Genomic DNA, 60,141 nt, shown 5'->3' on the forward strand with positions numbered 1-60,141 from the left:
TCGTGTGTGAAGAATAATGGATATGCTCGGGCATTGACAAGGCTTAACAAATCACACAAGAGGGCGAAAAGTGAAACTGCTGAAAAGCCACATGAAAGGCCATATGAACCCGCCAAAATGGCAGCCCCCAAAAGATCGTGGCTAATCGTGAGCGATGGTTATAGCCATAGTAGCTGCTGTGAGGAACGTGATTTGGCCCCCGTCATTCAAGCATTTAAGTCATTTAACATTATGTATCACTCGCTCGTCGCCGCCAATTGTAATCCCCTTCCTCGGCGAACAGCCACAAACACGGCGCAACAATGGCCACAGCGACTGGAGCAACACACCAAGTGACAAACAACAACATGCAACAAAAGCGCGGCTCTGTCGTCATCGTCTGTCTGTTTGTTTGTCTTTATGTCTGTCCGATTGGCGGTTTGTTGTTGTTTTTATTAATTTCGGTTCAATTAATTACGCTGCAAATTGTCAACAAAATCGAAACCGCAGACAACGCACACACACGCGGTTCGAAGGTCCCGATGAGCAGCTGAGCTAATAACCAATGCAAATCTCCATCGACAGTAACATGCACACTGTGCGAAAATACCTATTTTTACAGGGAACTTAAAAAGCGAGAGTGAAAGAAATGAAACATTATTAAGAATATATACTAACTGGTCTACAACCATTACTATTTACACTTATGTATAAAACGCCATGTTAATGTAAACAACTTATTATCTTCTTCCGTTCAGATCTTTTATACAAGAAACACATTATGATTTCTTCCAGTGCAGCAGCATCGAGCATTTGAAATGACAGTGAGACACGCTGTGTAAATGGGTGAAAAGGGGACTTTGTGGGATTGAAGTGTCCACTGGCCCGTCTAATGGCTGACTGTTGGCGGCATTAACTCATCATGATTGCACGGAGAAGCTGGAATTAGTTGGGCCAGAGGTCGCAGGGGCGTATAAATATTGATTTTAAGCCCCGTGCTCGGTGGATGTGGATTTCGACATGGTGTCGCATCTGGGCAACCCACAAAACCGCCACCCACAAGCGCCAACTCCTGTCCGAGTGCCAATTATAAAAGGCCACTCGAAGTGAGTGTGGATGCCAACTGGCAACTGGCAGAGTCGGGGTAATAATTTCAACAACATGTCAATGCTGATGCGCATCAAAGTGATTTTGTGCAGCAGCGTCTGCCTCAGGTTCCCATGTATCCATGTATGATATATCCCCAAAATCCCCCATCACCCACTCCCCATACCACACCCCATCCATAAATGTTGACAAAACGCCAACGCATTGGAGACGTTTCACATCAGCGATTGGTTTCTGCTCGACATTATGTACACGAGTGCACACATGTAGTACGAGTACGAGTGTATCCATCCAAGTGATGTACGGGTATGTGGGTGCGTGTCTGTTTTTATAAATAAGTGGGCTCAAATAAAGAGGTAAGTGTGCTCGAGGGTGGCAGGTGAGTTGATTATTTTCTTTATTTCCCTTTTTTATTATTGGGGCTACCTCTTGGCGCAGACTATAAATTTTGATATATTTAGCGGTCCAACATTGAGGCCATATGTCATCATCTGCATATTTCATACGAATCGTGTCGAACTGCAGTTTGTTTTACTTTTGAGTGTATGTGGGGAAATTTAATGCTGCAGCTGGCAACTGTGAAGGGAATCAATGAATTGTAATATATATGCGCGAATATATATGGTGCTTTTAATGTAATTAAAACTCAATTTAAATTTTTTAATAAATTTAATTCTAATCATTTCAAAGCTTTTGGCTTTATTGGTCTGTTCAGAGGTGAAACCAATTCTGTTAAATGCAATATTAATAGTTATATTGATACATTACCGCAAGTTCAACTACTCGATTACTATGAACTGAATATGTCAATTAAATGCATTTATTTGTTAATTAAAAGTTTTTAACATGTTTGTTTAGGCGGCTCAATTAATTTTATAGTAAAGGTAACAATTCTGCAGTAAAGTATTAGTCACGCTTGGCAAAGATTTTTAGTTTATGACTTGACGTGGGAGTTTGTCTACTCATGGATTTTGGTCATAGAAGGAGTATTCCCTTTATAGGCGCAGATACCGTTTTCAGAGGCTCTAAAAGTGTCAAAAACAATTTTCATTATCCAAAGCATGGCAAAAATAATCCAAGGTTTTGTTTGGGAAACATAAAATTCGCTTGATCGATGGCCGGCGATACGCTTTAAATTGCTTAGCATAAAATGGGCATCCTTCTATTGGGAACTCGTGTTGATTAATTGCCCAGTCTTTGATGTTTGCATGCAGTTGGCAGTTACGCACATTAAGATTCAATCAAAACACATATAAATAAACTCTCAAATCTACGACAGAGTTTATTTTTAGCCGCAAAAGAGCAGCGTCGCCTTGGGTTGCCGTCTTTAATTGCGAATAATAAGCCTCAATTGGTGATGGCCAAAAAGAGTCGGGCTTGCACAGTCACAATGATTTTAGTGTAAGTCTTGGGGACTCCAATCCTACGCACGACCATAATATCGGGTATAGGAAAATACCAACCACCTACTGCAATAAAAGCCCGTTTCAATTTCAAATTGATTGCCAGTCGGACTGTTATTATTATCTGCTTTTATTGTTATTTAGTTTTTTTTCTGTTTTTTTTTTTTTCTCCAGCTTGTTAATGTCATTGTTGTTGGTGTCGTTTGACTCTTGGTGTTAAATACTCGTGCGAATTTTTGTGCTTTTGGAGGCCAGCAGAGTTTTTGGGCTGGAGCCTGGTTTCGAGTTCGGGTCTTTGGCTTGGCGCCACCCCCACAAAAGCACAACGAAAATAAATATAAAAATTTATATTTGTTTTTCATGCTTTCTCGTTGGCATTGCCATTGGCGAGGTGAGTCTCGGTCCCAGGCGTTGGCCCACTCGTAAGATAAATAAAATATTTTTACTGATTTCGAGGGGGCAGAAATATACGAGTATATACATGTTTTCTTGCTTTTGCTGACCGATCCAAAAAGGTGGCCTAAGGCAATTAAAGTTCGGTTTTTTTTGTTGGGTTTGGTACCAGGAGTGCCACATACTCGCTTGTAACAATATTATTGAAACGAAAAATTCACTTCATTCATGTACTTCTCGAACTTGTATAGATATAAGCTGGAATTTAAATTTTAGCCAAAGTCAAAACATAAGAGAAGTTTATCAAATCAAGTATTAATTTGAATTTTATTTAGAATATCCATTTAATTTGTACCCTGATAGTTTCCGGGAATTTCTCCGCAAGACTTCTTTGCACCTTGGGCAAACATTTCTATTGCATAAAAGTGATGAGTTCGACGGGCACCACACTTTCCCACCGCCGAGTGCAGCGAATGAATCAAATCCGTTGATTTTGGAGTGCAGTTCTTATTGCCTTGTCCGCTCAGTCTAGTCATAGTTGCCATGTCCGCTGTAGTTGAATGTTGGTTTGTTTGCTGGCTGGTTGGCTGGTTGGCTGTTCGGGCTGCTGTACCCTTCCTAATATGGCCAAAAGCGGCGGCACACACTCGTACACTTGTTTCGTGTTGGCCAGATATTGTGAGCCTGCGAGTCGCTTGTGCAACATATCCAATTGGAAATGAAAAACTCTGACCTACTAATCACCGAGCCAAAAAGCCAATAAGAGTCAGTAACGAAAGACAACGGCAACAACAACAGCCAAGTGCCACCAACCAGAGACAGCAAAACCAACGACATTGTCGATGTACGACAGCAACACCAAACACACAACTGAAACAGCAACAGAAACATCTCGGCGACAGCCCAAGAAAATCAAAAGATGGACAATAACTTTAAACCAGTTCCAAATGGCGCAGCCTTGTTGGCAATTTTCGCATGTTACCCGCACAACAAAACCCGCTAAAGAGTTCTGTTCGCACAAATTTGTTTTGAATTTGATTAGAGTGCTATATGCAATAGCAGGCTATATTGCTATATGGCTACATGGCTATATGTATGGCGATTTGGGCCCGCAGGTTGCCAGCCCAATTGACATTTCATGCCGTATTAAGTTAGACACACGGACAGACAGTGCGACAGCTCTCGGCAGACAGTCGGCAATTTGCGCCATTTGCTTTGTCGCATTTGTTTTACTTCACTTTTCACTATAAAATTATTATGTTCGACTTGAAAAGAGCAAAAAAAAAAAAAGGAATAAAAAATATACTGAAAATAGCGCACAAGGACATTCGCGCATGCGCCCCCAGACGGCGCCAAATCGTCGATGGCAAAACCGAAAATGAAACTGCTAGCCCAGGCCAAGTACACTGGGCCAAAAGCTGTGATCTTGGCGGGACTTTAAACGAGAAGGGGCAAGAGTGGTTACTATAAAATATTTCCTATTTTGGTTTTAATTGCATATGGGAAAATGGAGAATCAAAGCTGCTGAAGTGTAAGTAATACACAATCATAAAACTTCCAATATTTTTCGGTTCTAATAAATACGTATTACGGATATATCTTTATTTTAGTTAAAATCTATAATTTATGCTTTAGGTATTCCACGCAGTGTGCAACCGGCGGCGTCACCGATTTCTGGCTAAATTGATGATGATGACGATGGTGATGATGGCGATGATGGTGGCCGGGAGGCTGTGGCAAGGCTTTGTCGCTGCAGATTATCACGGTTTTTGTTTTGCTTTGTTTTGTTTGGTTTTTTTCCTGAGTGGCGTGGTGCTGTATTTTGCTGGCATAAATTTCAATTGCTCGCATTTAACAACAATTTAAAGCAAATTAAATTTGCCGTTCGGCTCGATTATTGCCTGCTGATAGGCGAGGCCTGGTGGGGTCACCAATGAGCGCTCGTAGCGCCATCTATCGGCGGCTCTGCCATGTGCATATAAAGTAATTTTCTGCTACATTAGGTTTCGCCTTCCATTTGGACCCTGTTGTTGCGAAAAAATAGTTGGGGGAAAAGGGAAAGGGAAAGCGAGCCTTCGATAAGTTGGAAAAATGCTGCAAATACTGGTCGGCTATTAGTGAGTGCAACATTGCACTTCGAGTCGAATTGGAAATGTTCTTAAGATGTGCATTTCTCAGTCAACTCGATCTTGACTTTTACTTAGGACTGCTTTCAAGTTTCCAGCATTGAGTTTCTTATTTGCAGCTTAATTACTATGATATAACTACTGCCATACCCACGTCCCTTGTCAGTTGCCAAAGCAACTCTACTTTCGGCCATAAGCTCATTAAGCCATCGACTCGATCAATCTGGCAGTAAGCGCCTGCAGTGAAAGAGCTTCAATTAAAAGAAATTATTATAGATTTGTTTTGAGCACTTACTGCTGCTTCTGTTGCCGCTGTTCGTTGGCCTTTTCGCTTCGCCTTCGACTGGTTTTTGTGCCAAGAAAACAGGCGCCCAACATCGCCCACATCAAATGCTCCACTTAGACGCGCTCCATTGTTTCCGCATTCGATTAAAAATGATAAATGCCTCGCTGCGCTCAAGTGAAAACAGCACGAAAAAGGAAAAAAAATATATATATACATATATATTTTATCCAGTGGTTTTCGTGTTCTGATTTCCTTGGCCAGTTTTAATGTCTCGATTATGGAACGCTGATAAGTCAAATGTTTCTGGGCCTTCTAGCCCGGAGGCTCGGCGTAATTATTTGATTAATTTTATTGCCTGTTCGTTCGGTTGTGTGAGACTGCCGGAGATGGCGGCTAAATATATCGTTTATGCTTTTATTAAATTGCACGCATTAATTAACTCGGCATAAGAGGGAGCAAGCCAAGCAAAGCCAGGGAAAAGCCAAGTCGGAGTCAAAGAAAATGTCTAACACAGACATAAAATGGGGCTTCCCCTTTCCAAGCTAATTTTTCCCCAATTTCTCCACCCAACAATTAAGGCCCGCAGGCCTTTTGCATTTCAATTAATTGCTCCGACGTGGTAAATACGCGTTTTCACATGATTGTTGGTAGTTATTGATTATATGGCGCACATAAATCTATGCATTGAATGGCCGCCAGGTAGGCACTTACTTAAATGGCAGTACTTTCCGATTATGTCATTAAACTGGCATTAAACTGTCCCCCGATAAGAGCCAACCACCCTGCAAGTCTCTGGCGTGACAACAGTTTCATCTTACAAATGTTTGCGGACAGCGCCTTTGTCCAACTATCTGAGAAACTGGCCAAGAAAACCACGAATGGCCCAAAGTGGCCCTATAAAACGGGGGTCAAATTGGGTTCACAATGTGGTGTGGAAATTGGCTGCTCGGTTTCCCTTTCAAGCGTCCAGCCAGCCAGCAGTTGAGGTGAACATTGTGAGAAATTGTTGAAGGAGAACTTGAAATTGATGATAGATTTCACGTCGATTAAACGTTGCTTATGGGGGAAATCTGAGTTTAACATTTAAGTTAGTTTAGATAAGCTTTAAGGACTCAAAACTAATTGCTTCAAGAACTTTCTACTTTATTTTAACTTACTTTTGCTTTACTCAAACTAGAAATTAATATTATATAGGCTAGTAAATGTATAAAAACTGTTTCGTAAACTAACATTTACCCTCTTCAAATGGTTATCCCTCAGTTTTAGATTTGCACAACAATTGCACTTACTTGCTACACGCTCTCTTATACAACCCATTGAAAAATGACTTAATTTCACTTGAAGAAAACCTCGAACGATGACCAATAACCTGCTGCATTGTGTTTTTTTCCCAGCTCCAGATGATGGGTGGGTTGAATGGAAGGAGGAGGTGGCGAAAAGGCATTCACTTGGTCAGTAGGCGTTCGAACTGAAACTGAACTGAACTGAAACTGTAGTGCAGTGCAGTGGACTTGGACTAATAAACATGAGGAGTAAACAAGTCCATATAAGGTGAAATCGGTCAGCAGTATCTTTTTCTGCCGCATTTTGATTTCCATTGTTGGTTTCCGATTCTTTTTCATTTATTTTTTGTCACTTATGCATTTTTCATGCGACGATCCCCAGACTGCGATCCCAAAAAATCCCGAGGAGCTGAACTGGAGTGACAGGCGGCACAGGCTCAGGCGCATTGCAAATTGTCAAACCGTTATGCGTGGCCAACTTTGGGATCGAGATGCAGTTGCAGTTGCAGTTGCAGTTGAAGATGGAGCTGGAGCTGGAGATGGAGAAAGTCCAGCGCGTTGGCGGCGTTGCGATTTATTGTGAAATATTGAAATTACACAAGCAGCGAGCCGCTAGAGTTTTGCCAGTGAGAAAATGAGCTGTGCGCCAGTTGCATCTGCATTTTATGCAGGAAAAAACCCAACCAATTGGGGTAGCAAAAACAAGCAAAAAAAAAAAAAACACAAGGTAGACCAAAAACAAGTCCCACTGCGGTTATCGCCATGACAGCTGTCAATCTCGGCCAGCAAAAAGTGCAGTGAACGAGAAAGTTTTTTCCTTTTCCATCCAGGCGACGACTTTAATTGTGCCAGGCTTTCAATTAGCAGAACAAGTGATTTTATAGCGCCCTCAACTTCGGCGACCACTTAAATTGCTCCTCCTCGGGTTCGGGCAGGTAAAAGTCTTACTTGTCTCCGGGTGTTGGCCCAGAAATTAACCAGCCGTAAATGGCAAAAAGGACAATTACTTTATTTGCGCACTCAATTTATGCTGATTTATGGAGGGGACAATGCTCAATACTGCTGCGATCCAAGCCATTCCCATCGCAAATGTTAATTGCACTAAAATGCAGATTTTACATGCACACGGAAAATGGGATGCGAACTTTGAACTTACAAAGCACATTTTAAATAAATTGTATTTTAAAGTGTAGTTACTATAGAAGTAGTTATAGTTCAATAGTATAGTTATTTACTTGCACTTATACAAGAAAGTCATAAGTGTTTGGTGAAGTCTAAAGCTAGCATATTGAATTCTGTATTTCGAACTCATTTTTTTCGAGTGTTATAAATATTTACTTTGCATATATCCGCGCATGTAGCTGAGGTCCAGTTTGGGCCAGACCTTGGCTGCATTTTGACTGCCAGCCGGCGAAAGATAAACAGCGACAGTTTTTCTACTCGATAAAGGGAATGGCCATTGAGATGGAGATGGAGAGGGTGCCAATGGGGTGTTTTTGGGGCCATGGAAGGCTGTGGGAGGCTGTGGGACGGGAGCCTTGTTGCCTTGTCTGCCAAACTCATTAAAACGAATCTTTTTTAATGGCCAAAAGTTTGCCTGGTTGCTGCCATAATCAGTTAAATTAAGGCCATGGCAGCTGAAAACTGTTTGCTGCCTGCCAATGTCGTTAGCGTTGGTCCACAAAAAATCCTGGCAGACATAAAGAGCGCTGCTAAAAAGTTATAAAACTATGCCACTGATTTTATTTGTATCCATTGATTGCTTCCAAATAACCATTAGACACAAAGACAGCATAGCCTGTAAACCAAAAAACTTCAATGTAACAACTATACTCCTTTGCATTCTTACTTGTTGTAAGCATTTTTATAAGTTTATTGTAAAACCTTTTCCTTTTGTTACTTATCTGAAGTTCAAGAGTATACATTTCTTGCATAAACAATTTTGCTGTTAATTTTTAACAGCCAATTTCTTGCACAACTCTCGTTGCTTTAGTCCTTTATCCGTTTATTCTTCGGTCTACAGGAAAGAGGAAAATCTCATTGGGAATTCAATATTCGGAGGCAGTGGCTTAAAGGCGACAACTTGTGTGTGAAACGCGCAAAGGCAACGCGGCGAGCAGCGACTAACAACTTACTTAAGCCAACTGCAGGAGCAACACTCCTCGCACAAGAAGGCGATAGATGACGCAGGCACTGCCATATTCCATGTCACACTCTAAAACTCCAAAAGGCCGAAAAGCTCAAAAAGGCCGAAAAGGCAGCTCTACCAGTACCACCATCGCCATCGCCAGCAGTACCACATAAACGTGCTCCGTCGGCTGAAGAGTGTTTTGGGTCCTCCGATACCCCGAGTAACGCCCCCTCCCTCCCTCTCCCTGGAAATCCCTGCACGTGGCCAACGGGCTGGGCTGCACTCTTGTGCACTAATTACGAAAACTCAGCACGTTTTGCCATCGCATGGCTCAGCTTTTGGCCCGGTTGTGTGGCAGTTTGGCTGCTGCCTGTTGGCTGTTGGCTGTTTTGGCCTGGCCGCCTAGTTGCCTTGTTGCCCGAGTGGTTAAATGCTGTGCGGTGCTGTGCTGCAGTAATAGCAGCAACATGCAACGCGACAGTTGCCTACACCCAGGGGAACTGCTCGAAAAAACACAGGGAAAAAGCACAAAGGAAAGGTAAGCATAGTATCCTGTGAGAATTTCGAAAGGGAAACCTTTATTGGAGGTAGTAATTTGGAAGTTTGTGAAATAACTGAACAAATTCAATTGATTACAATTTATGAATTTTTATTAATTTCTTTAACTATAATTTCTCATTGTGTAATAACAGTGGCGAAGTGCGGCGGTGGTGGCGTTGCTCCTGCAAAAGTTAAAAACATTGCGGCAAGCAATAAAATCAACATTGGTTTCGGTTTTGGCTTTGACTCTCTGCCCCAGCGGAGTCCTTCACTTACCGCCTCGCCTCGCCGCCCTCCTCACCCCCTCCCACCATCCAACGGCCCGTTGTGTAACTGTATTACTGATGAGCTTCAAAATGTGCTTGGCGTGCCACAATTTCACCAAAGTCAATGTCTGAGGCTGCCACCAGCCGCCCAGCTGGGCGAAAAAAGCCGCCGGCATAAGCAGCGGGTTAAGGGCTAAAAAGCAAAGTGAGCCGTTCGTGGCTGCAGTAATGAGAAATGCAGCGGAATTTGGCATGGCCATCAAAAGCGGTCTGCAAATATGATTGCCAAGATTTGAGATTTGAGAATGTTTCATATTCAAGATGAATTATATGAAGGCATTTTGCAATGCTACGCTCTTTAGCCATTTTTTGTGGTATTAGTGTTGCACTTTTTTAAGCACTTTCATAAAACCCATTTCGAGTTTAAAGGTATCACTGTGTGTAATTGAACATTTTAGTACATATTGTGTTTACACCTAAATTGGAAAAATCTCGACACCCTTATAAAGTGATTCCTTTAGCGCACAACCGAATCCGAATCCGAGGTTTGGTCAACTACATATTTGCAATCTTTACGTCGGCAACATGGCTATAAAAATAAATTACACACAGCTTAAAACTTATGTGAGGTAGGAAGAAAAATGGCTTATAGACGCGCAGTGCAACCAAAAAAGCAGCTCACCGAATTGAGAGGTATAACAAAATGACCAATCGACCTCGGGCCCAAGCCGAGGAAATATCCCGGGGAAGTTGGAGTGATGAACGTTATTGCTCTTTTGCTGGCTGCTCAATCGAAGTGATTCGCCCACTCACACACAGGGCACACACATTCGGCACACACATCAATTCCCAATACGATACGGTGGGTGGCTAAAGTGGTGGTAAAGGTAAGGCTGCAAGCCGACAATGAAGACATTAACATGACCAACGACAACAGCCAACGACAAAACTCTCCGTGCCCCATAGCTCATCACATTAATCTTCTTAATACGCCCATCAATAATTCAAAGCCAACGGCATGACCAACTGGCCAAAATCGACCAGCTAAAGTCCGAAAACCGAAAACCGAAAACCGAAAACAGAAAACCCAAATCCCGAAACCCCAACAACTTGGCCAAGTGAAGAAGTCGCCATCGACACGCAACCATATACTCGTACATCGAACCTATATCCGAGTGTTGAGTGAATTATGAGGCACTACACACGCTTCAACTTCTTCGATTCTTTTCGCCTGAAGTGCCTCCTTCGAAAACAGTTTGTCGTCCATCACATGCAAACTAAAACGTATACGAGTAGTACAATTATTTAGCCCCTGCCTCGCCTGACACTGAAACTTTATGGCTCGTTTGCATTTGATTTACGCCCCAAAAGCTCTTTGGAATCGGGGTAAGCCCAGATTCTGTTCCTAATTGTTTCAAGTGCTAATCACAATTGCTGATTAGTGCTGGAACAAACAAACACCAAAATACTGATTATTATTCAGGTATCATCTGGAACAGACCTAAACTTTTTACGCACTAAAATAGTATTTGGAAAACCCCATGTTCTATTTTAAAAACACAAGTAAATCAAATTTGTCAGCTGATAATTATTTAATTTAACTCGCATGTGTCACATATTAGATTATAATTGCTTGTTTATATTCCATGCTGGCGCATATATTCATTAAGCAAAACTGTTTGGTATGAAACATGATGATGCTGGCTTGATATAAAATTATTTGTATCTGATATTTTATAACTCTCTTCGTTTTAGATGAATATGGATTGTATTTCGAAAGTGCTTCTGCATATGGTTGCGGTCTTTAAAAATATTCAATGTCGTCAACTCATAAATCGCTCTTCTTTCACTGCACTTTTTGCACCCACATTTCGCATCTTGCAACCAACTATCGAAAATTGCGAACGTAATTGTATATGAATGACATATGCTGAACGCACAAAAGCGCTGGAGAGCTGCCGTGCTGCCCATTGTGCTCCTGCAACTGACAGGCAGGCGCCTCCCATTCCCATTCCCAATCCGAATCCCTTTCCCAATCCGAGTCCCAGTCCCAATCCTGGGATCCATTGTTGGGTCTGGACAATGCCGAATGTGCCACTGGCTTTGGCTCCTCGCCTGGCTTCACCTGACCCCCGCACCTGTTCGTTCACTCGACAATTTAACGTCAGTTGCCTCATGCGGAATTTTTCTGTTGCCATTCGACATTCGACATGGTCATCTCGCCATTGCCGGTTTTTCACGCCTACTTCTGAGCCCAGCCAACTGCAGTCGACCCCACGCAAATGCCCTTTGTTCCGCGTCGGCTTTCTCCTCAATTGTTGCCCGCTTCCTTTTGCTCTTGCTGATGAAGATAGGCATTCAGCGGGCCACATGTGTCAAGCCTTCGCTGCTCCTTATCGGCGCCAGCTTAAATGTCACTAATTGGGTCAAAGGTTTGTCATATATGCGATAGAGGCCCGAATTGTATGATTCCGTGGGTATAAAAGCAGCGGCCGCCCGCCGACAATTTTAGTTTGCACATCTACAAAGTGAAGACAGAAAGTAAGTAATTGATACAAAGAGCTCCTTCGGATTTCTAAAGCTAGCTCAACATGTTTGAACTGACATTGTTGTTGAATAAACATCAATTTATTTTTAAACAGTAGATTTAACTCTTTTATTAATCTGAAACAATCATTATTTCCTAAACATGTGCATTGACTTGCAGCCTGCTACCAACATGAACTTCTCGTGGCTCACCATCTTCGTCTTGGCCCTCATCGCCATGACCGTTTCGGCCAAGAACTGTCCTGCCCCATTCAAGAAGGAGGGTAACAATTGTGCCGTTCGGCGTACCATCCGTGGAGAGTGCCCACATGGATCGCAATACTCGGCAAATCTCAATCTGTGTGTATACAAAAACTAAATAAATAAAAAACGCTATCAGGAAAAGTGATCGAATACATTTAAAACAATTTGAAAACAAATCTGCTTTGTTTTGCTGCTTATCAGCCCAGTGTTATCGAAAAGGGGCTGCCTTTCATAAGTTCGAATCAGTAGAATTAGACCAAGGTCGAGTTGATGGAATCTCTAGCTCGGCACATCTGTTGGTATATAAGACCCAACTCGGTTGCATCTATGAAAATAGTTGCATTTTGTAGTTGCCCAAGGTGAGTTGAGGTTGCGTAGCATTCCAATTCAAACAGCGGATTTTCTTTCAAGTGCAGAATACGAAAAGGATTTCATAAACATGCTTTTGAAATGCACTTGGCTCTTGGTGTTGGTCCTGTCACTGATGTCAGGCGCCTTTGCCAGCAGCGGATGTCCTGCAGGATACACTGCCGAGAACAAGCGGTGCACCATCGAGCGTCCTGTTCACGGCTCCTGTCCCCCCGGATCCTCCTACAGCCTGAACATTAACAAGTGCGTCCACTCATAAAGATCTCGTCGCATGAAATATCCAATTTCAATTTTTAACTCAATGTGAATACAACAATGTGAACTTTATATTTCTCAGATAAGTGTAGAGGTTTTTAAAAGATAATATAATGTATTAAACAAAAAGATCGCGGATATACCTTTGGCCTGTTAACATCTCAGGTATTCAACTTTCGCCTTTAAGCGAGCGCCATTTTCGAATCAAACTCACTTTGGGCCAATTATAGTTGGCTTTTTGCGCCGGCCATGAGAAGTTCAACAAGTGTTGAGGCTAAACGGGCATGAGTGAGTGAGGTCCAAAACCGATGAGGCCGAATGGTGATGATGATGGCGAGTGACGGCGTCGCCAGGCGGGCACGTTGTCCATTAGTTTATTACCATGTAATTGACTCAACGCTTGTCAGCCGTCAGCGGCGTTGGCTCCTGCGGCTTTAATGTGCTGCATTTAATGCCCTGGCCAAAACGCCAGCGACAGCGCATCAAAGTCAAAGCGTTCCGTCTGTTTGTCTGTCTGTGCATCGCACGGTTCCTAGTACTGTATATATATATATATTGTATATATACATATACATGTCTGTCTATCTCAGCCCGTTTGTGATTAGCTTGATTGGCCCGCTGCCTGTCCGCACCTTTGGCCTTCCCCTTATCGCGGGCCTCTGTGTTTCGTAAGAGTCGCCTTCGGATTGAATCGTCTCACAATCGCCTAACACCGCCTGCTATAAAATTCATTAAAAACTTTGCTCACCCCACGGACACTGCCTTAAAAACGCCCAAAAACGCTGGCGAAGACATAAAAACGTAGAAAACATTTAACAGTGGCAAAAACTTTGGCAAGTCCAAGCTGTCGACAGGATGTGCAGCAAACCCAATTGCATATGCCAATGTAACAAAGTTTTCAACAGCAAAATGTCCCACGCCCCACCAGTGATGGCGCTTCTGAGGCCTCGGGGATTTTTGTTTGTCCGCCGGAAACTCAGACTAGGTTAGGGAATCGTATTTGTAAAATCTGAATTAATTTGGAAAATTCGAAACTCATTTGGTTGCTATATATGCAAATGGTTATACATATTTTCATATTTTTACACTTTGAAATAGAAACTATGTTCAGGTAAGACCGTGTGAATAAGCAATCTGAAAGATCTGAAAGGGTGAAGTTTGAAACAAAAATTAAATTAGATAATTTCAAAATATATAAAAACTGGTATTGAGATTTTAGCAGGCACTGCCAAGTTGTCACCACTGAAGCCGCTGCGCGTCCATAAACTAAACGTCCTTGTCACTGGGGCTTGTAAATTTCTATGACTTGCATAAAAAAGGGCTCTCCCCAGAATGCCTTCCGCTGCTCTGGGTTTCCTTTTTGGTCTAAAAGTTTCCTGTAGCAAAAGTCGGCCAGCCGGACAGCGGACAGCGGACAACGGCAGGAAATAAGGAAATGTCCTCAGTCGTATTTGCAGCCTTGGCAGCGACATTTATCAGTCAGTTGTTGCCATGTCCTTTGGGCCGATGGCCAGGAGTTTGGGCTGCAGGTTGGTCTGGGTTGGACTCGATTGGGCGGCAGCGTTTTAAGGTTTTCTTGTTGGACAATTTTCAAAAGAAGTCTCAAGTGCCTGCCTCAAGCGCCCGGAGCACTTGCAACTGACAGCAATCGCTGCAGTTTGTTGCAGTGGTCGCAAGCTTTTCCATTCGCTATGTACTTGTATGCCATATCTGGTATCCGGTATCTCTGCTGTTTTGGGGAGGCTGCCTGAAAAGTTGCGTCGGCCAACTGCCGCGCAAATATGATGAACGTAAGCAGTAAAGTTCTGGCCAACTGATAGCCGAACGCCGCTACTTGGCCATCTTATAAACACAAGCTGGCCCTAAAAAACTTTTGCAGCCCAGCAAGAGGGACTTGCCTCTGGTGACGGCTCAACTTTATGGGCGGCCACATAGTTGCGGCCTGGCTGCATTTCAAGAATGCTCCTGCTCGAGCACACGGCGAGAAATGGGGTGCACTTGTGCCAAATTTTAAGTCCAACTTGAACCGATAACTTCTGCAAGACATACATGTGTCTAAGTATATCTGAAATATATTTAAGAAACTGGAATGGCTGGATACAAGTTTACAATTTGAAATAGGCACATATTTTTCTCGCTGTGCACTTCCTCACGATACTTTTCTTATCTCGTTGGGGCATTGTCCACCCTCCTGCCCATTGGTAAAAACGAAAGTGTGGCCATAATTTTTGGACTGGTCCTTGCTCTCTGGTGTGTTGCTGTTGTGGTCGGCATTCCTTGGTTTCTGGCTAAAACTTCGCCGTTATTGATGCTGCTGCTGCTACTGCTGTTGGCCGAAAAGAAGTGCTGACGAGGCACACCAACGGCGCCTCGAGAACGGAGGCTACTTTTCAGATAGTTTAAATGCACTTTTACAGGCTTTTTATGACGTCAACCCGTCGTAATTGTTCGGCGTATGAAGTGAAAATGAATGCGAAGCAGACTTTCGTAATTACTGCAACACTATGCTAATGAGTTGGTAGCATTGAAATGCATCGCTTATAGTGCGTTTCACTTTTCAAATTTAATAATCCGCAAAATTACCTAAATCGCTGTGAAATTCCATTCAATTTGCCTGTTTACTATTACTTTTAATCAGTTATTAAATTCGTTTTGCTTATCAACATTTTTGCTAATTCGCTGTTTACACGGCTTAATTCGCGTGTGAAATAATCTGTGTGGCAAATGTCATATCTGTTGTAAATAAGAAAATTACTTTCGTTACTAATTAAATTGGACACGATTTCTGAGAGGGATTACATTGACAGAGTCGTTGAATCATGACTAATATGTGCCTAATTTTGTCCATTAGTTTGAATAGCTATTCAAAACTCCAAGTATTTTGTAGCATAGTGCTGTACTCGGGTGTAACCAAGTATTTTCGTAACCCTTTCGGTCTTGTTTGTCTGCTAGTCTTGTGCGTGCTCGCAACTATTATCCAAAAACTAAAAACAAGATGGCGGTTTCCGGTCTGTCCTTGTGTGTGTGAGCCCCATAGGCATAAAAACTTTAATTTGAGTTATTTGCATGAGTAGTACTCATAGTTGAAATTATAATATAATTCCAGCAGCAGGGCAAAAACAAAAACTTTATCAGTGACACAAAATTTCGGGGGGAGACTGGGAATTATCTCCCATCTCCCTCTCTCTGTGCCTGTGCCTGTGCTGCCTTTGTCCCACTTCCTCTTATGCTCTATTTATCTGCCTGAAATGCTTTTAATGTGAAACTTCAAACCGTAAAACGAAAACTAAATCGGGAGTTGGAACATATGCTCCATGAATGCAAAAGCGATGTCAATGCATGTGGCTCTGTGTGTTTTTGTGGGCGTAAATTCGGGCATACAGTTGTGTTGCTTGTGTGAGTGCATATGTACGAGTGTGCGGTTTTGTGGGCCAAAGTTTTGTTAGCCAACAAGAACAGCCAGACGAGTAAAGCGCAGCGGTGAAATTTGCCAACTACGCGACGCAAATACTCGCCAGATGAATATTGAAGCGCTGCACCTGAACTTAGTTGGCGGAAAATATCGGAGTTGGCTGTCATCAACTTGGCCAATGACAGCAACTTAATCGCTAGCCCAAAACTCTTCCACTTTAAATTGAAGTTCCTCTATGTTGTTCCAAGGAACGCTAGTTTGTAGATTAATCTATACTTAACAGAATTCAACATAAAGGCTATCTATCCAATTAAACCCATTTCTTGTAGTTCCTGTTGAATGCTATTATTCCTTCACACCCGTATTTTGATTGTCTATCATCTGAGGGGGTCGAGTTACAAGTTAATATTGTTTTTATCTTTGGGTCAATATTTTTATTATCTTTAAACCTCCAAAGCTGCAAGCAGTACATCCCATTTCCAGACATTGTCCGGGCAATAACATAATTCTGTAATTCTGCCCTCCAACCCTTTTTCAAGGTTATCATCGTATCCAGCGAGACAAAGTAGCCTTTTCCCTTGGTCAAGTTGGACCCTAATCCGGCAAATCACCAGCAGCTGGCTTTTAATTGCATTTCTGTTATTTTATTATTGCTGCAGCTTGCTGCACTTCAAATTTCTTCATCGCTGGCTTTTGGCTCTCGGTTCGTGTCACCCCTTTTTTTCGCACACTTTTATAGAAACTTATTTTAGCTTAAGTTTTTATCTTTATTTCTTGCTCGACGGATTAAAAAACAAATAAGAAAAGCGCAAAACTAAAAAAACGAGTGGCACGGCGAACGGCAAAACTTTTTATTTGCTGTGACAAATTTTTTGCAGATAAAGCTCCGGGAAACTTCGGAGCACGGGCTTGTGGCCAAAATAAATTTTGGCATGCCGGTCTCAGCCAACTGGTTTCACCCACCTTTCATTTCACCTTCCAGGAAATTTTGCAGAGCAGCGTTAACGCTAAATTAAGAAATTTTTGGCAGAACTAATGTCCCGCATTAGTCAAATGTCAAAATTGTTTGCCACGGACCAGAAGGTTTGGTTTTGGTCTGCACTCGATAGAAGTCTTGAAAACAATTTGAGAAGTAGTCAAACCCAGGAAATATAAACACTGGTCAAAAGCGATTCAGTACAAATATTTAATTTTATAAATAATCATTTTATGACTTTAAATAGTTAAATATAAAAGTACTCGGTAATGTTTACTAAAATATGTTTATACTCGTATATTACTTAATTGGTATTCTTTACTATCTAACAAATTGATTTTCTTAGTGTAGTGAAGAGGTAGAATAATTCCTTTTTATCGTGGTCTTATGAGCTTTGATGGGCATTGCGCATACGCCCCGAAGTCCGCCCACAAACGCAGTGTAATACCGGAAGTTTGCAAGGAAGCGACTATATTGCTAGCATTAAAAGAAGGATGAACTGGGAAGGGAACTGGGTAATTGTAATTGTAGCCATCAACTGGCAATTGAAAAACCACACCGACAGGCAGCAACCGCAAAATGTCATGAGTTATGAGCCAGAGCAATCGTGCCGGCTTTGTCATTTGGCTAATTGTGGCTCTGGGCCACTTTTAATGTTATATTTTCTATTTCGGTTGTTTCCCCCCGGCCAACATGTCAGACATTAAATTTGTTGCAATTAATTAAGACCACAACTATCATTTTACAGAAGATGGTAACATCACCACAGCGCCCTCCAGCGGCCTTTTGTGTTTACTGCTTTCCGTTTGTCGCTTGATTTATATTTCACTAATTGATTTATTGACAGATTCCTTTGGCCACGTCTGTAGTCTGTAGTTTGTCGGCCATTTAAGGCGCCACCTTGTGTACATGGCTCTCCGCTCCTTATTTGATTAACGTTCGATTTTCACAATTTATGAAACTTCATTAAAGAGCGCGAAATACGCGGCGCGTCGCGGCGCGACGTTCCTGCCACAAACGCTGCACGTGCAGCATGCGAAAAATGTTAATAAAGTTTGTTTCTTTCCCCGCACCTTTCCACTTCCTCCACCACCTTTCCCTATCCAATTTCTTATTTTTCCACCCACTTTTCACGAAAGCACGCATTTTGCGATGCCAGCGACGTCGCCATCTTCATCACTGCCGCCATTTTTCATCCGAAATTGAATTCATTTGCTGTGCCCCCTATATATAAGCATACTAAAATATACTCGTACATATATACATACAGGTGGGTACATAGGTATCTGCCAGCATTTGCGTACGTGTTCCCTTGTATTTTATTTATGTTTTAATTTTGATAAATTTTTATGAATTTGCCGGCGGTTATTTGTGTTTTATTGAGTAGTTCCTCGGGCATCATCATAATCATCATATCAGATGTAAGGTATCATTAAATGAAAAGGGAATATTCAGAGTAAAGCCATAAGTTTTTAAAATATTCACTTTACTACTGGGACTTTTCCTGTATACTATCATTAAATCAAATTGCTGAATGAAAAGCCATGCTTGGACACACCCACAAATTTTGCGGTTACCTAGAGACCAACTGAATGATGCAACAACTGTCCAAGATGGTTTTCGGTTTTCTGTATAGGCTTCATTTCAAAATGCCAGTTAACATTATTTAAATTGCAGATTTTTCTCATTGAATTTGTCGAAATAGCTTGGGTGTATAATTTATTTTTGTTTCTTTCGACTACTAGCCAAGCACATACAATACCTCTGAAAAATTGCATAAAATTTTGCAACAAAAAGATTTACTTTTTTTTAAAGTATTATTTTTAGTTTTGGCCTGTTGGCCTGTCAACATGCTTTGCCTATGCATGTCTGAGACCGAGAGCCTGTCCGTCAGTCGAAATAAAAAGAGTTTTGTGTCGGCAGTATTTGTCAGAAATGTCGTACGATTGTCAAGCAGACGACACAAGTTGTGAGGCATCTTGTGCGGCATTGACAGAACCCGCCAAGAAATGAGACTCCTAAAGTCTGAGAAAAAAAAAGAGACATCCAGCTAAAAGTCTAGCTTTAACTTTATGCAATACGAAAAGTCACCCGCATTTGCATAAAGGAAAGGTAAGCAAAGTAAGCAAATGTAACGAGTGACAGACAAACGAGCCTACACCTGACCAGCTCTTGAGCCACTGCCAGCGACACGCCTTTGTATATGTCGTATATCTTATATATACATATATGTATATATATATATATATTTATAAAAGCTGGCAAACTGACCGTCCATTCAATAGCCAAAAAGTTTACTTAGCCAACATTTGGCAGCGCCGCTGCGTTTCCCTCTTTATTCACTTTTTTTCCTCTGCTAAACGTTTTCGAATTGACATTTTGACATTTTGGCATAGCAAATTTCGATTCAGTGCCCGGGGGCGGCGACGTCAGTAGCGTTTCGGCCTGTCCTGGCCAGGAAGCTGCATATGGTGACAGCTGAACAAGCGCGTTGATGGCCGACAGCCTCCAGCTGGAATTGAAGGAAAGGGAAGGGATGGGATGTGGAGGATGAGGCCGAGGAGCAAACCGAGCCATTTGCATACGACGCAGCCAGTGGGTCACTTTAAAGTTGATCTCCTGCCTTATAATCACGATGGCAGTGAAAGCGCTGGTCAGATGGTTAAGTAAGCGAAAGGAACAGAATACTTCAGACGTAAAATGGGGAAATTACTTTAATGTTAATAGTTAAAAGTCACATCGCAGCTCAAAAAATTCAAAAATAATGTAGTTATATCAAATAGATGGACTAGTGCTTTGTTTAATATCAATCCATTCTTCTATGATTACCACTAATTTCCAAGCTGGTGATGCCTTACCAATTCAACTAGCCAGTTTGAACTTTGGCCAGACCAAAAGTGGCGTCATTAAGTCATGTGAGAAATGGAGACAACTGTACGTGATTCTGTTGTTGGCATAGCCAAAATTAGCATTTTAAACACCTCTTACTTTTGGCCTGATGATGTGGCGCACATGGAAAGCGAAACCAACAGCAAAACTGTCCCGCTTTTGTGGATACTTGGCTTTTTAGCTGGCCAACAGCACCGCCAACTTCGATACCACCACTACCACCACCACAACCACAACCAGGTATTCTTGCCATTCGTCCTGCCATCTGCCAAAGCGGACGCGTGTGCCACCATTTATGGCCGGGTGAGTTGGCAACATTTTGGCTATCAGCAGACAACCAAATCGAAATCGAAGTCGGACGAGGGAGACTTTTGGCTTCCTCACTTTATATGGCCAGGCCGAAACTTTCAATTAACACAAGTCGCATCCTCAGTCAAAGCAGTCAAAGCGTTCGATTTTCACGCTCCATGACCAAGTTTGGCTTCGGTTTTGGCCTGGCCAGCACTGAAGCGATGAAAATACCCGGCCACATTAATTGCCGAACGAACGGTACAGGATTTGTGCGGTCTGCGTTATTAACACCAAATTAATCAAAACAAGCGTTTGACAGCTGAGTGATTTGTGCCCGGTCCGTCCGGAGTTGTGAATTAAACTTTGGCGCCACAGCCCCGTCGGCTTAGTTAGGTTTTGGCCTGGCCTGGCTTGGCTTGGCTTGGATTTTTCTAATTATGCCGCCGCCAGGTTGCCAAAGGCCGCCTGGGCCCACTCCCACTTCCACTTCCCAGACTCGCACACTCGTTTATGGCCAACAGCAGTTGGCGGTTGGCGCTTGGCGGTTGGCAAGTGGAAATCTCGTTAAAGACCAACTCAAATCGGGTTCGATGCCGGTCGGCTATTTGCCTTTGATCTTTGGCGACTGTGGTAGTCTCTAACAAACGCGTGCCGCTGGCAATGAGCAGCATTTTGCAGTTGCGATCGTGGCTGTCGTGTATTAAAGTGCACAGTAGAAGTGACTAAATATATTCTATATTTGTATGTTAATGAGTACCTAACACTTTATATGCATGGAAAGCAAATTAAATACCAAGTGTTTCGAAAAAAAGCTTTTAGCTTATAAAAATGTATAAATAATCTTATGACAAAAATGTACAAATATTAAATTCGTTTTTACACATACACGCCTTTGAATTGAATAAATATTTTCAAATACAAAAGAGGTCTTCATGATGGCAAAGCTTATCCTTCGTAAAAAATAGTTCGCAATTTGCTAAGTGGCAGTATTTCCCATGCCACTTTAGCGCCCGGCACGCCCATAAATCTTCGGCGGCAATTGAAACCGCTGATTGAGTAAGTGAATGAGAGAATGAATGAGTGATTGAATAGGCGGCCAAACCGAGTAACTGATTGTGAGTGACTACGTCGGCGGCGAAGAGCGATGCATGTGATTAAAAAAGCGCTGCCATAATTTGGCTTTAATTGGCTTGACGCGTCGCGTGCTGCCGTCGCTATAGTCGAGTGGCAATGGCTATAGCTGTAGCTATATAGCCGCCGCTTTATAGCCTGGAATCGAGCGGAACTCGGTGGGTGTTTGTGTGCCACATATTAAGCAAACATGAGCATAATGGCAATTTACACATGCACAGCCGGCGAATACACTCGCATATATGGCTGTATATGCGGGGCCCAATTAACATGACATGTCGTACGCGTTGGCCTGATTGGGACTCAGAATTAAATTCGAGTGGGAGACGAGGGGAGGTGTTGAATCACGGGGATTCAATCCCGCGGCTCTGGCATACACGACGATTGCATTAACGACAAACCAACGCATCGATTCAAGCGGCAGGTGAAGCGAGACGACTTTAAAGAGGTACCCTAGGATTTACTGATAATGGATATGCGAGTATGAGTATCAAAGTATTTAAGTAAATCCAAAAAATTGCATTTAATTGTATTATATTTCTACGTTTTCTTTTCCCGAAGTACATTGAAGTCCCAACACGCGAAAGCCAATGTGGCGGGCTGGTTGTTTTAAAATTCTGTGCGTGACAACTGGGAGGAGCTGACTTTGTTGCGAAAGGCGAGGCTACAACTTAGTGGCTGCTTTAATTTTAATTATTGTGATTTGCGTGCAACCCCCTTCTCACCTCGTCTGACTAATTTGCCAACAACATGACACCGACTTGAGCGGCTCGGAACAGCCTGATTAAGTCGAAACACTCAAGCCCGGGTTGCCCATGTTGTTGCTGCTGCTGTTGTTAATGTTGCTGCTGTTGTTGATGTTGCAGTTGTTGCTGTTGTTGCTGTTGTTGCTGCTGTTGCACATGGCCAACGTTTTGGTTTTTGGCAAGCGCCTGCGTTAATTAAGCTGCTGCGTAGCTGGAGCTCCGAACGCAGCTGCGTGTCGCGCGGTCGTCTGGTAATCTCCGCGGATTAAGCCGACACTTCGCTCCAAGAGTCATGTTGCTCTTTGCAGGCTTGTTAACCATATTTCGACTTGTTCGCCCCGACAGCCACTGGCTGGCATCATATAAACGGCCTGTGGTCAAGTGGTGGCCAGAAGTCACCAAGGAGCACTTTACTCACTAGGCAAACCAGAAAACAAGCACCATGTTGTGACGAACACAAAAAAGTACAAATTAAAATTGCCCAGACTGAAAGATCGAGAGATGTTCCATTATACTTAAGATTTCGATTGATGTTCCATTATATTTGAGATTTTGATTATATCACAGCTGTAGACTAAAGCTTCCACTAATATTATTTCTTAGAATTCGACCGCTTCTTGAATAAGTCTTTCAGTGGCCGCCGAGCTTTCCACGGACCCAACTATATATTTTCCAATGCTTGCCAGGCCATTAGCCTAAAATATTTGTAAAAGGGAAAACATGAGTTTAAAGGGTATATACTTAGTAATTCATACTGACCCTGCATCGCTTGATGAGTTCGTTTTGAGCATGGGTGATCTGCTCCTTCTTGCCACCCCAAGTCCTCAAAATCGACGTTTGAAGTGCCCGATCAAAGGCGAAGCTCATGGCCCAAGGCTTGCAGAGCGGAACATTGTTAATGGCATTCAAATGAACCGAGGCCTCCTCTTCCGATTGAGCGCCACTACAGAACAGGACACCTGCCAAAAAGGATGTATACATTAAGAGGAACTCATATATTTATGACACGAATCCTTACCCATGACGGCCGGAGGTACAGTTCGCCTGATGGCGAGAACTGTTGCCATTCCAATATCCGATGGTGGATGATTTTTATTGCTCTGCAGTCCGGGCATCACCATGCTGGGTTGCAACAGAGTTCCCTCAAGGAAAACGTGGTGATCACTGAGAGCCTTGTACACTCCAGCCAGCAGGATTTCGTTGACCTTCTGACACCGATCCAAGTCATGATCTCCGGTGGCCAGGACCTCGGGACTAATGATGGGCACCAGTCGCTGCGATTGACAGATGGCCGCATACCGGGCCATGACATTCGCGTTTTCCAAAATCGCCTGCGGCGAAGGAGTATTTTTGGTGATCTTTAGGATGCAGCGCCACTTGGCAAAGCTGCAGCCCTCCTTCTTGTACTGGGCACATCGATTGGCCAGATCATCCAGACCCTGGGTAGTGAACTCATCCTCGGAGCCAAAGAGTGGCGAAAAATGCTTGTCCACCTTGATTCCCGTGAGAATGCCCTTCTTTCTGAGGGCCTCCACAAATGGCAGTCCGTCATCCGTGCGCTGATGCAGTGTTTCATGGTAGAATATCACGCCGGATATATTTTCCGCTATCTTCGGATCGGTGGTGAATAGCATTTGCCTGTATATCCGGCGATTCTCCTCCGTGTTCTCCACACCGATCAGCTGGAACCGCTTGCCCATCACTGCACTGGACTCGTCGGCCGCCAGGATACCCTTTCCAGGAGCCACCAACGCCTTCGATATGCAGATGAGCTCCTCCTGCAGCTCCTTGTTCGGGTAGTAGAAGTGGGTCGTCATAGCGGTGTATTTTTTGAATTTGGACTTCACGAAAGTGAGCAACCAGATGAAAATTTTTAATGATTAAATAAAATTTGTGAAAGAAAAATCATAGAAACTTAATAATACATATATTTAAAGTTTGCAGTGAAACGTGATCTATCTCCAAATTATTAGGCATAACTCAAATCCTTTTACTTTCAACCTTTTTATTGACCAATTATTTTGATGTTTTCCAATCTAGATGCAAAATTTAGATTTATAGCAAGACTTGCCCACTACCTGACCATTTAGCACTTGCCTCCGTCTAATGACATTCTAATTAGACTTCTAATTGCTTTGGCCAAGAGTGGGAGTCAAAAACTTTCAGAGGCAGAGATTTGGGTAAGATTAACCGGCAGAAAAGAATAAACTTGGCCCACATTAATTATATCTGACCGCACCGACACATTTTCGTTTTATGAGTTTCACTTCGGACGTTTAATGACCAAAGTTTTGTTAACACAAATTATAAGCGGAAGCCGCGCTGTGTCATAAAAGAGGCGATACAAAGTGGAATAAAAGGTGATGTTTCATTTTGCGGACCATTTGCGGAGCGTGAATTGAATTTTCCATTTTTCTCTTGCAATTATCTGTCAGACCTCGAGATCCACTCAAAATTCAATTGAACTCGACTCGAACCAAACCGACGACTAATTCTAATTGGCGTGGGAAACGCATCGAAGTGCTCCAATAGCTTTAAAAGGTTCGCTGGCTAGACAGTTGCCTAATTTTGTGTAAATTATCGCACGAATTATGAGTCTCGTACGTGAAATTCTCCAAAAATAGCCAAGACAGCAAACACATCGAAAAATTAAGTACGATAAATATCAAGCAACACGGCCAGCATAGCCAGCACAGTCACAATTGCATCGCATTTTGGATTGTTGTGTTTTTTCTCCTCCGAACAAAACCGATCCAATCCAATACGATCCGATCCGACACCGTCATCAATATTCAAGTTTAGATCCCCCAATTAGGCCAGAGGCAAGACGCCGGATCGGCAACTCCGCTCAGCCTAATCGCAAAGCCAATAAATATGATCAACTGCGAAAATCCTCCACTGCGTTTCGAGCTCAGCCAGCCGAGATGTCTTTGCACCTAATTGAGCGTGGAGCGGCTGAGTCAGCCGGACAGTAGCCACCAGTTACTTGAACTTACTTACTTGGCTTGAAAATTATTAATTGATTATCTATAAACGTTTTAATTGAAAATGGCGAGTAGCTTAATGAATACACCGAAAATTGGGTGCTCTTTGGTTGGCAAACTATATATGGCATAACATAAATATATTATTTAAAATAAGTAATGTAACTTAAATGTTAAATTAATTTTAGGTTTTTAGAGGCTGTACTTTTGTTATTGATGGTGCTTTTTTACTAATATTACTAATTAATACCCCTACTGAATAGAACGTCCTCTTCCTGAAAAACCTTTTAACAGTGCACAGACAATTTAAAAGTTTTGGTAATTGCCATTTTACTGTCTTTGGCTCCTTCCGAAAACCAAGCAATGATCATTACCAGCCGGTAATACCCACCGAATTGGTTAGGGAATTCAATGGACAGCCACTTGGCTCCTGTCTTTTCAATATTAAATTGGCCGCTGGTCAGCGTTTAGTCAGTCAGGCGTAATTATTGTTATTACCAAATTAAGTAGCCAATTTTTTCATCGTCTTTCCGACTCTTTATCAGACTGAAGCCACTGTACTAACGACTGTAATCCGGCAACTACTTGGAGTGGAGTTTTTTCTTTCCTTTTTCATTATTTTTTGTGTGCGTGGGGTGGGCGAGTATGAAGTGGATGGGGGGATTTACTCACGCTTTTGCTGCAGTTTTTTTAACGATTTTGGATTTTAAATTTTTGAGCACAAAGTCGTTTGTGAGCAAAACCCATACGCAGACGTAATTTTCAAGGAAAATCTCTTCATTTTTAATGTGCCCCGTCTCGCATATGATGTTGCACACACTTTCAATAAAGCAGCAAGAAGGAGGCGAGTTGGCCAGCGTAAAATCGACTGAGATTAAATCGAGCGCGCATAATCATATTTAGCTTTTTGGCCACATCGTTCGTGGATGTCAACTGCAGGCCACTCTGTGTATATATGGTATATATGGTTGTATGGCTATTGTCGTGGATCGTGCTTCATTATCCCCCTGCGAAGCGGGTCAAATGCAGTTTGCTGGCCAAAAACAATGGCCATAGGCGCCACCATCTATGAATTAATCACGTTCATAATTTCGCTATCGTGTTGCGTTTGCTTGTTGCTCATAATTTCTTGTGTTTCTATCGTATTTTGGCCAGGCTATTGTGCTTCATTTGCCTTAAAAGGACAAAGGAGAGAGTCGTCGTCTTTGGAGCCATATTGTTGCATAATTAGGCACACGGCTCGGGGTGTTTGCTTTGGCATTTCTTGGCGCGAAAAGGCTTGTGTGTGGTCATGTTGTAACAAACCATTGTGTGGCACATTTGCCACTTCATCTGCATTGTTCGATATGGCAATGAGTGTGTTGGTCTTTGGTCTTTGGTCTTGGACGGGGATTTATGATTGGGGCCAGCATGATTTGGTGTCTTGTAGGTGGCTAACGACTTTCTGCATAATTTCGATCCTGTTGCAGAGAAAACTGCAAATGAATTGTAAATAAAATTGGTTGTTGCTTGGAGAATTGCAATATATATCTACTTTATCTTGCATGGCAATGTTTATATGTTGACATAATCCTAGCTTGGCTTGATGTTATTGAAAAACAAATTGCAATTCTTATGATTTTCCACTTTCAGCTTTGTTTGTAAATTTAGCTAAGCTTATCGATTCTATGCCACCATAACTCACAGTTTAGTGGTTCCCAAAAATGTGTGCTCATAAAGAGCTGCCATTGAAATTCCAGCCACACGATCTGACAGACAGGACACGTGCCAAACGCATATACTTCAATATCTAAATCTCAATAATAATGTATACTATACACACTTGTCTACAACATGACAGACAGCAACCCAAGGCTTGATGTTCATTCTGTGAAATCTTCATTAAATCAACTTCCAGGCCATTGCACAAAGGACCAAAGTTCATCGGCGTCTACATGCGACTTTACGACCCGCAAAGAGTATGCTTTTGTTTTCGTATTTTAAGTTTTCATTAAAATTTACGCATTATCGCATAAGCACTTGGCCTGCGAGGCGGCTGCGACTTTTGCCCAATTTTTACCAATTAACGGCGGCCCAATCTCACGTACATCGGCCATGCGTTTGGGCCAAAATGGTTGGGTGGGTGTTGGTGGCTGGCATGTAAAACGGCCAACTTGGGCGGCCGTTTCAATTTCGCGTCGGATTTTTTTATGGGCCCACAGCCTGTGCAGTGTGTTTGCCATATCGCGCCCGGCGCATATCAGTCGTTAAAAATGCCTCACATAATTTCGCTTATGTGCGTGCGACATTTAGCACCGAAAATGGCAAATGGCTGCCGGGAGCAGGAGGAATTCGCACCAGGATCCGTATCCAGGGGCTGGCACTCGCACTCGCACTCTCATCGGAGGTGGACTCCAGAGGTGTTGGACCTGGCCCAATAACAATTATTTTTAAACTGTGTGCTTAACAAACGGGCGAAGGGAAAGCGCCCGAACAGTGTGTACAAATCGGGGAAAATAAAAAATCTGTTAAATACCCGGAAAATTAAATTCCTGTAAAGTTTTCCGCTTGGTGGTAAAAGCTTATTGGGGAGAAAGTAATGGACAGCAACTTAATGTTACCAAAGATATTTAAGTTTTGAAAGAAAACAGAATGATTACAATCTACACTTCAATTCCAATCCAATAAAAAACTTTGACTAACTGTATTTTGTTTTTTTTTGTACCACTCAATAACCATTGTGCGATGCAAAACAGTCGGCTCCGAAATGTTAAATGCTTCACACTCAATAATTTAAAAGTGCTGTTCCCGGTAATGCGCCCAGAAATAAAAATTAAAAACCTTTTTGGCTTGGCATGCAGTGCGTATGCGTAATGCCTACAGGTATTTGTATGTGTGGCATGGTATGCCAAGCATTTGCGCGGCGTTTCTGTGAGAACCATAACCTTGCCAGTTAGCAGTCACCTGGTAATTGCTATCGGCGTTGGCGTTCAACTTGCCGTCGTTTTCGAACTTGAGGTGAATGCACAACAGAAAAAAAGTGGATACACTCCCAAGTGTTTGTATTGATAAAATATTTACTTACCTATTTTATTTATTTCTAAAAATACTAATATGCTTGTCATTGAATTACGCACATAAGAAAGAAGCCTTACCAAAAGTGCAACATTTATTTCCAGTGTAGGTGAACGATATCGTTGGTGTTGGCGTGGCGCACGTTTTGATTTGCAGTCAATGAATGTGCTCGTAAAGTCGTGTAACACTTTTGCTGCTGTTGTTGTCGTTGGCATATTGTTGTTGCTGTCGTTGCCCACTGCAGTTTTGGCCTTTTTGTGCATTTGCATTTTGGCCATTTGCCTGGGGGCGTAGGACCGCCCACGCGATTCCGGCCAGTGACTCAGGTTTTCATTCATAAAAAGCGAACAGCAACTCGGGCAGCGGAACGCAGGTGTCAGCCAGAAACCGCATTTGGCATTCAAAGTGCAGCTTCTCGTTTGGCAAAAGTTCAGGCCAAAGACGTGCCATCAATTCAATCGACGAACACCAGGGACGTTTTATTCGATATGTTCTTGCGAAATCGTTGTGTTAATTGCACCTGACTTTGCCCTCCGATTTTCACCGCTTTCCTTCCTCAATTCCTCTGCAATGGCCTGTTAATATTTGCCAACTTGGCTGCTGGCTGCTGGCTGCATGCTTTTATTGCTTGTTAATTGCCCAGCTGAAACACAAACAATAATACGCCCAAGCCATGCACCTGCCATCTTCTGCACTCCCACTCGAAATGGCCCAAATGTAATCAGGCTGGCAGCCATTGGTGGACAGCTTGGTGCTCGATGTTCCACATTGTTCCTCCTAATCCGAAAACGGCCGTTGACTGCGTGACACGATAATTCTTAGCCTGGATTACCCACTTGAGTTTAGGCCTCTGCACAACCAAATATAATTGTTAACAAATTCGCTAGTAAAATTTATTAATACAATATTTTTTTTAAATATTAATAACTAAATATTGAAATCAAGTAAAATATATAAAAATAGTATTTAGAAAGCGCTGTATCGATTTTCTTGTAGTGTGGGAAAATCACGCAGCCACCTCGAATGTAAATGTTTGTAGTCGGCTAGTGTTATTACCTGTCCGCCGGAATATTAGGCAGGGGCGTTGGTCAAGGGGGCGTGGCTGGGAGGTGGCTAAGCCGTGGGCGTGGCAAAATTCGTTGTAAGTACAACACATTGCACATTTGTTTGGCAAAGCCATTGGGGCGGCAGCTTGTTGGCCGGGCGGCAATGGGGAAATGGTGACAAATAACTTGGACGGTCCGGGAATCGAGCTCCATAGCTCCAGAGCGCCATGTGACCATGTTTTGTGTCTGTGCATCCGTGTCTGCATTCTGCATTCTGCATTCAGCATTCAGCATAGAGCATTCTGAACTCGGGCCGTGCCACATGTGTGTGAGTGTGGGTGTGGGTGGGTGCATTATGAGATTTATGCGCAGTGACAGGAAGGCTGTTGATTAATTGAACTTTAATGAAAAGATTTATGTGGTTTCATTATTAAAAGCCAACAGGGAGCAGCAGGCAGACAGGTTATGGCCACTGGGGCTAATTGCTCTGTATTGATTTTAATTGCACTAGATAGTTTTGGCACTCTAACTGATTGAACATTTTTACCCTTTGCAAACAATACTCTCTCCTTTCGCTGGCAACATCTTTCATTTGTCATCAATGATGGCAAATTTCATTAAGTATTCCCAGCGCGTTGCACAAATTAATTCTTGGCTTAGCCATATATCACTGGAAGTCAAAACTATAACTCATTACTTTAGCTTTTGCTCCACATTAAACAAAGACTCAAATACCAAAGGCAGCAGCCAACTAATTGATATTCTACAGTGATTATCGTTTTGAAATTTATGCGACAATATGTAAAATATATTTCTTTTTTGCTGCTCGTGCGCTTCATTGTTTCTTCAACAAATTGCAATTGCAGCGGTTTGTGCATATTAATTTTACCAGTCGCTGACGTAGACAATTGTTGTTGCCACTTCACTGGCGGTGGCACGAGCTGCATTTGGTGCGGTTGTTGTTGCAAGTACTTAGGCGCCGCATCTGACAACTGGAACAATGCACTTTCAAATGATAATTGTTACAACTTTTATTGCTGATACGGCAAGCAACTGTTGCCACTGCCACCGCTGCTGCTGCTGTTCCTGTTGCAGCAGCAACATTTGCCGACTGGCTGGTTTGCCATTGGTATTATTATGATTATTGCATTGTTATTGGCCTTTTATTGCCTCTGCACTCGATTTTCTTGTCTTGGCTGGCAGCTCGGAATAGCGGAAGACACTGGGGTATGCAAAAGTAGAGCTGCCATTAGTGTCACTCCGCCAGTTGTTTACGGCCGCACACTGGCAAAAATATACGTGTGCTTTATATCTTTGGGTTACATTCTATAAACCCATTTTACTTTTCATTGTAAAAATGTCACTGTAAGCCAATTTCCATTTATTTTTAAATGATTAATTTCCTTTGAACTTTTTTGCTAAGTTTTTAAATTAAAATGGCCAAAAGAGTATCATAACAAAAATAAAACTGAGATTCATCGTTTTTTTGAGGTGCCAAAATCTGTGTTTTTGTGAGTTCATAATTTTTTCCGGTGCTCGTCCTGCAGAAATTCCCATCAGGGAGTTTTTTGTTGGCCGTTTGATTTTCCGTGTTTTTTCGCCGCTTTTCTTTTAGGAGCCAGCAGTGAAGCACCGTTCGTTGTTCTTTGGACGTTGTCGACCGACATTGTTGCGATATTGTCAGCGCATGTGGGAAACACAAACAACGGCGTTTTGTTTGCAAAAGCGTGCCGGGCCAAACATAACCGCTGAATGGCGAGAGAGGGGAGGGGCGGTTGTGGGAGTAAAGTTTGGCCAAAAGTAGTTGGTGAAGGGGGCGGGGCGGGGCGGGGTCATGGCCCTATCCCGCCCTGTCGCTTAGACAAAACCAAACGTGGCACTTGGACACGATTTTTGCTGTATATGCCGGCTGTGTGTTTTGGTTTAGCCACAGATTTTTTATTTGTTGCTGTCTACTTTTATTGTTTTGCGGTCTGCATATTATATTTGGTCATTCCATGTTTTACCAATATCATTTCAGATTTTTTCATTATTCGATTTTATTTATTGCCGCTGTTTTGACCATTTTGGGTCTGTTGGTTATTATAAATGAAATGTTTGCCGATTATGTGAGTTCAACTCCAAAGCAAAAGTCATTCAGTTGAAGGCTCGCCTCTATTGAAACTTTTTTAATATATAATTCGCCCGAAACTGAATCTGTAAACTTTCCTAATAAATTATTGAGATTCTATGAAGAAATGAATGGCTTTCTATGAATAAATCAAATAAGTCTGATGTTTAATACAGCCGGCTGGCTTTGATGAACTCCATGATGATCTCAGTGGCTGCCCACATTAAACTTGATTGGTCTTCGACTACTTGAACATTCCTCGCCAAACCATCTTGATAGCAGATCTCATTATTTCCATGCAATTTTGTTGGCAGCTATCTGGAGGCGATAATCAGCTTTTGGTAACTTGTTTAGCATACGCAATTATATATAAAATTATATCTGAATGTGTAAATACTTGTATATGTTTGATATTTTAGCTGTATAATTTCGCATTCATGGCTGCCAAGCTCGAGCTCTGGCTAATTGACACTTAACATGGCTTGGAGTATTTTGAAGTTAATTGTGTGTCGACGTCAATAGTGTTTCCACCACTCTCCTCCGTCCAACACTCAAACATTTGTTGGTTTACCGAATTTTGTGTGCTTGTTTGTATTTAAATTGCCTTGTCGCTTGTTTAGTTGTTTCTGCTGCTGGATTTGTTTTTAGCTGCATTTGATAGCTATTCCATCGATATACCTGCAGCAATTTTATTTTCGCAGACATGTGTACTATTGCATAAATATAAATTCGAACAATGCATTGTCGAATTTTTCAGTTCCTCTTAACATAAAAATTCATTTTGAATTCATTTATGAATATGCTCTAAGCAAGACATGTTTATGTTACTTAATAAATGCCTGCTTAACAAAAGACTTTTTATCAAATTAAGGATTATTTTTTATTGCTTTGATAGTCAGTCGGTCATTTTGCTGTGTACAAAAATATTTCCTTTTGTTTTCATTTTGGAATGCAATTTGCCAAACATATTTTTCGATATTTGCAAGTCGGGTGAGAATTTTTCGTTGCTTTTGAAATACTTGTTTATTTTGGCCTTTTATTCCAATTTCGATTTCAATTGGCAATATCTCCGAGAAAATGACCAAAATGAAGTATGCAACATTTTTAACAACTTTGTTTGGCCTGTGTTTCCAGACAATTGTGACCGAAAAATGAGTCAAGTGCGTAAAACTTGACATCCATTTGTGCAAGTGAGAGAATATTTGTTGCTTTTATTCTTCGAGATTGGAAAAGCCGATGTGCAATCAAATGCTTGAAATTAAATCTGGAAAATAACCTAGTTTTTAAAAATTTTCATTTAGAACTTAGGCCAAACTATTGTGCACTACGAATTTAAGCTAATAAATAACTTACTATCATAACACATAGAGCAATCGTAAATAACCAATTATATTTATTTAATTGATCGATTTATTTATTTGCCTGCTATTTAATTGTGAAACACAAACACCTTTACTTTATTTTTTAAATGCTTTTTGGGGAAAAAATAATTTATTAATTGTTTGCGGACGAATGAAACCATATTGTCACAGAAATAGCTCGACATGTCTACCATTTGGAATTGCGATTTAGGAAACAATTTGCCTCATTGCGTGTTCTGGGAGATGCATAAATAATTAAAATGTTCGCATTAGTTTTTCATGCCACTCGCATGTTGCCAGCTCCAATTTCAATAAGCACTCTAATTGTTTTTAAGTGTTTTTCCAGCAGCGACAACAGCAGCCGTGTGCAGCGCAAATGAGCCGTAATTGCATAATTCTAATTTAGCGTCGAGTTCTAAGCACCGAAAAACATGTTGACTACAATTTATGCACGTGTGTGAGTTCACGAGTGAGTGAGTGTGGGTGGCTCTGCGTCAGTGTGTGTTTAGAATCGTGTGTGCAGTCACTCATTTTACTTAATAACTCAGTGCAAGTGCACGTAAATTCTGCTCTGGAGTTGAAGTTTGGCCATGGCCAAAAGTGGGTGGCTCAAAGTCTGGTTTTGGGTGCAGTGGGTGGATGAGTTAACAAGCAGCTTTGTGTGTGAGGTGGGTGGAAAAGGTGTCGGAAAAGTTTAACGTACTCACGGAAAGCCCAGGTGGCAGCAAGTGCTGCAAAATGTATCGATGCAGGGGTCGATAGTCAAAAATCAGTGGGGAGAAATGGATATGTTACCAAGCTTATAATTAAAAACAAATTTGAAGCAAAAATATAAAAAAAAACATTCCAATGCGGGCTTATATTGTAAATAATTTGTAAATGTCAACTAAAAATGTTTGACTTATTTCGTAGGCAGTCGATGACGCATGTTTTGTGAATCGACCTTGTTACAATAATCGGTTTTCAGTTTACAGTTTAAGTGTGACAATTTCAACTTGATTTCTGTGTCATCTGTTCCGCAAAATGCCAGAATTTCAAGTGAACATAAATGCACGCACACATTTCCACTGCTGAGTGTGTATTTAAATCCTTATTGCGACACCTGCACAAAGCAAATACCAATTAAAGGCTTTTCACATGCAGTCGAATGCCAACTTTGTATGAGCGGCGTGGGCGGTGGGGAGTTGGGCTGTTGGTAAGAAATTCGTGTGTGGGCAAGGAGACCGCACATGCATGCCATTAAGTTGCCACGCCCTCCACTTGCTCTGTTTACTGCACTTCAAAAAAAGCGCTATAAGGTTCTGAGCATTCTTAAAACACTTTTCTTACCACCAGAAGCAACTATGTTTTGATTTACTTTTAGCTAATTTAAGCTATTTAAGTTTTATAGTTTATATTTATAGTTTTTGTAATGGCTAATATATATATGTTTTTCTCTCTGTGGATGCACATCTACCCGAGAACGGAGGACAAACAAATTTACACAAATGGTAGCTGACCGTGTCGTGCTTGGTCAAGACCAATTTATATGCACCGGTCAGTTTGCCACGAGATCCCGGAGTTCAAAGATCTGGTTATAAAGCGCCTACGGTGAGCAGATATGGGGAAGGACCAAGTGCTGCGGCAGAAGCGGAGCTACGGCTTTGTGACCAACATCAAGGATTACTGCACCAATTGCACACTGGCAGGATTCGCTTACATTGCCAACTCAAGGTGAGTTGTCCAGCCTACGAAGTGATAGTACCTCAAGATTTGAATGTTGCCATTTGTTGTGTAGACTGCACTTCACGGAACGCATCTTTTGGCTGATTTGTGTGTTCATTTCGTCGTTGGGCTGCTACCAACTGATCATGGGATATCAGCGGAGTTTTCCCACACGAGCTGTGAGCATTGTGTTCGAGAGTCTGCCGCCATTTTCCAAATGGAAATTTCCTGCTGTTAGCGTCTGCGAACTGGCCTACCGTGGAAATTTGTTCTACAAATTCGAGGAATACATAGAAAGGTTGCGATTGACAAGGGGCTCTAGGTCAAGAAATGAGACTTTCTTACTTTTTTAGTTTGGGCAAGGACGTAGCCGGGGATTATCCATATGATGTTGAGACCGGTATATCGATCCTTCTGTTTCCTGCCTTGTATAATGAGAACGGATTGAAGGGAAAGTGTGGAGTAGTGCACAAGAATTGCACCGAAGCATGTGCAAAGTGTCCGTCGGACAACTACCGGCAAATCTTAACCTGGGTGAGTTGGTCTCGAATAAAGATAGTACAAATTATCCATATACTATAAAGTGTTATATGTTTAATGTATTTTATTTCACCAGTATGGAGCCAACTGCTCGGATCTGTTCGTGGAGTGCAAACTATCCCATAAACCCTTCGACTGCTGCCGGTACTTCAGACCCCTTTTGACTCCATTTGGCCGCTGCTATATGCTCAACTCGCTGCTGAACAATGAACCTGGCTCGAAGTACTGGCTGCCCAATGAGCTGGATCCCGCGAATCAGAAGGCTGTGATAAATGTGATCACCCATTTGGATGTGCAAATAAGCGTGATAAATGCGGAAGATATTCCACATACGGCCTTCTTTCCACCCGGAATTCCCCTGATTACCGAGGGACTGAGCAAGTATATGCAATTTAACCAGATCGTAATGAAGAACGATCCGGATGTTAAGGACGTTGATCCGAAGATCCGCAGCTGCTTTTTCCCAGAGGAGATACCGCCCAACAGTCTGTACAAGTCCTACAGCTTCAGCGTCTGCATCACCGAGTGCATTAGGGGCTTGCAGATGAAAGCCTGCAACTGTACGTCATTCCTGTACAATCCCAATGCCGATCCACGGTATCCGGACTGCAATCTGGAGGGATTCTTGTGTCTGGAGAAGACGCGTATGATCAAGCCCGACTCCAGGGTGCTGGTGAACAACAACAAGGGCAACAATGCCAGTTGCGGCTGCCTGCCGTCCTGCAATGATGGCGACATTACTACCATTTACGAGCCCGCTTTATTGTAAGTTTATTATACTTAGGCTAGCTGTCCGAGCCACGATGCTTATTTGCATAAATTCCCACATCCGGCAGTGTCAGGAATCAAAACAAGTACTACAACGGCACTCTGGACATGCCTTTCCTGCCAACGGATCAGTATCGCCGGCAGTCCCTTCGCACGCCTCTGGACGTCGTGGTCTCCATGGGCGGCATGCTGGGTCTCTTTCTGGGGGCCAGCATCCTCAGTGCCATTGAGTTTGTCTACTATTTCACAGTGCGACCCCTTAGCAACATGCTGGGCGCTCGCGCCGCTCGTGCGTAATTGGTCAACTGCCAGCGGCAAGTCGAAAGCCACTGCAAAAAGTTTTCGAGAAATTTACAACAAAAAAAACTTATAAAAAAAGTTCCAGTTAGGTAAAAACTCCACTAAAATCATTACAAAGCTTATTGAACTTTATTTTTTTTAATTATAAAGGAATTAAGAGTTCCTCAAGCTTAACAAGGGAATGGTAGCTTCTATACGTGCATTCGCGTCGTCAACCAAAGGGAAGTGTATTGAAAGAGAAGAACGGAATCCAGAGTCTCACGAGTTGGCTGCGCCTTGACCTCAGTCACAAGCGGCGTATGCGCAATTTAAAAATTTTATTAAATATTTGCTCGACTCGGTCACTGCAATGCGCATTAAAAATGCAACCATGGCATGCCGTCAGGATGCCAAGGATATTCGTACCGAAAAGCGATGCTGTGCGAGCCAAGTGTGAAACTGAAAATCAATGAAACTCACAATTTGCCCAGTCAGCAAACGCCTCTTGGCGACAACTGCAACCATTTTACATTTATATACCTACATATGTATATACATATACGATGCCTCAGATTTTGGCCACCTTTCAAGCCTGTTAAGTTTCTCATTCGCCTGGGCCATGTTGCTTAGCTTTAAATATTTAAAGCGACACAACAATAGAAAAGTGTGCTAAAAGCAAACCAGAGAAATGTAATCACATTAATTCTTTGCCACAGGCCTTCTTCTTTGCCGTTGCCGTTGCCTTTGCCTTTTTCGGTCATTGTTGCTTTTGGTCACCTCGACAAAGGTTAATTAATTATGCTCTACACCAATTAAAAAGACACGAAATGGGCCTAAGCTTTTAGCGCACGGAAAATTCGAGTGAAATGGGCTTAAAAAGGAATGTGGAACACTGTCAGAAGTGGGTCGTTGGGAATATTTGAAAAGCACATTTGAAACCAATTAAAAATTAATTATGGCAAACTAAGAGCAAAATCTAATAGGAATTGGTGCCCTAATAATTCTAAAGATAATGAGTTCATGAAATGAATACATTTCTATATTAGTGAACATTAAAAACCAAACTATAAAAAGAACAAGTTTATTAATAAAGTACATCGAAAGTTTATATTTATTAGCTTAAGCTTTAAATCTAAATTGAAATGTCAAGCCTCCTAGTTGGAAAACAATTTTAATAGCATGAAAGGCATACTTAAAGGGCATTAAAGGACTTCATAAAACTTAGCCAAACAACTTTTACTACTGAAAGGACCCAAGGAAACGGAATAAAAATCTCTGACCGCCACTTCCCGCAAACTCATAAATAATACTCTCTCCTTTTCAAGCATAAATATATATATATGTGTGTAAAAATATCTTTTTTCTGACTTTCCTTTAGCATGGCTTTCCATTTCATTTCATTTGCCGGCGGGACTTTGCCTTCTTCTTTAACACATTCATGTCCCGCACTCGTATTTATGGTGCATTTGTATATGGTTTATGACGGAAATCCCCTCCGCTCAGTCAAAGGATTCCCCGAACAAAGCGGCCAAGGGGGGCAGGTCAAACGAATTGCCGACCCGAGTGCAGTGAAAGTGTAGCGCCAGCTACAATGTTAACCGTATCTGTCCAGAAAAACTTTGCCAGGACATTGTTGCCAGTGACTGGGCGTATCATTTATCAAGCTCAGCGCAAAAGAGACGAAAAATGACGGAAGGACGACACGAAGAAAATAAAAAAGGAACAAAACTAAAACAGAAATAAGGAAACGAGAACATTTTTGTCATGTTAAACTGTCAGAGTGCGCATTTAGTCATTACTTACGTTTTCTGCTTTTCCGCTCGCACTTTTCCTCGGCTGTCAGTCTCATGAAAATGCAACACACACACACACACACCCACCGACGCACACACACACACGCACCTCGGCATGTCACACACTTGGACGAAATGTAATTAAAACTTGCCATGCAAGTCTGCGTCTGAGCTTGGCCATTAGCATAACGCTGAAAAGTATGCTACGTTATGTATAATTTAAACGAAACACCGCATCGCCATTTATCAAAACGGCTCGCAAAATGTTAATTATTATGTTTTATTGCCTCCGAAAGTCAGACCGCCGCTCTCCCTTTGGTCGCTTTTGTAGGATTTTATTTTTGCGTTTTCCCGTGATTTAGCCGGACAGTTTGAAATATGCTGCCGGCATGTGGTCGGTTGACCGGGCCAAAAAACCAGAATTGCGCCCGGCAACTTAAATCATTCGCCGGCTGACAGCCACACTCACACTATGAGACACACTCACTCACACCAGAACACACACACACACTTTTATGCATGCATATAAATATAATTGTATAATGCTTTCCGGTCATTGATTTAAGCGGCGCCAGAAGAAGCAGGGTGCCCAGAACAAGTTCGAAATAATTAAAATTCAAATAACTTCATTAAAATTTAATTCGAGTGCCAGGGAATTGCCAGTAAGTGGGCAGTCTCTTGGCTGCATTTCAATTGCTGCAATTGCGAATTGCCAATGGGAAGCGCTAAAATAAGCAATTGCCAGCGAGCTCCTGCTGAAAGAAATAGTCGAAACGAAACGAAACGAGACGGCGAGGGCAAAGAAAAACTTCAGTTTTCCTTCTCTCCAGGTAGCGAAGGAAATGGTAACTATTTTTCAATTACCTTTTTCGCACGCACGTTTGCTTAGCATTCGGTTTTCTTTGAGCAGGATATTTGCCAGCTAAGCTAACTTCAAGACATCCTGGCGATGCTCTAACCAATTGGCATACCTAATTTATGAAGGGCCCTCTCTTTATTTGTATTCTGATATATATAATTTTCGAGCATAAAATGGCCATTTTATTGGATTAAAAGAGTGCCCTAACAATATTTTAATTAAGAGCACTTTAAATCGAATAGAGAATATCAATTTCGTCTAAATAAACATCACTCAATTGTTATGCCAGCTTTTCATTTTCGTATTTATTTTCTATCACCTATTTTTTGTGTGCCATCTCAATGCATTGATGCACTGCGAATAATTTGACTCTTCAGTTTGTTTAGGTTATTATAAATGTAAAAAGAACTTAAGTTCTTGACGATTTTGGGGAGGGATTTTCCTTGTATATTTTCTATAATTACTAGTAACAAAGATGTTTGTTAGATTGACATCGGAGTTCGCTATTTTTCCCTGTGCGCACATGGACTTGGTTGAGTGTGTTAAGTGTTTGTAGTTAGTAGTTTTTCAATCACATTGGCACGCCCACACATCCACAATATCGGAAACGCCCCAGCAAGCTGGCACAGTGTTAACAATTGCCTTCTCTGGAGGCAATCGTTTTTTCTTCGTTCTTTTAAATTTCCCCTAAGCGGAAATCTATTTAAATTGAATTCTATTCTTTGGGCCTGCAACTCATGCTGAGGTGCATCCTTGTGTCTGCTTCTTGGGAGTGAAGTTTTGAAAACTTTTGCCAAGCGGATCGCACTCTACGCATTGCGAATTATATTAAATCCTTGGCTGGCATTTCCATTTCAATGGATAATCATTATGAGCGTGAGCTGCTGCTGTTTCTCCTTGGGCTTCTGCTCTAGCTTCTGCTGCTGCTACTACTGCTGCTGACGGCACTTGCTGCCACACGGCATTGTTGCCATGGAAGCCATTTTGCAGCACCAATTCCCATACACTTATACACTAATGTATACGTACGTATATGAACATACGGATGCGGATATATGGATGCTCGGACGGACACACACATGCTTGTGGATATTATGCATTTTTCACACATTTGTGCTGAATTTGATTGTGCTTCGTCTAGGTGTAAATACTTGCCGCTGGCATTTGCACAAAGTTGCACAACGCAGCGTATGAGTAATATTTATTCACGCTCTGCCTTTGTCTGCCTTCATGGTATTTGTAAGTGTGCATTAGTGTGTGTGTGTGTGAGCCAGAGCATTCAGCATATGCCAAGCATAAACATAAGCAGGAAATTCATTTTTCATTTGTTTGCTTAAAAGTTCAGAGCTGAACTTCAGAGCGATGAAGATGCTGCCCGCTATCGCTGCCTGTGGATTATAAATATTCATCATACGCCACCGAGCCCGGACAGAGCACTTATTATACACAAATTAAGGCTAGGCATGAGTTTCTATCTTCCTCTTGTTTTTCATATTTTGTTTCTTTTCTTTTTTGGTTTTTTGGGGTGAAGCGTCTACCGAAAAACAAATTTGAAATTCCAACTAACGCCCGACGTGTTGAGTGGAAGTGCAATACAATTTGCTTTGCCAAGGCGGTTCGACGGCCTTTCTAGCCGCAATGTCACACAGTGAACAATAAATAATGCTGTATTTAATGAACTTTTGTATTTTGTTTGTTTTTGTATTTTATAGCTAAAATTGGGTTACAGAAAATACATTTTTGTTCGGCGTATAAATAAATAAAAACATTTTATAGTTAACAAAACTTGTTAAATTGTTTACAGTTGTCCTAAAAGTCTGGTATGGTAATAGTTGGGAAGCATATAAAGCAACGTCGTTATTTATTTTTTATGTTAGAAATCATCATTGTAATTTTCTAAATTTTTTCTCTGCACATTCATATTGCTCAGAAGGCCATAAAACATCAGCTGTTTAACGCACGGCATTTTGCAAATTTATGTCTTCAAAAGAGTTGCACATGCACAAGAAATATACTACATACATGTGAAATATGAATACATGGTAAACTTTATAGTGCTTTGTATGCATATAGCCTGGGTCCTCGAGACGAGCCGTCTGCCTGCCGCATCCTTACTCCTTTGCCTTTCTCCTGCCCATCAACGAACAACCAACCCATGGCAAAGTGCGCGACTTGTTTTGGCAAGTGTTTTCCATACTACTACTGCTGCTACTGCTGCTGCTGCTGCCAGGAAGAGCCGAATGCCTCGGCGGCGGAATGGATAACTTGGCTTGGATTTTGGGCTGTTATCTTTAGCGCTTCTGGCTGATGCTAAAGTGGTTAGAGAGCTGTAGTTAAAACTCTTGCAGAGCTCTCAAAATATTGACTGCTTTTGAATGCAGTATCCAACTTAGGCAAGATATACCCAAAACTTTATGCACGTAGCAGAGCAGCAGGACAGGTGTCTCGGCACTCGAGTTTTGCATGCAATTTAAGCATTTTCCCACTCCATTTGCCCCAAACAGACAATTCCAGCAAAATGAGGCTCCATATTTTGATTAATTAACAGGCGAAACTGTGCTTTCTATAAAGAAAATACACAATGCTGAGCTCACTGATGTTATATTTTCACCTCGGATTACTTTATACTGTAGCTGTTAATGCTGATGGAATGGCATTGGCAGCCAAAAATATTGTCTCACACCGTAAACATTGCAAAATAATGCCCAGCAGTCAGTCAGAGCCAATCTTATCGCCTCGGCTATTAACGCAGCAATCCATGGAAGCCAAGTTAAGGCCGGCAAAGTGTGCACGTGGCCACTTTTGATGGGCAAGTGTCGACGTGGCATTATCAGTGTCAGGGCATCATCGTCAGTCTGCTGTAAACTACAAGGACGATTCAAATCCAAGCAAAATAACCACGACAAATGCTTGCACGTGCTTTACCTTGCTCCATAAAGCAGGCCAAAGCCAGAAGCCTCAAAGCCACGAAGCCGCATAAACAAATCCCTCTGGTCTCGGGCTATTGGTATCTGGCGGTGGGTCCTGGCATTTAGCTTCTGCTCGACAGAATAAAAAATAGTAGCGTTGAGCTCCCGAATATAGAGGCAAAAGTGGTTTTTAGGCCGTAAATTGGTTGTCCAATTTATGCCTTCCCTCGGGTGGATGCGAGACGAAAGCTGAAACGGAGTCAAAAACTCTAAATTCCGTGGATGGAGCAGATTGGTTGAACAGTTTCGGCTCTTTACTTCTTTTTGCAACTTGCTTTTGTACTAGGCAGTGGTGGGGTTCAAGGGTATGGTTTATTTGCGCTGACTTATATGAAATCTTTAAGTGTGTGTATTCAGAAAGTACAAGATTGCTTATTAAATATACCTTGAGTAAAGCAACATCAAGTACTTTATAATTGAGTTGTGAGCCAATTTCCATTTCTTTTGTTTTCTAGATCATTTACTAGTAACCAGCACTTCACAGCCTGCCTGCTGATAGCTCCTTTGGCCAGTGACGAGAGGCTTGTCGTCTCGACTAGCACGGAACTTCTAGGATTAGAAATGATTTCTTATGGCTTCTTGCCCCCCAACATTTGGGCCTTCGTCTGGGGTGCTTTCAGCTCTCTGCTTTCAGCCTTTTGATTTATGTTGACATGCTGTGGTTGTTGTTCCCCAACTCGCTGCTTTCTTGGTGCTGGAGCCCTTTTTGGTATTGATCCTGGCTGTGGCCTTAGTTCGATTGCCAGGGACCAAGTGCACGCCTCAATGGTCAGGTGGTTCGCCCACAAAAAAAAGAAAATACAAGTAAGTAAAATACAAGGAGAAGTGAGAAGGGCAAGCGGGTGAAAAGCGAGACCTAACCAAACATTTCTTGGCAAACACTTGGCCATTTTTCATGAGGTTCATTTCATTTCAGTTGCTTTTTATTGCCAACCAAGACGGCCTTTAAGCTACTGTGGAATCGCATTGAATCCACTTTGAATTTCAACAAAATACAATTTATAAAATATTTAAAATAATTTATAGCTATTAAGACAGGAGAGCAGCAAAAAAAATGGTATCTAATACCTTTTAAATTGATTATGGATCTGGGTGTTCAAAATGAATCCACTGTATGAGTCAGTAAGCGAAACTCTGTCCAAGTTTTGGGCGGCATACGTTTTTGTGGTTCACCTCGGCATGTTTCGTTTCAGTTTGGTTCGGTTCGGTTTGGTTCGGTTCGTTCCGCCTTGCGGATGCGGTTGCGGATCTTTTTTGGTGGCCGCCTTGGAATGCCATCGAAATTTGTCACACAACTGGACACGCGGCGATGGGACGAGTGCAAGACAAGTCAAAATGGCCACCGGAAGTGGGCGACATTGTTGCATGTCCGCGTGGTTGTTGGTGTCGCAGTTGTTGGTGTTGTCAATCGCAACCGCATTACATGTCAATTACCGCATACTAAACTGTAAGAGGGCTTACGCCAAGTGCGTCCCGAGTGTCCTCAATGTCTTGAATGTCCTGATTGTGGCCACGGCAACTTAAGGGCCTTTCAGGCCCTGGCACAGCAAGGCTTTCTCAGTCTGCGGGGGGTTTACAATTTCCTCCTCCTTTTTTTTTTTTATTTCGCAGCAGACAGTTTGAAAAGAGCTGGATTCGTGGCGTGGCACACGAGTTTAATTTATGGGGCTCGCAGCTATTTTGGCTGCCAAAGCGGAAGTGCCGCTGTCAATAAGGATTGGCAGTCAGCATGCGGGTTGGTTCAGACTTGGGGTCCCGCCTTTCCCCTTTCGCTGCCAATCCCTGGTTCAATTTTTTTATACTTTTTTTTTTTTGTTTCTTTTGCCCTCTGATAGAGATTGACAAATGCGTGCGTGTTGGTGACTTTTAAAAAATATCTAAGCTGCTGCGGGCTGGCAAAAAGAGTGAAATGAAACGTGGAAAAGTGCGGTAGAAGCGTAAAGGAGAACCGTAAATAATGCTAAAAATTTGTTAAAAGGACAAGCGTAATAAATCCCCTCAATGGCACACACACAATTTCCTGATAACTTTTTAGTGACTGATATTTAGCGTTAGTGTTTGCCGGCGGGCAACGCCTAAGAAATCCTTTTTGCAAGTTGGAAAAATTAAAATTTATATCAAAAGTTGCAGCTGACTGATGGGGTATGTCATGGATGGAAACTTCCTGCACGGAAATCTTCATTTTGAGTGATATGAACGGGAAGTTATTGCCCGGAATACTTGGTTGATGTGTCGGGTAGGAAATCGTTGAGTTTTGTTATGGCTCGCCGGATTTCATGACATGTGTGTGTGTACTTTCGAAACTGTTAAAGCTACATATCTGTTGGTTGCGTACAAATTTTAAATTTTATGTACAAAAACGTATTTTTGCGTGGAGAATTTAATCAAACTTTCATACGCCCTAAAAAATCGAACCTTGGGCTATTTGCTTTCATGCTTCGCATGATGGCAAGTTTTTGTTTGCCTTTCATACATATCCCAGAGACTGCAGGTCAATTGTTATGTTTGTTCAGTGCATTGATTTACTGTGTAGCAATTGCAAAGGTTAGTTAATGATTAATGCACCCTTTTGCACATGGGTTTGGCGAAAACAAAATTTTTGAGTATGCCTTGTGCTCAGTTTGAGGCATATGTCGTAACATGTTTACTCTATGCTTGCATTTGCTCTGCCATAAATTTTCCGGTAACATATTTGCACAATTTCTACCAAAGTAGCTGACAACAACTTGTTTTCCCACGTTCCATGCATTTTACAGGCTGTCAGATACTAATGCAACTATCTGGAAGCTGCCAATTCTGTTCAACGTGCAACTTTCGCTCGGGCGCTTTGCAGCTGCCTGTCTGTCATCGTCATCGGGATGGTGAACCAGAGCACATCTCGACCACGTCAGTGGGAGGTTACCCTCGACCCAGGGCATAGCAGTATTAACCTCAGCACTCAAAAAAATTTATATCTATAAACCACAAAATAAAGATATATTTATATTTTTTTTTGACAAAAAATATTTGTTGTATTTTTTTGATAAAAATAATCACTATTTTTTCGATAGCAATAAAAATAGTTGTCCAAAGGTGGATTGCCATACCTTGTTGAATTCGTAACAAAATTCCCTATCGATCCATGTACATACATTGAAATGCAAATTTTTGGCCACTTTTCGCAAATTTTGATTATGGTACCCCTTACCGAAAATGCAAAAATTTGAAAAAATTTTGTTATTCGAAAATCGAAAAAGTATGGATAGACATAGTTAGCTATGTTTATTAGCAGCACAGAACAGTCTTTATTTTAGCTTTGCGGTCATTTTTGGCCAAGTTATGGCGAAAACGTCGATTAATCATATCCGATTTTGTACAACTATTTCTTTTTTCGATTTTTTGATGAAAAATAATCCGTTTTTTTTTCGATAGCAGTAAAAATAGTTGTCCAAAGGTGGATTGCCATACCTCGTTGAATTCGTAAAAAAATTCCCTATCGATCCATGTACATACATTGAAATGCAAATTTTTGGCCATTTTTCGCAAATTTTGATGATGGTACCCCTTATCAAAAATGCAAAATTTTGTTGAATTTTTTTTTTTTCGAAAATCGAAAAAGTATGTATAGATATAGTTAGCTATGTTTATTAGCAGCACAAAACAGTCTTTATTTTAGCATAAATAAATATATGAAAATATGTAATTTGATAACTTTATTTTGTTAAGCATAACTTTTCATAGCGATTTTAGCGTAATAAATGTTTGTAAAATGCAAAAATTTTGTCCTTACATTGCTTCTTTTAGATATGATCTTATCTTACAGGTCATTCCATAAGACAGTTTGTTTGGAATATTTAAAATGATTTATTTGATTGTAATCATTGCCTTGGTTATTTTTGAAAATTTTTCGCTGTGCACAGCGGCGAGTAACGGACTATTTTCTATTAAAATTTTCCAAAATTTCGAATGCAGCGGACAGCGGCCTGCGGCAGAAGGGTTATCCACTTGGCCAACTCACCAACTCACTAACTAACGAACTAACGGTCTAATGCAAAATTTGTCTGAACTTTCGGGGCCTGACACTACGGTAAGGCGTTAAAGCCCAAGCCAAAACTGTTAGATTTGCTGTGGCTTTGTCCTGCTGCGGTAAGCCCAAAAACTTTTCCATTGAATTCTATGCCACTCTGCGGTCTCAGCCGTAGATGTGTTCATTTGATTTGAATGCGAATGAGCCCGAGTCGAGGGAAAAAGGCATAAAAGTTCGCACATGAACTTCCACCGGCGGCAGGAGACGGCATTAAAAACTGTGCTGGTCATAAAATCCAGGTGAACACGGCTCTAATAGTTCTCAGCTCTGAAGTGTCTGTGCCATATCTCTCTCCTACACCCTCGTCCTCTTATCCCATATGCCATATCTTTCACTCTCTGTCTTAATTTATGCGTATTTAATAGAGTTTTTATTGTTGTTTGCAGTTTGGATGGAAAGTTCTTCTGCGTCTTTGATTGAATATTTATGCGTGCCTCTCTTACTCTGATTGTATGCGTAAGTTTGGCTATGAAAATTTTGCGGTTTACCCCAAAACTTGTTTTACAATTTTCCTAATGGCTCAGCCGCCTGCAGAATATTCCGACGGAGATTTCGACTCGTGACTAAATTTTGAGTTGGTCGCTCTAATCCCGGATTGGGTTTTTTTTTTTATTCGATTCGGTCGATGCCGGGTCACGTTCCTATCGCCCGAATCTTAATGTCACCGAGATCTTTTGGGTAATTGAAAACTTCCAAATATCAGACCGAAGCACATACACAATCTTCCACTCATTACCTCGGCTTATTTAGCCCACATCCTGCCCCGCCCACCTTTGCAGGACCGGAATGTCAGGTTACATTTGCGCATAAAATTGAAATTACCAAAAGTGCGTTGGGAAAAATTAAATTTCCTCTGCGCAAATATTTGAAACTAATTATACCCAATAGACACGGGTGCGAGTGGGGTGGCCGAAGTAACTGGAGTTGCCGTCGTTTCTGAAGACGCTGTCACTGTACATCCGCTCGTGATTTAGGGACCATCTAGGCGAATACACATTCTGCAGCTCAGGGGAGTGCACTGTGAAAAATATCTACTAAATGGTTAGGTTTTGTATAATAGTAATGTAGGTATAAATAGTGATCCGAGTACAAATATATAAACATTGGGCTAAACAAGAGATTTGGGCAGGAAAACTAATAAGTTATACCCAGAAGTATACTTGATTTTTCCCAGTGCAGCAGCGTGAGCAACGAAACTCTACATTAGACCAGGTTTTTGGGTTATAAACAAAGTACGCGTGACTTCCTTGCGCAGCCATTAAAGCGACACATCCTTCGCAAGAGCATGTCTTGCTTTTTCTGAATGATGAGCAGTCGGAAGAGGAGCGGGAAAAAGGGCCAAGCAGAATGGATTTAAATTGTTGATTAGTGCGGGAATCGCAGGAAAACAACTCACAGCACCTGTGGACCTGTGCTGTGCGCCTGTGTGATTTTGAAAAATAATCATAATAATGACGGGCATTGTTGTGAAAATTCCGAATTCAAAACAAAAACTAAGGGCCAAACAGGCTGAAAAGCAATTTGTACGCAAGCCGGATTCCAGCCTGCTCCATTATACATATACATATATTTATGTGTAGTAGGGTCCTGGCACGCACGCTTATGCTCAGCATTATACTTAAGCTTTATGTTCCAACTTCGCATTGTTTTCGTTTTGGTTTTAAAAATTTCATGAACTCATTGAGACGTGTGAAAAGGTATCTTGAGAACGGGGCTCAAAGATGGTAATCCTGTTTTTCGACCAAGTCAGCGCCAGCTACCTCAGATCAAAGACTCTGCTAAGGGGTCCGCTAAGCAAATTGCGCCAAAAATGAATTATTAGCGCTCGAAAAGTACCGAAAAATGTTGGCAGTCGGCCGTTTGTCGAAATTGCAGGCGAACAACCCAGTCACCCCGGAACCCCAGTCAGTTTTCAGACCAACCTTTTACCGCTCCTTTTTGCGTTCTCAATTTAGTTAAGAATTATGGCTCTAAGAAATGAAAATGTGTCTGCGTCGAGTTTGGGGTTTTGCGAAAAGCCAGACCTCGGGCATTCCCAGCACAGCGGAAACGGGGAAAACTTTTGTCGTAGATGCCTTGAAATAATGAATATGTTCAGTTTGAAGAACTCTAATAAAACCGTATTTGTTTTGCAAAATGTAAAAATACCTCGTTGTGTTTCTATTCGTGTTCCGCTTTGATACTTCAGCATTAAATTAATTTTTATTTAAGTTTGAATTTTTTCAATTTAATACATACAACTAAGCACGTTTGGTTCAGGTACCCTTTGGTACCCTTGTTTTTTGTATAGCTCTTAGTACCTCGAATAAGTGTTAAAAAAGTGTCCATATTATTTGGCTCCTGCCTGGAAAAATGTGAAACATGTTTGACAGAAACAAATGAAAAAACTGATGCTGTCATTTGTTAAATTGAATTTTTTGCATTCCAGAAACTCGCACACGAAGTCGAGTTTGCCGTGCTAATGGAGACAAAAGTCTTTACATAATTTCTAATATTATGTGAATTGCAACTGCAATTTGAAATACGTACTTATGCTAACTTAATGGCGTTTACACGTAGTCAACAAGCGAAGTTGTCAATTTTCGCTGCCGGTGGGAGTGGTCGGCGAAAGGAAAATGGAAAATGAATTCACACCCAGGGCAAAGTCAGGGATGTGGAGTCCTGAAATTGCATTTGCTTTTGTTGATGCATCTTCCTTCCATACTAATTATGCCAAAATACGCCTCGAAGGACGAGCGAGAAAATAGGGGGAAACCTCTACGAAAAGAGAGAGAACTTCGGGAAATTCTCTCTTCAGCAGGGGAGTTTTCCGGTGGCGGTTTTCCGTTTCGTTCGTGTGTCGGCCGCTTTTGGTTTTCTGTGTCAGTCGGTTAGCAGTCAATGTGCGCGGCTGTTGCCAATGCCGATCCCGATGCCGATGCCTGCAAATTAAAATGCCACATCTGCAGAGCGTGGTGGGGCGGGAAATTGTGGGGGGGAAACTGTCGCATATTAATGACACGCTAGGCAAATGTGTCATTTTGACATTTTAACAGTCTGTCATGCAGTCACCGAACCACGCTATTTGTATAAACACACAAACGGATGGGAGACTGCAGCTGTATTTCGCACAATATGTGAGCAACCCGAAGGAAAAGGACGAAACTTAAATGTGTGCCATTTGCCTATCAAAATGAGACAAAAAGCCAAATGGTCGGGAGGCTGACAGTTTTGCGGCGCGGCGCGCACAGATTTGTCATGCATGGATTTATGTTTATGCATAGTTTTGGCCATTTTCCATTGTATTTCACTCCATGAAGCTCGTTTTTTTATTTTGTGTTTCTCCCTGCCTGCTTATATAACAGACAGCTACACGTAATTGTTGTGAAAATGGATTAAAAAGGCATTTGTCAAGCGGTTCGCTCCGTGCTCTGCTGCGAGTCCTCCGTTGCAGCCACAGGCTGCCATTGACCGCCGACCGACGATGATGAGGATGCCGACGAGGACGCAGTCGAGAATGTGGACGAGAATGCAGCCCAGCGCACTCATTTCACTGCATATTTAATTAAAAACAATTTAAGCGCCGAGTAAAGCGGTTCCGACAACGAATTTCCGATGCACTTCCAATGAAGTGTGAATGGGTAACGGGGATATCTTGTGCATTTGATCTTGTAGCATTTCATTTTACCCAAGAGGTTTACAATGTAATTAATTGTAAGATGAGATCTATATTTCATAAAAATGTATCTCGTATTTTATTACAATATCTCTAATATATTTATGCAATTTTTTAGAGGTTTTTAAACTATTGCAAGCTATATATTTATTCAAATCATGATAAAAGGCCAATTAAGACACAGTAAGCAGTGTTTGAATGAATAATTATTGCAGTTCTACACCATTCATACCTTTTTTATTTAAAATTATTTGCTTATCATCCTCTGTGAATATATGATTTGCAATCCAAATGTTAATTTTCTGTTTTAATCTTTTATGTGCCCAACTTTCACCATTTCGATGGAGCAGCCAACGCACTTAGGTTATATCCCCATTACGTCGCTAACCCGCAAAAAGGACACCAGTTGGTTTTTTATAGTTCTTATCTATTTGGGGCAAGCTTACACTCAATTTTCCTTGAGTGAGGGCGAACCTTATCGGGTAATCAGGACACCGTCTGCGACAGTGGAATTATCCATAATTTGAGCAGCTGTTTCCCTCGAGGGGCGGTATTTCAGTTCTGTTCTGGCCATGGCTTATCGCTAATTGTGGCCGAGGCGAAGGCAACGCCAAAGTCCGAGGACCTTTCATGTTAATTGCGTCTCCATCTCGCCATCTCTAGCTGGATCTTTTTCGCAGTTTATGCGGAGCTAGTTAGCAAAATTGTTTTCCTCATAAGGAACAGGTTATATTTGTATAATAATATTATTCTCTTAAGTCTAAAACAAAAAATACAGAAAATATTTCGCAAATACTTTAAGTAAAGCAACTTGTTTTAAAACCTAAAGAATTCGTGAAATCCCTGGCATAAACAAAGCATCTTTGTAACTCTCGATGTCGGTGCTATTCTTTCGCACTTTTTGGGCTTTTGGTTTTGGGTTTCGCCGCCTGCCTAATTTGAAATTAATTTCCGCCTTTGTCTGCACAGCATCAGCCAAACGCTTTCTATATATATCGGGCTAATTAATTTATGCACAGGTCCTGCTGAGCTGTCTCGCTCTCTATCTCTCTCACTCGCTTTTTGGTTGCCTAATGTGTATTAGTTATAAATTCATAACTCTTCCATTAGCCGGGATATTTTGTACTGTATTTTGGCGGCAATTTTTCTTTGCAGTTTCACTGCCCATTTGAGGGTTGGTTTAATGGCCACGTGTCACTTGGTCGGCGAACTTTATTTTGTTTTGCAAGGTGCAACGTTATAATAAAGGCGCCAAAAGGTAAACAACAACAAGGGTAGTCGTGGAAAACCAAAACAAAGCGTACAGGGTGAAAGCAAACAGCGCCAGTAGAAACAGAAACAGAAAACGGCAACAGCAACAGCAACAACAACTGAAAATGAATCTGAAGGACACTGAAACTAACTAACTGCTGGGCAGGAATGCAGGGTGGCCTAAACTAGGGGCAGTAGGAGCTGGAGGGTGGTCACAAGGAAAACTGGGCGATAACTCAGCGGCCAGCGGAGGACGTCCAGCATAAACTAGCACCTGAGTGGGGGTCACCGGGTGGGTGGCCCGGGGTCACTCGCTGGCGAGTGGGTTGCTCGCTTTGTTTGCCGAAAGTGCCAGAACACTAATTTACTTTTTTTTTACCCCTCTCTTACTTTCTCCTTTCAGCTTTTTGCCAATCTGCTTTGACTCGCCGATGCACAGAAAAAAATTATATAAACCAATCAATCTAGTTAATGCTATTAAACTGCTATAAATATCTAATTGAAAGAGAAATAACTTAAACTTTTTTGAAATATTCTGAACTGTATTAGCACACTTTTAGGCGGCTGAATTTAGAATTTGGTGGCGAAAAACTACAAGTGCATTTTTAAGCTCTGCCTGGTGGTCTGACCTCCATTTTTGGCCGGGATTCAACGATTTTTTTGAACACTCCTGGCGGCTGCCTAGGCTTTGGGTCGATTATAAAACACAGATGTGCCATCGCAGGGTAAACACACTTGGGCCTCTGTCATCCGCCTCAAAGAGGGAACACGAAGTAAAAAAGAAACAGGCAAGACACACACCTAAAATGCCAAAAATGTTTAACAAACAGTTAACAGACTTCGTGGGCAGGGAAACGGCGATACACGGAGAGAAATGCGAACTGAAATAGGCAATGTGGTGGCGCGGCCATTGACAAAAGGACAATTTCCCCAAACATCCATTGTTGTTGCTTTTGATTTTCATCTTTGCCCTCCATTTTCCGCTGTTGTTGTACCAAAAAGCTATGGCTTATAGCAGAAGGCCGTAGTGAGTTTACAGCATAAAGGAAAATTCTTTTCGGCTTCCTTGGGGGCGGTGGTTATTGGGTGTTGACTAGGGGGAGTGTCCGGTGGAACTACTTGAAATTGTTGAAATGCCATAAATGGTCGCCAGCTTGGACCGAAGTTGCGTTCGGGGTTTTGGGCCCATGGGGCATGAGGCATGAGGTTAGTTGAGATTGTTAGCGCGTGACGCACAGAACGAATTGGGTATTAAAAGTGGGGGTAATGGGCAAATTAAGTGCATCAAATGGTTTAACTGCGCTCATTCAATTGGAAAGGCTACCAGAGGGTAAATTCTGGGAATGTTGAAAGTAATGGATTGATATTCTTAATTTTGATTTTAGCGAATGTATTTAACGATTTGAGCCTACATTTTTTTTAAGCATAGTCATAAAGGCAATATTAAAATATAAATTTTAAAGTCATTTATTAAGAGTTCATTCCTTCAATAAATTCTGGGCAGACCTTCTAGTAGAACCTTCAAAATAAATTATGCAGCATCGTCATCAAAAGGGTCTTAAAATAACATTTTCAATTGCTTAAAATACCGCGATTTGCTTTCATGTTTATTTATAAAAGCTCATCTCATTCCTTCGCCATGAAAAATCTCACCCGCGGGCTTGTTTAATTGCTGGAGCGATTTTTTTCTCTCTGCCTCTGAAAATTCCAAGATTGCTTTTGCTCGCTGAAAGCTGCACTTGTGATTATTTTGATATGTTCATAATTTCTCCACCTTAATTAAATAATGGTGTGCTCTTGCCGCATATTTTTAAAGGCAGCCCTTTTCGCTTGCGCCCTAGATTATCCCCAGGAAGTGGCCATTTTTCTTGGAGTGGCGCATTAAATTCATTAAATTTTCAACAACATTGCCAGCCAGCGAAGGTATTTAAAATTCCAGAAAATGGCAAAGGAAAATGTTTTCGCTGCATGCTGGCCAAAATTGTTGTAAAAGATGGAAACCAGGACATTACATAGATAACAATTAGGGTCTGCTTTTCGGGGGTAAAAATACAAACACAGTCAGCGGGCAAATGCCGCACAAAGTTGCCACACAGACGGTACGGTTAGCACTTTCGCTGAACGCACAATGGCATTAATTCTCGTTGCCGAAGGATTTAAATTTTCGCCGGCCAAAATTTATGCAGCTTTTGCGAAATACTCGTATTTCATAAAATTATAAACCAATTTTTAGTATATTATAAAAGACACGAACCGTGGCCGCTGGATACGCGCTAAAGGACTCGAGGGCCTTTTGTCGGTTTAATTAGGTTAAAGAGCCGGCCTGCGGGGGAATGTGTAAACTAAATTCAAAGGGAATTCAGTCGCGCCCCCATGGCTATCGCAGTTTGTTGACCAAAGTGACCCCACAACCGTCAAGGCCCCAAGCAAACAAATTACCCGGTTTTAAGCTCCCTTTCCTGCGATCCACTGTCGCTGTGATATCCATCCCATGATCCCGTTTGGGGATGTTTTGTATTTGGAACAATGACATATTTATTTTTGGCACAATCAAACAGCAAACCTTTGTTCATCCGTTACCTGAAACCCACGAAAAATGGGAAATCCTTATCTCCTTCTGCATTGTGGCACGTTTTTCCGGCACGTTTCAATTTTTGTCTATTTTACGAAGCCTGTCGCTATTGAAAACAAAGCTTTCCAGCCTTTTTCTGGGCACTGCTATAGAAACCTCTCGGACACCATTGACTCGTATAGCAATTACATTTATTTGTTAATAAAACGTTTATCAGGATTTTGCTTTTAGTAATAGGTTAGTATGACAATCGTAGATGAGGAAAGCAGTGTTGCCATGCAACAGAAGAGCAAATAAAAACCCATTGATAGAATAAACTGAAAAATGAATTAACCGCACCAAGTGTAATGCAGGGTAAACAGATCTTTTATAAAAAGAATTTCAATGAAAGGCTTTGGCAAGCCAAATGTCAAATGTTGCAAGGTAACCCCGATCTGTGGTCGTGAACTGTTCATCATCGGGTGGAGGGAAGGCAATCAAAGTGTTTTAGTGCTCCTTCACATACAGATATTGCTGCTGCACTTTAAGTAACACATACAGGAGTAGTGCGACAACTGATTCAACATGCAGATGCAGGCAAAATGCTGTATTAGCCCTGACAACTGTCAAAGGCAACAGGCGGAACCGGCAGCCAGCAGCCAGTAGCCAGCAGCCAGGAATCAGGATCTCTGGCCCACATAAAACAACATACAGTACGCTTACGGAGATGTCTGCGTTGGCCAACTGGTCAACTGGCCAACTGACCGACCACCCGACCATCCGACCAGCGGGCAAACGACAAACGGAACGGCAAACAAGTCAAGTGCTCCGAAAAAGGCTTGCCTGCCGACCAAGTGGTGGCCAAGCGGAGAATTGCTATTAAGCTGCAAGTTTAAAGCAACTAAAAATGGCAGCAAATAAACAGGCAACCGAGTGGACAAGTAACCAGGCAAAAGGACGAGGAGGTGAACACATTCTGCATTACACATACGACCCGTAATCCAGATTCAGCACTGAAAGCTGTCGATACTCTCCGCTCCTCTGTTAGTGCACAGAAATAAATCTCGATGCGATACTCGTACATATTTATTATTAACTATACACAACTTTATTTGTCCACATGCTATATGGGGTCTACTAAGAGTATGCTTAGTTGAATGGTTATTTTGGTATGCAATTCAAAGTTAAATAGTTTTGAGAAGAAAGAGATTCATTTTGTTCAGTGTGAGTCTGTGCGTTGGTGTCTGTGAGGGTGTCTGTTTGTGTTTGCATGAGTCATAAGCAAATGTGTGCGCTGGGATATATGGGGATTATGCTTGTTCCATGCGCTGGCTTATGAGCAATGCCAAGTTTACAACAAAACGTGTCAATAGTACACGAAGTCCGACTCTTGGTCCAGCTGAAATTTAAGTCATTTTATTCGGCCAGCCACCCACTCTTTGGTCCGCCCAATTCCACAGCACGTACGTAAAAGCGTCGACATGCCATTTACGTGGCTGGTTGAATGGCCACGGGGTTAAGGGGTCAAGGGGTCAGAGGCGTTCGGAGTCCACGACTCGGGGCTTGGAGCTTGGGGCTTGGGGCGTGGGGCTGCGAAGGAGACACATATTAATGCCGCCCGGCGACAGAGAGCACATTAAACTGATGAGCTTAATTGGAGGCTACCTTCGGAGCGTTCTCCAACTGGCCAGCATCGGGAGCCCCATTCATTGCGGCACGTACAGCCAAAGAATGCTGCCAATTCGACATAGTTTCTGGTTCCAGGCCAACATTTTCCCAAGGCCTGTATTTGGCTTAAGAACACCCTGTGATACTCTGCAATTTAATTTGGCTTATTATGTTGAAAATGTGGGTCAACAATTACCGAAATATTCGGACTGTGTGAAGCTATTATTTATTTTACGTGAAGAGGTCATGTTTTTCCATGATACTTTAAGTAATTAATTAACAACGCAGGCGACAAAGTGGCACGCATCTGTCTAAAACTGCTTTGACAAATTCTACAAACAATGAACTGGTCAGAAGCAGTCCAAAGGACTCGGCCAAAGGCATTTGGTGTCCTTAAGCCACTGGGCTGCAGTTTTTATTTTCGTTTCGTGTGCGCTTTGTGCGGTTGTCATGCGTCTGCCACGTAGCTTCCTTTATCCTTTAGCCTTTGGACTCTGGGTCCACCCCCCTTTTCCCCACCTCGAGGACTCCTTTCTGAGTCCTTGTTTTGGCAGTTTCGGGTGCTGTGCATGTGTTTGTATAGCCCCCGCTCACAGAGTCACTTAATTAAGAGCATAATTTGTAACAAATATTTAGTTGGACGAAACACAAAGGTGCGCGGGGTTGGTAGCCCAAACTCTGGGGTTTCCGGTAAGAGTATTATTTTTTTATACGACTGGCTGACTTCATTAAACGAAAGCGGGAATAAAATATGAAATCAGGAAAAAACACCATTTCATACTCACAAAAAATATGCAAATTTGTTGGGGGTAGCTATAAAAAAACTAGCGTCCAAATGCAAATGTAAAATATTTACTCGCTGCTCGTGTGATTTCAACATTTTTAATGCCATAACGCGCACACCCCACCAACTACAACACACTTACACTCACACACAGCAGGTGTTCAAGCATTTTTCAGTCCAATTACAAAACTGCCAAAAACGGGCAAACAAACAGAAGCACATCCGAAAAACACACGTAACTCAAACAAATGCGAGGACCATTCGTGTTTTGTAGGCCAACTTCATTAAGTCTTACCTGGCATCGGTAACCTGGCACCTTAATGAATTGTAGCATTTAGCTGCTAATTTCGGCACGAGTTCGCACGGCGGTTGTACAAATTTTCCGAAGGATATTCGCCCAGCATGACTGACACCCTTCCGACAGTGAAGGATGTGTCCTGCTGTTGTTGCCTGGGTGTGAGTTCCGGGAACAACAATTCCGACATATTCGCGCTGAATTGGGTATTCCTGGAATTGTAGCTTAAGTGTATTTAATGGAATATAAAGACTTTTAAAGTAATTTTATATGACAAGGAGTTCGTAGTGCAGGATTTAGCTAATTTCTTTAAAAAAAATATAGCTGATACGAAGCTATGTTTTCTTTGTGGTTTGTTAAAAAGTTTATCATTTGACAGGCAGCTAGGCTGGCAGTCGCAAACAAAATGAAAGCCAAATAAATAAATATTAAACAGAATCACAATAAATGGAGTCACAGCGACCGCGAAACGATAACGTTAGTTTGTTTGTTTATTGAGGCCCAAACAAAAAAATAGCAATAAACGCAATTGTTGGGCTTTGCGAGTCGCGGCCAGTGCATAAATATGCAAATTATGCGTATTTGTTCAACCAATCTTGTCGCCATATACCAGAGAGCTTTGCCTCATATTGTTTGCCATTTCGTATGGCTGGACTAATTGCGCACATAAATAAATTGTTATTAATTTGTGCCAAATCAATGCCAAACAATCACCAGCGAAAACAAAGCGAGTTTCACACTCAGCTTGAGTTCGCGATGCGAAGGCTGCCAGTTATGGCCAATAATGTTTATTGGGGTAAGGGCCGTTCAAGGGAAAATCTATATATTGAAGTCAAATTTGAAATTGAAATTATTAAACAGAAAATTAGCTTTCTTTCCTTTCATTTTCGCTGCACCATTCAATGCCGTATTTATTAAATCCTTTCAAGTCAAAGCGAATGCCAAGTGATTCATTTCCTTTCCCTGTTGAAAATTGTTTGCCATGACTGTCGCAAAAGAGTTTTCAACAAGTAACACAGCTTCAGTTTTTGCCTTTTATAAATAACTGAAAACCTTTCAAAATATTTTATGCCCTGCTTGATAGCTTACCACCCACAACTCCGCGGATCTGACCAAAAAGTAGTTCGTTTCATTGAGTGGAAATATCGAATAATTAAAAATTCAGTTAGTTTTTACAGCCTTCCTTCGCGATACGGTGCCCGTTGAAATTGTTTTTGTTCGGTGCTGTTGATGCTGTACTCACCGAGTGCCGTCAGCTTTACCGAGCCGAACTTTACCAAGCTCATGAAAATTTTACAACCAAAAAATTTGGGAATTTTTGTATGGCAAGCCCAAACAAAGGCATCGACTGACTGACTGAACTGTGGATCTGACTGCGTTTAGTTGCTTGAAAGTTGAGCTTACTTTTATTGTTCGGCTTTTGTGGAAAAGTCCACTTGTACCTACTGCTTAAGATATTTGCACGGGGCTCTGACGCAGACAGATGGCTCACTCTTTCAGGCGGGTCTAACTCCGACTGCCGAATTTGGGTATATTCATTTGGAAACTATTCAAATTTTATAAGATTTTTATTAAGCATTATAAATAAGAAGTCATATGTGTTAGGAAATTGGCGGCTTATGTTAACTTGTTGACTTACAAGAAAAAGGCAGATGCTACTAATAGTTCCGTCTTTTTGTTGAATTAAAAATACATTTCTAATAACTCGACTTCTTCCATTTAGGCGGATATGTGAAAAGGGTATCCCAGGTTTTTGGCCATTAAGTGCCTAAGGCTCCGGCAGTCCTTATGCTTTCATTATTTCTTTGGCTGCTCCTTTTCAGGCGAACGCGATATGCGCGCTAATCTGGCCAACTTCAAAGCTACTTAACTTTTATCCATTTAAGCCATCAACGCAGGCAGGCAGCTGAAAACAAATGGGAAGAAAAAGAGGATTGGTAAGACGCTGGCAAGCTGAGGAGCAGAGAGTGATAGAGTGAGAGAGAGGGCCAGATAAAATGCGAAAGAGACAGTGAATTGTCTGTGTGGCCTGGCGACATTTTCGCCTGACTGCACTGAGAGCTTAAAATGTCGCTCGGTTTGCTTTTCTGCTCCTACTGCTGCTGCTTCTGCTGTGCTGTGATTGCGATGGCGGCAGCTGTTTATGACATTACTCATACGCCTCGTTGACCCTTGGCATTGTCAGTGGCCGGCCAAGTAGTAGTCATCGTCATACGTCTCTACGTCTCGCATCCCTTTGCCAGCACTTAAAGTGCACCAGCATATGCCGGCCCATTCTGCAAGTTTTCCCCTGCCATATAGCTTCACTGTACTTCCGTTTCCCCAGAACAAAAGCAACGGGGGTGCACTCTCTTTGGCTTTTTACCCATCAACAATGTTGCCTGCGCTCAGCCTGCTTAGAAATGCAAAGCAGCACACGAGGCAAACACAACACACAAAGTGATTTTTATATTAAGACCACAAGTGCCTGCAACCCGACCACGACCATGCCCGCAGCCACGCCCCCATCTCCGCCCACACTGAACTGCGTGCTACCGCTTTGCTGCCATTATGATGACTACCAGGGCACGCTGATTGCTCAAGAGCGTTTTCCAAGTCGCAGGCTCCACGGAGAAATAAATACTCAACATAATAGGAATTAAGCAAATTGCATAAAGGTGAATGCATTCATATAGTTACTCAAGCGTAGTTAGGTATACAAATCAAAAAAATACTTAAAAAGTAATTATTCAATTTAGACAAAACAATAGCCCAAGTCAATCTGGTTTTCGCTCACTGTGCTCACAGGAACTACTAGTGGTTGTGTGAGTTTGGAATGCGCGTTGCATGAGATAATCTGTGGCTATGTGCGTGCCACACGCCAGGCGTTCTTGCCTAGGATCCAAGGATCCCCACATCCTGGGGATGCCCGCAGAACACTGCTCCCGGCCACAGTAAGCGCGGATTTTTGATGGTTAATAAAAATTCCAACATTGTCTCTCGCAGTTCATCATGACCACCACATAAGCACAATATGAAGCTGCAGTCGCAGATCTGGCAAGGCAGCATGGGAACTCTTCCAGCGAGCGATGACAACATTAAGACGACGCTTGCCACAATTCCTTCTGACATTTATGTCCTTTTATGAGCCAGTCTCAAAACTTCTCCTTGAACACAACCCGCTCGCAATATCTTTTTAAATTATGTTTAAATTGGTAATAAATTGTATCCGAGCTGTTTTATGAATGCTCAACATTTTGTCGCTCTTCGCGAGGACCCACTGCCCCCAAGGCGACGGCGCTTGAGTGACAGGAATTTAAAATTATGTGTCAGCGAAATTTACATATGAGTGGATTGCCGGGGAATAATAACAAAAGCTTTGCAGCTGCATGCGGAAATCTAATGAGCAATTTTCCGATACCCAAATGCACATAAGAAAATGATGCAGATAAGTTGAAATTTAAATATATTCGAGTAAAGAGGAATATAGTTTAAAATAAAAATATTACTTTTCCTTTCTAATTACCAGTTTTAATTAAAGTGGATTATTCCTCGGAGTTATAGTTGAGCGCTCTCAGCTCTCATCGCCTCTAATGTCAACATAAAAACGAGAGGAAAGCACAAACTGCTGCGTTATGCTTGCGATTCATTTTGCTTCACTCATAAATGAAAAAGGCAGGCAATCACCTGCAGCTATTTTCCAATCAGCCGGCGACGATTTTCCATCCACCCGACAAATCCCCGCACATTTAACGCTGAGCTCAGCTCAGCTTTATGACCAAAGCAAACAAAAACTGGCAACGAGGATGGTCGAGGATGGGAAATGGGGTTTACGTGGGACCTGAATCCTGAACAGCTGCATCGTCCTGGCGTGTGAGGGTCCTTCCCGAATACGTCATCATCATCAACATTGGCATCATCAGCGCGTAGAATTTAGATTTTCAATAATCAGGCATCATTGAAAAAACAAATACGCGCTGGATTTTTGGATCCGATTGAATTGTTTTAGCTGCTGAACTGGATTCGTGGAGTTTCGGATATGTAACACGGTG

At 41.9% G+C, this 60,141-nt stretch overlaps 4 protein-coding genes across 4 annotated transcripts; 3 read left to right on the forward strand and 1 right to left on the reverse strand.

The window, feature by feature from the left end:
- Positions 1–12,020: 12,020 nt before the first annotated feature.
- Positions 12,021–12,468, forward strand: LOC120321768. Its single transcript, XM_039375586.1, has 2 exons — positions 12,021–12,055; positions 12,222–12,468. Exon 2 carries the CDS (start codon positions 12,234–12,236, stop codon positions 12,417–12,419), a length of 186 nt encoding a protein of 61 aa, XP_039231520.1. The 5' UTR covers positions 12,021–12,055; positions 12,222–12,233; the 3' UTR covers positions 12,420–12,468.
- Positions 12,469–12,547: 79 nt separating this feature from the next.
- Positions 12,548–13,057, forward strand: LOC6538396. The gene is made up of 2 exons (XM_002098884.4): positions 12,548–12,663; positions 12,721–13,057. Exon 2 carries the CDS (start codon positions 12,744–12,746, stop codon positions 12,930–12,932), a length of 189 nt encoding a protein of 62 aa, XP_002098920.2. The 5' UTR covers positions 12,548–12,663; positions 12,721–12,743; the 3' UTR covers positions 12,933–13,057.
- A 9,831-nt stretch (positions 13,058–22,888) lies between these two features.
- Positions 22,889–24,287, reverse strand: LOC6538397 (fructose-bisphosphate aldolase). Its single transcript, XM_002098885.4, has 3 exons — positions 23,392–24,287; positions 23,133–23,332; positions 22,889–23,068 (listed from the first exon to the last, which is right to left on the reverse strand). Exons 1-3 carry the CDS (start codon positions 24,188–24,190, stop codon positions 22,973–22,975), a joined length of 1,095 nt encoding a protein of 364 aa, XP_002098921.1. The 5' UTR covers positions 24,191–24,287; the 3' UTR covers positions 22,889–22,972.
- Positions 24,288–32,634: 8,347 nt separating this feature from the next.
- On the forward strand, positions 32,635–37,329 carry LOC6538398 (sodium channel protein Nach). Its single transcript, XM_002098886.4, has 5 exons — positions 32,635–34,641; positions 34,706–34,930; positions 34,986–35,166; positions 35,249–35,937; positions 36,009–37,329. The coding sequence occupies exons 1-5, from the start codon at positions 34,529–34,531 to the stop codon at positions 36,235–36,237; spliced, it is 1,437 nt and encodes a 478-aa protein (XP_002098922.1). The 5' UTR covers positions 32,635–34,528; the 3' UTR covers positions 36,238–37,329.
- The last annotated feature ends 22,812 nt before the right edge of the window (positions 37,330–60,141 follow it).

This window comes from Drosophila yakuba, chromosome 3R (genome assembly GCF_016746365.2).
Source record: "Drosophila yakuba strain Tai18E2 chromosome 3R, Prin_Dyak_Tai18E2_2.1, whole genome shotgun sequence".
In the NCBI taxonomy this organism is placed as follows: Eukaryota; Metazoa; Arthropoda; class Insecta; order Diptera; family Drosophilidae; genus Drosophila; species Drosophila yakuba.

Coding starts and splice junctions, on each gene's coding strand:
- LOC6538396 (XM_002098884.4), top strand. CDS start 12,744: ATGCTTTTGAAATGCACTTGGCTCTTGGTGTTGGTCCTGTCACTGATG.
- LOC120321768 (XM_039375586.1), top strand. CDS start 12,234: ATGAACTTCTCGTGGCTCACCATCTTCGTCTTGGCCCTCATCGCCATG.
- LOC6538397 (XM_002098885.4), bottom strand. CDS start 24,190: ATGACGACCCACTTCTACTACCCGAACAAGGAGCTGCAGGAGGAGCTC. Junction 23,333..23,391: donor TGTACCTCCGGCCGTCATGG/GTAAGGATTCGT, acceptor CCTTTTTGGCAG/GTGTCCTGTTCTGTAGTGGC. Junction 23,069..23,132: donor AACTCATCAAGCGATGCAGG/GTCAGTATGAAT, acceptor CAAATATTTTAG/GCTAATGGCCTGGCAAGCAT.
- LOC6538398 (XM_002098886.4), top strand. CDS start 34,529: ATGGGGAAGGACCAAGTGCTGCGGCAGAAGCGGAGCTACGGCTTTGTG. Junction 34,642..34,705: donor GCTTACATTGCCAACTCAAG/GTGAGTTGTCCA, acceptor TTTGTTGTGTAG/ACTGCACTTCACGGAACGCA. Junction 34,931..34,985: donor TTCGAGGAATACATAGAAAG/GTTGCGATTGAC, acceptor TTACTTTTTTAG/TTTGGGCAAGGACGTAGCCG.